The following is a 72089-nucleotide window of genomic DNA, read 5'->3' on the forward strand; positions in this document are numbered from 1 at the left end:
AAATTAATCTTATTATCCCGTAGTTTCTGACGAGAAAAATATTGTTAAAAGTGCTCGAATTATCGTGACATCGCAATTTTTCATCTATAAATAAAGTTTAATGCAATTTATTATGTAATCAGTATTGAAATCTTTGAGGAATTTTACGAATCTCTAAATTATTACTGTCAATAGATGAACTTAAATGATCATTTTCATGATAAATTGGTAAAAAAACAAGTAAAAGAATATATCACAAAAATATTTTCATTGTTATTTTACCTTATTTGTCTTTTTTCCCTACCATACACAATACTGAAACAGTATTTCAACTTAACTACAGTATACGTTTAGCCATTAGCAATAAATTCAAAATATTCAATTGAAATGTAGTATGTATTACAATGTAGTATGTATTACAATATGAAAACTGTCGACTTCAACATATATTTACTCATCAAGTTTTAAGAAAATTTGTACTTCTTAATTTTTATCGTTACTGGTTTGAGGATGATTACATAACAATCATCTCATTGGTTTAAACAATAGTCAACAGAACAAATCATAAAATCATAATCACTTGATGTAGTGGCTGAAATTGATGTTCCCAATTCTAAAAATAGAATAAGACTCGTACAGCAAAAACAACTAACTGCGAGAGCGTAAATCATATTCACTGGGTAAAAGAAGAGTAAGATATCAAAATCATAGCACTGAAAGTACTGTTGGAAGGAAATTTTCATAGAAATTCCTAATGCGTGTGAATTAAAAACAAAGGAATATGTGCAAGCTGCAATCTACAGCTAGCTGATTTGATGACGTAAAATGTGACGTCATTGTTTCTGTTTTTGCACTACTCATGTTTAGTGGGCTGATAACTAGTTCTTGGCCCAGGGCCCCAAACCCATAAGTTGTGACACTCATAATCAGTTGAAATCATAGGCAAATTCTGTTACTAAATATAGTAATAAGTGAATTAATAGATAATACTACTGCATTATGAACACAAAGAACCACTCAGTTTGACCTAAATCGGCCATGACTTATATAACTACTTCATAGGAATTCAAGACCATGCCATAAGCATTATTTAATCATAGTTAATGAAGAGACTTTTTCATTTTAAACTCAAGGACAAGAAAAAGCTCATCATGTGCTTACATGTGTAAGTTCAAACATGACTAATTGTGTTTTAGTATGAAAATTGATGTACATGCTGTTAAAGTCATAGCAAAACAAAGAACAATGATTTAAAATAAACTTTTTATTGTCAAAACTTTCATAAAAGTAAAAATATATGTAATATAAAAAATAAATGCTTAAATATATGGAGATAATGAAATTTAGTTTGTCAGATAAACTGTGTAAAAGGAACTCCACTGAGGTTTTTTGACATGATGAGACTGAAATGTATTTTTCTAGATGAATGTACCATTTGATGTATGTTTTGACCACTAATCTTTGAGAAAAATTTCAGATCATTTTGCACACTTCATTTTTTTCAAAAGAATAATTATTTTCAAATTGTAAAAAAATGACCCAAAATGAAAGCGTTTAAACACATTTCACGCAGATCAGGCTGAGAAAAGCATAAAAATCGATTTTCAATTTATATTTCTTCACTATCTGTGCATATATTTCTGTTATCAAAGTGCCCCGGCTCATTTCTGTAGAAATTCAAATGTTATGTTTAAGGCTTTTAAACCTCAATGGAATGAGTCCCTTTAATTATTGGTTACATATTGAGGTGACACAAGTTATAACAATCTGAATGAAAGAAGCTTTAATGCAAACGGCCAGTGGTATAGGAGGTGCTGTTTTAAAGATTTTTTTACATACAAGACTGACATTATACAACAAAATATAGTCAAAAACTAGAAATGTGCCATAGGACTTGAATGCCTGCGTTAAGAACAATGCTTATATTGAGTGGGTAAATCAAAATATGTACATAATTAGACAAGCCCACTGGCAGCATATCGAGCCTGTTGCCTTTATTCAGAACTGAACCTTAAAGCTTCAGATTAGGGAGAAAGATGTATACATAAGTTGAACATTTGTGATAAATGTTATGAAAAATCCAGCCATGTGTATAGAAATATACTCTCATGTTTTAATTTATTATTTGACTTTTGATCCAAAGTAGTGACCTTGATCTTTGCAACAGACACTTGATTTTTTCATCACTATACTCCAACTCACTAAAGACCTGTTAAAATTGTGTCCAGAGTTTTATATGAAAAATCTTCATAGATTTCAAAAGCATTCAAATATTATCAGTTATGAATCAATATTTTGCAATATGATTTGGTAAGGAAAGGCATAATGTTGTATAACATTTTGTGGAATGTAACTGAAATCACACTTGACCTGTGTTTTGATATATTGTTTGAATATACCAATTATAAATTGAATCCCTTAAAAGGTGTACAAATCTTATTGGTTGGAAAATAAAATTTCAGTGGAACATACTGACCGGACTGACATACAGGGTAACACTTAATGCCCTGTCACCATTCTTTAAATGGCATGGGCATATAAACTTAGAACAGGTTAGCTTACAAGAGCATTTCTGTTTTCATATTTACTAGATAAAAGTACAAAAGAAATGATATTGTAATATGAGCCATCACATCAAACCGTGATCAATGTAATATGAAGTATGGGAAAATAATTAACAAGAAGTGCATGTTTAACTAAAACAGAATGTATGATTCAGAGGCTCACTGTAAAAATAAAGTAAATAATGTTGGCAATAAAAGGCAAAAAAAAACAACAACAACAAACAACACTTGTTGGTAAAATAAACAAAAATTTGTAACAGAGTTACCAACGTCCCCCGCCTCGGGGAAGTTTTGTATGAAGCAAAAATTGTGCTATTTCAAAAGATTGAGGCATGGATCTAAGGATTTTCAGTCCAAAATTATGATCAATGCTAGATATGCAAATGCAACAATAAATTTATTAAAGAAATAAAATGAAATACTGAATTTCAAAATCTATCATGTAAAGCTTTGCAGGGATTTTTTGGGCTTATTTTATAGCCGTTATTGGGTCATATTCCCAATTGAAAATAGTATATTATTTTCCCAATCCACAGAAAAATATTCCCAATTGAAAGTTACAAAAATATAAAATTTTAATATTGAATAAAGAATTCTAAAATCTTTGAAAATAAGGGCTTCTTCACAGTAATAGTGTTTAAATGTTTGAAGAAGCCATCCTTGGCAGTGATTGCTTGCATACATTTAATCACTGCAAACTTTCAGTCATGCATTTTTTCCCAATTTTTAACAAAATATCGCTGAAATTCCCAGTTCCATGGGTAAGGGTTATGTTCCCAAAATCCTGGAAAAAATCCCTGCTTTGACCTCTAAGTGTGACCTTGACCTTAGAGGTAGGGGTGCAGGTGTTGTGCATGACATATTATCTTATCATTGTGACTATTTGTGCCAAGTATTTTCAAAATCCCTTCATCTATGAAGAAGTTATGGACGGGGCATAAAATATACCATATAACAGACTTTGTTACCTTTATACCTCTAAGAGTGACTTTAACCTTGGAGGCAGGTGACCTGTTGTTGCGCATGACACATCTTCTCATTATTGTGAGCAATTGTGGCAAGTATTTACAAAATCCCTTCAGAGACTATGTTAATTTTTTTACCTCAAAATGTGACCCTGACCTTGGAGGTAGGGATGCAGGCGTTGCGCATGACACATTGTCTTATTATAGTGAATATTTGTGCCAAAAAAAAACCCCTATAACAGGCTATGTTAATCTTAGACCTCCAAGTGTGACCTTGACCTTGTAGGTTGGTGACCGATTGTTGCGCATGACACATCATCTCATTGTTGTGAACAATTGTGGCAAGTATTTACAAAATGCCTTCAAAGATAAGAAAGGTATAGACTGGACACGAGATATACCCTCAAATAGACAATGTTGACCTTGAATGAGCAAGTGCGACCTTGACCCTGGAGGTAGGGGTCTGGTTGTTGTGCATCATCGTCTTATTATAACAAACATTTGTGCCAAGTTATTTCAAATTCCTTCAATAAATGACAAAGTTATGGACCGGACACGAAATATACCCTGTAACAGGCTATGTTTATATTTGAACCTCCAAGTGTGACCTTGACCTGACGGCAGGTGACCTCTGTTGTTGCGCATGACACACATCTTCTCATTATTTTGAGCAATTGTGGCAAGTATTTTACAAAATCCCTTCAGAGATAGGAAAGTTATAGACCGGACACGAGATATTACTCTCAAAATAGACAATGTTGACCTTGAATGAGCAAGTGCGACCTTGACCCTGGAGGTAGGGGTCTGGTTGTTGCACATGACTCATTGTCTTATTATAACAATCATTTGTGTGCCAAGTTTTATTTCCCCCCCCCCCAAAAATTCCTTTCAATAAAAACCTTGAAGTTTTGAATAAAGATTTGTTCATACATATTTCAACAAGAGGGCCATGATGGCCCTGAGGTCGCTCACGTGTATATAGGCCCCTGAAGCGGGGCCAGTTTAAACCCCAGGGCTTTTATTTGAACAAACTTGTAAGACACCCATTAGAAGATGTTTCATGATGTTGAGTTTTTACTACACACATATAATGTAAAACAATGACCTCTGCACCACCCCCCACCCCCGGCATGGCCTATTTTTATCCAAGGGCTTAAATTTGAACAAACTTGGTAGACACCATAAGAAGATGTTTCATGCTAAACATCTAGGCTCTAGCTCATTGGGTTTTTTAAAAGAAGATTTTTTAAGTTTTTACTATACACATATAGTTAAAAACAATGAAACCCCTGGGGCGGGGCCAGTTTTGACCCCAGGGCTTTTATTTGAACAAACTTTGTACACACACATTTTTTCAAGGAAGGTTTTTAAGTTTTTGCTATACACATATAAGGAAAATCAATGACCCCCGGGGTGGGGCCAATTTTGACTCCAGGGCTTTTATTTGAACAAACTTTGTAGACACTTACTAGAAGATGTTTCATGCTTAATATCTAAACTCTAGCTATTTTGGTTCTTTAAAAGAAAATTTTTAAGTTTTTACTATATGCATATAGGGAAAATCAATGACCCCCTGGGGCAGGGCCAATTTTGACCCCAGGGCTTTTATTTGAACAAACTTGGTAGACACTCACTAGAAGATGTTTCATGTCAAATGTCTAAGCTCTAGCTCTTTGGGTTTTTTTAAAATAAGATACTTTAAGTTTTTTTCTTTTGGTTGCCATGGCAACCAGCATTCTGCATGAAATGAAATTCTATGAACAATACTTAAAGGTGACCACCAAAGGAACATTCCTGTGAAGTTTGGATGAAATTGGCTTAGTGGTTTATGAGGAGATGTCATTTAAAGTAAAAGTTTACCGCCGGACGCCGGACGAAAAGCGATCAAAAAAGCGCACCCTGTCACTTTGTGACAGGTGAGCTTAAAATAGTTAAGTGATCTTATTTTCCTGGTGAAAAAACTGGTGGCTCATTAAAGTTCTATACATATTATGAAATTTCAAATATTGGAAAGTCATCTCATGTTCTTGGTGAAAGACTCGTGACTAGTTTTCTCCTCAATGTCATTTCTTTTTCTAATTAGATTAAGTCATGGTACTATATTCATGAGGCTTTCGACATCACATCTAAGAACTCATTATCCAACATTGCAAAGGACAGGCAGTCTCCTAGTATTCCAATTTCTTTTAAGTTTTATAAAACCCAAATATTTCTATTTCTTAAGTGTTTCCGACATGAAGACACATCTACATGTATCTTTCCTTATCACTCCTGCTTTTACTGTTCTATCATATAAGCGCCTCTGTTTCCTGAAATATTTGTTTAGAAAAAGTGTCAGATATGTCGGAGTGCTAACACTGCTTACTGTGAATATTCAATATTTTAATGTGAATTGTCCTGAGGTGAAAAGGAAATGAAGCTGAATTCCTAAATACATGTTACATGTCACAATTGTTTTTGCTATTAATTTTGTTCCTAATTTCTTGTATAAGATGATATTTAAATACACTGTTATTCTTTTTTATAAATTTGGCTTTTTGTGACAATAGTCTATCCAGTGACAGAAGCTCACTGACTTAAAATAAACTGTCCTGTGTCAGCCTTTAAACAAGTCAAGAAAAAAAAAGCTATTAGAATATAATTATTAAGAAATATCATATACAAATACTTCTAAATAATCATGTACCTCTCTTCCTTAAATGCCCATTGCTATTGAAAGAAACATTTTTTTTCCATTTATTCACTTCAAAGGTTAGTCAGATTGACAGTCTCACATTTTAGCCTTTATCTCTCGTGATTTCATTGTCATTGACCCTAAAGCATCCTTAAAATCGATATCCTGCTGTTCACATTCATAAATCTGACATGTAGGCCGAACTTCTGAAACATAAAATATAATTATTATTAGATATACATATAGTATCCCAATAATTATGTTAGTTGATATCAAATCAATAATTTAAGCAGTGTTCGAAATTAGCAGTAGTCCGAGAGCCTAACTACTAAATTTCTCCTCGGGCTATCAACTTTTCACAGTAACAAGCCCGACCAGGCTACTGTATTTTCAGAGGCAATATGAATCGTGCTAGTGAAATGTCTTTTGGGCAAGTGAATATTCCAATCTAGTAGTCCTACCAGCCTAGTCGATTCAAATCCTAATTTCTTGCACTGTTTAAGAAACAATTTGTTCAAAATTGTCCAAGCATAAAGATTTTTTTTATAGTATACTATAGTAATTATAGTGTATATAAGTATGTATTAAATGTCTTTACTATCTACTATACTGTCCTGAAATTTCAAGAAAACAACTATCTTTAAAAAACCATTGTCTCAGAAGTTGCAAAACCAAGTAAATGAAATTGTTCTGGGTTTGTATTATTCTGTACAACTTCTGATCACAAAAGCTTCAAGGACATTTAAGAGTGAGTCAGTTCCTATCCTGAAAGATTGTTGTGTTCAAGTTTGAAGACAATCCATTCAAAAATAACAAAGTTATAGCCACTAATAGCAAAATTTAAATCAAGAAAATTTAGACATTTACCTTGAATGTTAATATGGTGGTCAAGTTAATTTAGTTTAGTCTGGTCTATTTGAAGGGTTGTTGTGGCCAAGTATGAAGACAATACACCAAGATCTGAAAAAAGTTATGAACAAGGTTAAAGTTTGTTGACAGCAATGGGAAAGCCGTCATGACTAACAATATATTTTGGCCCTAATGCAAACTGAAAGTTCTAGCCTATACACACTGTTGAGACTAGCTGTTCAGCATTTTTTCAATAATAAATAAATGCAATGATAAAGTCGGTAACTTGCAAGTCTTCTAACATTTTTACAAAGAATGAACATAAATATTTTTTCCTAATAATTCTACGATGATGTTCAGTCATTTATATTATAACAAGATATCGGAAAGATTATAGATATATCAGAAATGAATTGGCCCGTGGACTTTCATGTCAATCATAGAGCTTTTATGCAAAATGTAATGGTAAGCAAACATCCAGCATGAAATTTTCAAGTAGCTAAAAGTTAAATAAAATTATTAAAAATACTTTGTCATGATTCAACTACTGCTGGAAATTGACCCACATGTTTGATTACAAATTTATTACATCTATATTGTCCATAGAAATAATAAATAAATTTTCAGTCAGATTTGAATTATTCAAGTCCATGATTTTCAGAAGGAAAAAATCTTCTGATCATCAAACACTAAAAATTACTATACCAACTGTAAATTGCAGTCAGTGCGAATTTGCGAAAGGCTGTCGGTCTTCGGACCTCGCCAAATAAAAATCAGGAGGGCCGAGATAAATTTCGATACAGTGATCGAATATCAATTGTACACAACAGTTAAATATATTATAAACTTATTTCTATGTAAATAGATAGTCTATATACAATAAATATGAAAAAGCAAATCCTACACAACAGTCAACACTGTAAATTCGAATCAGGGTCAGCTCGGCCCTAAAACGTACTTGGCCCTCGAGTCAGCTCGGCCCTATTCCAACTCAGCACGGGTCAACTCGGTCCATAATTATATATTACTGGTAATGATTACTTTTCTTACTTTTGATATGTTTTCATCATAACTTTCATGGTATACCGCTTATCTCTATTATAACCTTTTCACACTAACCGACATCTAGTCAAGGATATTGAAAAGTTTTATTGATGAAAGTACCAATTTGTATGTGAATTTGTAGAGAAAGAAAGAATTTACAATTTAAACGCATGTTTTGCTACTCCAGAATTTTTGTAAAATATATCGTTAAAAAAGCATTTGTCATATTAAATACAATAAAATTCATTGTCACAAAAATTCAATCTAAAAGCTCTATTTATTGATCAATATTTAACATATATTGTCTTGATATCTCTTCTTAAGATAATTATTAATCTTAAAGATAATTTCAAACAATATGTTATTAACTAAACAATCTAAACAATCTATATCCTAATATATGGTTTTAATAGAGGCCGAGTTGACTTGTCCCGAGTTGGTATAGGGCCGAGTTTACTTGTAAATTCAATAATGTAAACAATCCTTGACCTAATATCGTTTGTCTAACAAATTTACATCTGCAAACACAAAACGATTTTGAACAAAGAAATAAAAGCATTTCCACAAACCTTTGCGTTGTTATTTATCAGCAAATCTATGTCTTGGATGAAGAAATCTGAAAAACACGAACGTTATTCTGTCGATGTCCGAACAATGGCATACGGTGTGCCCTAGTTATTTGTCAAAACCAAGTTTTACCAAATTGCATACGTTAATTCCAGAATACTTTTGAAAGACTTGTATTAGACTTGTATTGTAATATTGTTTTTATTATTTACATAATAATATTTTTGTTTCAAACGCTTTGATTCTGAACCATTTTTTTTTTTGCGAAAATAGTACGCCTTTTTAAGGCCACATATTGTATCCATTGTTTCCCCTTGAGTTATCGACGTAAAAAAATTCAGCGGTGGCATAAAATGCTATTAAATAAATTGCTAAATATATACAATAAATAATTTCATTTCCCTTCGGTTGACTTAAATGTGAATTTTTCAGCATCTCTGCTACAAAATTACACCTTATTTATATTCAATTTATTGTACATAGGTACATGGACACATACTTTTCTTTGGCCTAATGCGTAATAATACTGATGGTTTTTTTTCCGTACACGTTTAAGATTATGTTCCATTGATGTAAGCTAACATTGAATATCATCATTTCAAGTTTTTTTTAACATCAGCTTTTTCTTCAAGTCATCCACGTTTGAAAGTATACATATAGTTCTGCTGCACTACTTTCTTGGTCGCATTAACTACTTGTTTTCTATTGAGCTTAAACAGAATTCAATTAGGTGTTGTTTGTTCTTTTCAATATTGGCAGACCGTTACTATAGAAATGAAATTTTTTTTGAAAAAATTTCCTTCCAAAAAGCAGAGAAACTGGATAAAAAAACTGTAGCATTAGAGCACCTATGGCAAGGTATCTTTGTTTTTGTTGTTGTTGTTCTGGTTTTTTTTTTTGGGGGGGGGGGTTGGTTGTTTTTTTTGTGTTTTTTTTATTTTTTTTTTTTTTTTGTTGTTTTTTTTTTGTTTTGTTTTATTTAACTCAAAATGTGCAGCTGATTGCCACATTTACTTAATGTCTTCCAGAGGAATTAAAACGTAGGTTTAATTTTCATTCATGATGATAATTTAACAATTTTAAGAAATCATTAATCATGATTTACCATCTAATCAAGGACATTACAAGTTAAAAGGTTTCCTTGAAGAAGAAATTTTTAAAATTCAAAAGGATATGCAAGAACGTACACCTCCTTTTTAAGACATATATTATACACGCATACCCGTAAAACAATTACCCCTTTTCACAAAATCAAGAATGGCACGTCTGATGCGACAACTAAACCAAGTGCCCATGGGTGAGGTTTCTAAAAAGACTTTAATTGCATTGCAATAGTCCAGGAAATTGAAATCATGTTTCCAGTATGCTTTATTTTGTGATACATATACCAGTGATTATATCAGATAACGAAATATATTTTTATAAGATATAAAATTATTTCTTTTATTCTTGCATACCAGGCTGGTGTTTCTTGCGTATCAGACTAGTGTAAGTATTAGTATTATTACATCATTATAATCCTTATTGGATAAGCTCAACGTTTACACTCTAATAATGAGACTTTCAACGGAATCCTTACTTTTAAATGATTTTTGTTGAGATATGCAAGTTTAAATTATCAAGCTATAGTATCCTACATGCGATACATACTCATTACATAAAATGAACAAGAAGTACGCAGTTAAAAATAGACTTTATGATTGTACTTAAGCTTTAATTACCAGTCAATCGATGTTCGGTTTCTTGGAAATCCTGCAGTTAAACTGTATTTATTGACACTGGATTTGTTTGACAGCCTTACTAACACTTAGAGTACGTTTGGTAAGCTTACATAGATAATTATTTCTCGTTTTTTGAAACAACTTAACTTAATTTGTTTTATAGTTAATATAGGACCTAATATTCTTGTTGAAATTTTCTGATACAAGAAAGCGATGTGTCACTAATTCAACAAAGGGCAAAGCTGAGACAAAGTCAATCTATATGTCTTTTTAGAAACATTTAATTATGTAAACTAAATGATACATTTAATCATGTAAACTAAATGATAGGTTATTAAATACTTGGAACTCATAACATCCCACACATTACATAAAATGAACATTATTGCTCTCTAACCGCACAATTTCGTTTTACTCATGTTGCGGCGTCTCCTGTCACAAATAAGATGTACATTTATTGCTCAATTATAGAAATTTGAAAAGAGAAGTAACCATGACAATAATATAAAAAAATACTAATTCACTCAAAAATTGCACGGGTTTCCTATTTTATCGATGATTATTTATTTATTTATTTTATGTAACATGGTAATAAAAGGTTACAAAATTTAAGATATTTCACTGGGTTTACAAAATTAATTAAATATGATGATATAAATATAATAATACAAATATTAAATGATAAAATTTGAATGGTTGTGATATATGAAGTATGTTGTATTTAAATATTAAAAGCAAACCATTTTTATTCCACTAAAAATTACTTATTTTCATACTTTCAAAATACGTTCTGCAGTCTGGAAATGGACATGCACACAAGATGAAAATGAAATGTGTTAACCAACTAGTATATTATTTATAGGAGGTGCTTGTGTTTTAAAAAATGAAATAACTAAAGAAAAAAAGGATACTTGTATTTAAACCCGTAATAGATTTACTAAAAACGAATCATTGAAAAGTCAAAAATGTCTCTTTATAAAGTACGATTAAACTATAGCCATTACTCTTTCTTAGAATAATCTTGCAATTTGTAGTTTACAATTATTTTTAAGAATTACCCTTCCCTTTAAAAGTTCATTGCTTATCGTTTCCCGACAACATGTCTGTTAAAATATATCATCACAAATGTGGTATTTCATGATTTTCTAAGTCATTACTGTAGAATGATTAAAAACTAATCCATTGTAATTTTACATTATTTGTCATTTTACCTTACCTTACACACGATATGAAAATTGTATTTTCAACCACTTAGATTAAATAAGGCAATTAACAATTATCTTATATTAAATTGAAATGTTATATAGATTGTCATACTGTCATAATATGCAAAAATATTTTTCACTTAATAGTTCAGCATATGAAGTGAATTCATAAATAATAAAATGAAAGCAGAATTAAATGTCATATGAAACAATAAATGTTTATGGACGATTTTGTCTTTTTTAATATCACTATCAAATTATTGTGCTGCAAGCAATTTTACCAAATGTTGTTAATTTCAACAAAAGAAAACCCTCTTAAATGAAGCTATGGTCGCTAAAACAGGGTTTCCTGCATTATTCTTGACATTTTTCCTTTGACATCGGATTCTTACGTGAGTAAAACATTGTCAAATTTAAAATAGTTATAATGATAGCAATAACATTGACTGTAAATTATCTGTCGCCACCCAATTAATTTTCGCTGAAATTATTTCTCTATAATATGTTGGGATCATGGAAAGTTAAAGTTTATTCAAATATACAGTTTACATTCTGCCCATATGTCAAAACCTTAGCATACTATTATTTTACAAAAAATAAATATTTTGGGCAATATCAATTTTGTAAAACCGTTATTTTTAAAGGAAACACATAGCATTAACTAGACACAAGGACCTCGAAAACCGTTTAATGTTTAATAATTATCTTAGAATTATTATAGGTATAAATGACGATAAATTCTAAATTATAATGTTAACTACATTTGCGAACGAGGCATCAACATGTTGCCCAGTCATGAAGAGGAAAACATAAGAGAAAACAATTTGTCTGCCGACTTGATTGGCATGTATTATTCTGTTTTCAATGAATATCAAAAGATCATTTAGAGCAGAGAAACTAGACGAAAACTGTTACAATTGGCCATTATATCATAGATTTCATTTCGGCTATATTCTGCCACACATTCTTTCCGATACACTTGATTAAAAAGCGTTTAGCTGTTTAAACGAGTTCAGTCGGTTTCAAGCCAAAAACCGGTAGGCAAATTAAATAAACTACACTACAACTGTGGTAAGTATAAGACAAAGGCATTGTGTTTGCATTTGAGTTGTCCATAACAATGATTATAAGATATAACTAGTATTCGTTAGTGCTGTACTGTTGTATACGATAATATATCTTTCCCGTCCACCACTGCCATGATACCTTTCTGTACTGTGAATGTGCTTTAAAGTAATGTGACGTAACTTCGTTGAAAACGTTAGTAACGTGATGTATTTCTTAATACATACATGTTATGTCAATACTTAAAGCAAACGTGATGTGTAAATTCTTGAATTAATTTTTCACATGTACTTTTTATTGTTTATCCATCGTTTTAAATCTACACTTTACATTTTAAAACTCCTTGTTCATCCCAGATTCTTTAATGGCAGTTTTGCAATCACTATTTTCTACATAATCAAAGAAATAATGCGTGAACAAAGTTTTGTAAATACATAAAAATAGCAGAGGCGTCTTAAAACCTCACCTCGGCAGAAATCTAAATCATTTTCCCTATTCCTTGATTTTGTTGTAAAAACATGTGACACTCACAATAACAACACAATAAACAAACTTTAATTGCACTTCTAGAAATAAACTCATCCAGTGAAACTCATAAAAAAATTATAAACAAAAAAGTTATCTAAAATTTATCAATTTTATGATTATCGCCTTTGGGTTTTTGTACGAATTAACGATGAAAAAATAAACTTATGCCCCAATGTCCTATACATTGACAATTACCACAAGATAGATTGTTAAGCCGCCTGTGATGCAGCCCAGATATAGCGTTCAGGGATAAAACCACAATGCATAGGTTAATAGTAATGTCAAAACAAATGTAAATCAAAACGTTTTGTAAACTGTGGCTAAACAGTCATGCTTTTACAGCAAAATTGGAATTTTCAGAAGTAACTGTTTGATATATCGCTTGTAATGCCATTGTATACATATTTGTGTCGTAAAATGTGTTTATAATTACATGTATATTCAACTGTAATATTTCAGATTTTAGAATCATAATAACATGAATCGTCACAAGATTTTATTGATTTATACGTATATTTCATTTTCCATTTTGTTTAGTTCCGTCCCTCGCTTTCTGTTATATAAGGCACACTCCTTCTGGGTTTTTTTTTTTTGTTTGTTTGGGGGGTATATGCCGCTTTTCATGAAATGACTCGAAAGTGTCTCATTAAAGGTTTCTATCTAAATTCAAAATTTACCTATTTTCATATTTAGACGTTATATTTTTCTTAAAGAGTGCTGCAGGGGGGCATGGTTGGTAGTTTGTACTTGACAGTATCGTTCATGAACTTGTTTGTCAGACTGTCTTCATTGACTCCGGATTTGCTTGAAAGTCTAATTAGCACTGACAATACGTTTGTTAACCTAATAAAGTAAAATTTCCCGTTTCAGACAAGATTTTGTATTTCTTTGACAAGTACAGGACCATTGAATATTGCTAAAATCAATTGAGAAAAGTAGACGATGCGTAACAAATTCAAGAAAAGCTGGGACAAGTTAAATCAGACTTTCTCGGAACATTTCATCAGGCAAGGTAAATTATTGGTAATTTCCGCACGATTGTAATTTACTCATGTTGTGACGTCTCCTGTCACATATAAACTGTACATTTATTGCTTAATAAAGTAAAGGTCAATGATAAGAAATATTACTTATTCAAATTCGTAGAGTATTTATACCATGGCACGGTTTTATTGATGATTTGATTTTACATTTTACATTTTCTTGCTCCATTTTTGCGATAAAGACACTTACCGCAAAACTAGCCTGCAACAATGTCAACTTTACTGTGTTTGGGCGTTCGTTATTGTAGGTTTCCATTTATTCAATTGCTATATTCATATATTATTGCCAACTACTATATTCTTTTATTAAAATTTTGAACACTTAAACCGAATGTTCTGAAAACCGTAAATAAAAAAGCACAAAAGATAAAAATTAAATTTACTTTACAACAGTGGGATTAGAATATCTATTTGGAAATATCCAATTTGACATAAGTGAAATGAAAAACCTTAAACAATACCTCTAGCTGTTCCATACATAAAGTATAATTTAACTGTAAATATATGTTTATATTTTCCTAAATTAATCTTATTATCCCGTAGTTTCTGACGAGAAAAATATTGTTAAAAGTGCTCGAATTATCGTGACATCGCAATTTTTCATCTATAAATAAAGTTTAATGCAGTTGTTTATGTTATCATTATTGAAATCTTTGAGGAATTTCATGTTTCTCTAAATTATTACTGTCAATAGATGAACTTTAACGATCATTTTCATGATAAATGGGTAAAAGAAACAAGTAAAAGAATATATCACAAAAAAAATCTTTCATTGTTATTTTACCTAATTTGTCATTATTTCCTACCATTCACAATATTAAAACAGTATTTCAACTTAACAACAGCATACGTTTAGCCATCAGGAATAAATTTAAAATATTCAATTGAAATGTAGTACATATTGCAATATGAAGACTGTCGACTTCAACTTATTTTCTCTTATCAATTTTTAACAAAATTTGTACTTCTTAATTTTTATCGTTACTGGTTTGAGGATGATTACATAACAATCATCTCATTGGTTTAAACAATAGTCAACAGAACAAATCATAAAATCATAATCACTTGATGTAGTGGCTGAAATTGATGTTCCCAATTCTAAAAATAGAATAAGACTCGTACAGCAAAAACAACTAACTGCGAGAGCGTAAATCATATTCACTGGGTAAAAGAATAATAAGATATCAAAAAAGCAGAGAAACTGGATAAAAACTGTTACACAGTAGCATTTGAGCACCTTTGGCAAGGTATCTTTGTTTTTGTTGTTGTTCGTTCTGGGGGGGGTTTTTTGTTTTTTTCTTTGTTTTTGTTTTTTTTTTTTTTTTTTTTTTTTTTTTTTTTTTTTTAACTCAAAATGTGGCAGCTGATTGCCACATTTATTAATGTCTTCCAGAGGAATTAAAAATGTATATTTAATTTTCATTCGTGATGATAATTTAACAAAGTTAAAACTATCATTAATCATGATTGACATCTAAATCAAGGACATTACAAGTTAAAAGGTTTCTCTTGAAGAATAAAATTCAAAAGGATATGCAAGAAGTACACTTCCCTGTTTAAGACATATATTATACACGCATACCCGTAAAAAAACAATTAGCCCCTTTTCACAAAAATCCAAGAATGGCAAACGTCTGATGCGACAACTAAAACCAAGTGCCCATGGGTGAGGTTTCTAAAAAGACTTTAAAAATTGCATTGCAATAGTCCAGTGAAATTGAAATCAATGTTTCCAGTAATGCTTTATTTTGTATACATATACCCAGTGATTATATCCAGATAAACGAAATATATTTTTAAAGATATAAAATTATTTCTTTTTTTATTCTTGCATACCAGGCTGGTTTTCTTGCGTATCAGACCTAGTGTAAGTATTAGTAAATTATTACATCATTATAATCCTTATTGGATAAGCTCAACGTTCACACCTCTAATAATGAGACTTTCAACAACGGAATCCTTACTTTTTTTAAAAGATTTTTGTTTAGATATGGGAAGTTTAAATTATCAAGCTATAGTATCCTACATGCGATACATACTCATTACATAAAATGAACATTATTGCTCTTTAACGCACACTTTCGTTTTACTTATGTTTAAGGTATAATTTCACTTGACATGTGTCTTCTTAACAAGAAGTACGCAGTTAAAAATAAACTTTATGATTGTGCTGAAGCTTTAATTACCAGTCAATCGATGGTCGGTTTCTTGGAAATCCTGCAGTTAAACTGTCTTTATTGACACTGGATTGGCTTGACAGCCAAATGAACACTTATAGTACGTTTGGTAAGCTTATATAGAAAGAATTATTTCTCGTATTAAAGACAACTTTACTTAATTTGTTTTATAATTATAGGACATAATATTCTTGTTGAACTTTCTGAGACAAGTAAACGGTAACTCAACAAGGGCAAAGCTGAGACAAAGTCATATATAACAGTCTTTTTAGAAACATTTAATCATGTAAACTAAATGATACATTTAATCATGTAAACTAAATGATAGGTTATTAAATTCTTGGAACTCATACCATCCCACACATTACATAATATGAACATTATTGCTCTTTAACGCACAATTTCGTTTTACTCATGTTGTCTCCTGTCACAAATAAGCTGAATATTTATTGCTCAATTATAAAAATTTGAAAAGAGAAGTTACCATGACAATAATATGAAAAATAATTATTCACTCTAAAATGGCACGGATTTCCTATTTTATAAATGATAATTTATTTATTTATTTTATGTAACATGGTAATAAAAGGTTACAAAATTTAAGATATTTCACCTGGGTTTACAAAGAAATTAATTAAAATATGATGATATATAATAAAAATAATACAAAATATTAAATGATAAATTTGAATGGTTGTGATATATGAAGTATGTTGTATTTAAATATTAAAAGCAAACCAGTTTTTATTTCACTAAATATTATTTTTTTTCAATACTTTTCAAAATACGTTCTGCAGTCTGGAAATGGACATGCACACAAGATGAAAAAAGAAATGTGTTTAACCAACTATATATTTTTATAGGAGGTGCTTGTGTTTTAAAAAATGAAAATAACTAAAGGAAAAAAAGGATACTTGTATTTAAAACGCCGTAAATAGATTTACTAAAAAAAAACGAATCATTGAAAAGTCAAAAAAATGTCTCCTTTATAAAGTACGATTAAACTATAAGCCATTACTCTTTCTTAGAATAATCCTTGCAATTTGTGTTTACAATTATTTTACAATTATTTTTAAGAAATTACCCTTCCTTTAAAAAAGTTCATTGCTTATCGTTTTTTCCCGACAACATGTCTGTTAAAATATATTCATCACAAATGTGGGTATTTCAAATGATTTTTTCTAAGTCATTAACTGTAGAATGATTAAAAAAAAAATCCATTGTATAATTTTACAATTATTTGTCATTTTAACCTTACCTTACAACACACGATATGAAAATTGTATTTTCAACCATCTTAGATTAAATAAGGCAATTAACAATTATCTTATATTAAATTGAAATGTTATATAGATTGTCATACTGTTATAATATGCAAAAATATTTTTCACTTAATAGTTCAGCATATGTGAAGTGAATTCATAAATAATAAAATGAAAGCAGAATTAAATGTCATATGAAACAATAAATGTTTATGGACGATTTTGTCTTTTTAATATTACTATCAAATTATTGTGCTGCAAGCAATTTTACCAAATGTTGTTATTTTCAACAAAAGAAAACCCTCTTAAATGATGCTATGGTCGCTAAAACAGGGTTTCCTGCATTATTCTTGACATTTTTTCTTTGACATCTGATTCTTACGTGAGTAAAAACATTTTTCTGTCAAATTTAAAATAGTTAAAATGATAGCAATAACATTGACTGTAAATTATCTGTCCCCACCCAATTAGTTTTCGCTGAAATTATTTCTCTATAATATGTTGGGATCATGGAAAATTAAAGTTTGTTCAAATATACAGTTTACATTCTGCCCATATGTCAAAACCTTAGCATACTATTATTTTACAAAAAATAAATATTTTGGGCAATATCAATTTTGTAAAACCGTTATTTTTAAAGGAAACACATAGCATTAACTAGACACAAGGACCTCGAAAACCGTTTAAAGTTTAACAATTATCTTAGAATTATTATAGGTATAAATGACGATAAATTCTAAATTATAAAGTTAACTACATTTGCGAACGAGGCATCAACATGTGGCCCAGTCATGAAGAGGAAAACATAACAGAAAACAATTTGTCTGCCGACTTGATTGGCATGTATAATTCTGTTTTCAATGAATATCAAAAGATCATTTAGAGCAGAGAAACTAGACGAAAACTGTTACAATTGGCCCCATTTATCATAGATTTTCATTTTCGGGCTATATTCTGCCACACATTCTTTCCGATACACTTGATTAAAAAGCGTTTAGCTGTTTAAAAAACGAGTTCAGTCGGTTTCAAAGCCAAAAACCGGTAAGAAAATTAATAAACTACATACAACTTGTGGTAAGTATAGACCAAGGCATTTTTGTTTGCATTTTTGAGTTGTCCATAACAATGATTATAAGATATAACTAGTATTCGTTAGTTTTGGCCTGTACTGTTGTATACGCATAATATATCTTTCCCGTCCCACCACTGCCATGATTACCTTTCTGCACTCGTTGAATGTCCTTTAAAGTAATGTGACGTAACTTCGTTGAAAACGTTAGTAACGTGATGTATATCTTAATACATTCATGTTATGTCAATACTTAAAGCAAACGTAATGTGTAAATTCTTGAATTAATTTTTCACATTTCTTTTATTTGTTAATCCATCGTTTTGCAATCACCATTTTCTACATAATCAAAGAAATAATGCGTGAACGAAGTTTTGTAAATACAAAAAAATAGCAAAGGCGTCTTGAAAACTAAATCATTTTCCCTATTCCTTGATTTTGTTGTAAAAACATAATGTGACACACACAATAACAACACAATATAACATACTTTTAATTTGCACTACTAGAAATAAACTTTCATCCAGTGAAACTCATAAAACAATTATAAACAAAAAAGTTATCTAAAATTTTATCAATTTCATTGGATTATCGCCCTTGGGGATTTTTGTACAAATTAAACGAATGAAAAAAATTTTAACTTAAATGCTTCCCAATGGTCTTAAAATACATTGACAATTACCCACATTTTGATAACTTGTTAGAAGGGGGCCGCCTGTTGATGGCAAGCCCAGATAAAAGCCTTTCAGGGATAAAACCACAGCAATTTGCCATAGGTTAATTATAATTTTGACCAAAAACAAATGTGAATTTCAAAACGTTTTGTTATTTTTGGCATAAACAATCAATGCTTTTAAACAGCAAAAATTTGGAAAAATTTTCAGAAAAGTTAACTGTTTGAATATTATCGCTTGTGATGCCATTGTATACATATTTTTGTCGTACGTAACGCCTTAAAAAATTGCCGGCAATCTGTGGTAAACACCGTCTTGCTCGTGGAATTTGATATTGATTGGTAACTTAAATGTTAATTTTCCAGAACTTTAATACCGTTCAGCACGACGTTATTGTTGTGGCTTAGGGGTGTTTTTTTTTTTTTGTTCTTATCCCTCTATGTTGGGTTCCAGTATTCTCCACTTTGAATACTGTTAAATCACACTGTATTTTTTTTAAAATTTATTCTCTTTTGGGGACAGCTTCCTGTAATATGCAAGGCTTTCATAAAGTTCATAACTCTGTTACCCTTTCAAAATTTCATTTTATTTAGTTTCGCCCATTGTTTTCTCGTTTAGGTTGAACGTATCATTTTACTGAGGGACCATACGCCGTTTTTCATGGAATGGCAATACCATGTCACATTGAAGGTCCGCTGATAACTGCAGTATGAACGCATCTGTGGATGTTTCAAAATTTCATGTTAAATGTTGAATACTGCTTAAGACGGCGCTAGGTTGCACTATCCATTACCGTTCATGAACAGCTTCAATCAAACCTAGCCTGCAACATTTTCAATTTTGTCGTTTTGAGCGTTCTTAAGGGATTCTTTATTTCTCTCAAGAAATAAAAATGTTTCATTCAAAATGTATCTCTTTATTTGTTTTATGTAGTTGTTTTTTCCGTATTTGATAATACGCAATGGATTTTAAGATGAATGAAAGCGGTACAAAAATCTATAATATTATTCCTACTTGCTGAGACGAAGTTATCATCCACTAAAGATATGACAACATGAAAACAACTGGTTATATTATTTATTCCTGCTAAACTTTTTCTGATACTTGAAAATGATAGTCGCTGTTCTGTAAGACATATGATTTAATTAATAAAATGCATATGAGATTTAATGAAAGAAACATTTTTAAATAATAACAAAAGATATTTCTTACTAAACGCTAAATCAGTCCATATTTCAATATGAAAATACACAATCTGACCTGACCTACCAGCAGTCTAGAACCTAATCAGACTACAAGGGGTATTATGTGGCCAGCAGGAACTAAAAAGCATATATTTTATGCAAAGATAAAAAGAAAGAAAATATTTCAATAAAACTAAGTTAAATAACCGGTACCGTTGGCCTAGTGGTTAAGGCCTCCGCCTTCGGATCGGGATGTCGAAGGTTCGAGCCCCACGGGGAGCGTTTATTGAAGGATGAATGTTTCTCGTGGGACTCATTCCGAAATGGCCGCTTCGTGAGCCGCGAGGTAGTTTAAATGAATGGTTACCGATTTCTATGAGCCTGGCATAGTGGCAGGAGTCTGGAGGCACATGGTTTGCAAGCAAAAGGTGTCTAATAAGTCAGAAATGGCTGGCCCTTTCATTAGGATTGACACTATAATAAACAAGACCTTTTACACTATTCGTTAAGATTTTTGATATGGTACTGTTCTTTTAACGAAGTAATGTGTACTGTTAAAGAAATAGAAATCGGAAATAAACGCTCCTTTAAAATCATCTGGCATTTTACTTCCGTGTTCATAAGAATTAGCATCTACTGATCACGTTAACAAAAATCAGTGTTACTGAATACCTTTAATAAGTAGATTAAAATTACTGTCTTCCTGATGCCCTATTAACTAAAGCAAACCTGTGTCGCCAGACAGAAGATAGTCATAGACTTCATAAGAAATTAAAAAAAAATTAAGGAAAAAATTTTAATGAAAAACCGATTTTTGTTTTAAAAGTGTTTAGTAGATTTCTAATTCTTTGAAAACGGAAGTAAAAATTTCCAGTGATTTTTAAAAGGGAAATAACGTTTTAAAAAATGTTTTTTTTTACCGCCCCCTAAAGAAACATCTGCGGAAAGTTTTTAAAATTTTTAAAAAGTACCCCGTTTTATTTTTAATGTTTTAATTCTGGGTTAACCGGTGCTATGGGGGGGTGGAGGAGTTTGCACTTGCAGTACCGTCCCTTGAAAAAGGGGGCCCCAGTTTAAAAGAACACTTTAGTAACAGAAATTAAAAGAAACCCTTTTTTAAACAAAACGGCTTTTTCTTTTCCCTGTTCATTTAAAAATTAAGGGATCTACTCAATCACCCTTAACCAAAAAAACAGGTTTTTTTATTATAATTTTCTTAATTTTTTTTATTGGAAAATCTATACTATCTTTTTTGTCTTGGGGACACGGTTTTTCTTTAATTAATAGGACCCTCAGGAAAAAACAGTTTAAATTTTTAATCTACTTAATTTAAAGGGATTCAAATTGTTTATATTCACACCCAAAATAATGAAAAAATATGTTTGATTTTTATTGACAAAAGTGAAAAGGGTAAACTTTTTTCAAATTTTTTTGGGGAAGAAAAATTCTTTTTTCGGTTTTTCATTTTTTAAATTTTAACCTGCTTTTTTTTTCGAAACCGGGTATTTGGTTTCCCAAATTCCCTTTAAAAACAGTTTTTTCATATATTTTTTAAAAAATTTTTATCTGTTTTTCAAATATTTCACAAGGGTTTTTTTTTTTCTAAACTTATTTTATTTTCCAAAAATAAATTAAAAACTTAATGTAGTAAAAAAAATTTAAAACCCAAATTTTTGACTAGGGGAGCCATTAAAAAATGATGTATATTCAAACCGGGAGATTTACATATTGACCGAGGCGATAGCCGAGGTCAATATGACTTTCTGCCGGTGAATATCACATCATATTCAATGGCTCACTAGTCAATAATTGTTTTATTATATGAATATGCTAAGAAATTAAAAAAAATCACAAACGTACAACATTATATACATGTACAAATTTTGCCTCGTTGAAGCGCGGGAAAAAGGACGCACGTGTTAGGCGTGCAACGACTAGTACGCGAACGCTGCGCATACAAAAATAATTCAAATTTATACTCATCATTGCGGTGTAGCCTTTAAGTATAATAGTCAAGTAATGATATTTTAATCGAGAAACATGCCATAAAGAACAAAAAGCGACACTTATTTTTTAATAAACTCGTGTAATTAACAGTCTACGGTGTATGATCATTGAATACGAGTCTCAATCTATTTTTAGACTGGGAAAATCCAATTCAGCCAGTGAATATGATACTACACCCAGTGAATATGAGTTTATAAAAAGTTCTGTTGACTACTGTTTGGACCAATGAGATTGCAGCTATATTTAGATCATATAATAAAAAATAATAAAATGTTATAGAAACATATAAAACATTGATATAACCTGTTAGAGGCGTATGCTATAGTTTTTCATATGCAAACATGCAGGCAGAATGAAAACCATTTAAAAAAATAAATCGTTCATGATTTTGTAATACGAAGGTTGGTCAATATGTTATGCAATGTGGTCAAAAAAATTAAAATAACAGCAAGTATTTAACATTTTTTTGTGTTCAAGCCTTCGGAATAATCTACTTTTAAAGAAAAACAAAGTTTAATCCAATTTTTAAGAGCTGCAACATAGTCCTCCTTAGGTGTTTACCTGCCAATATATGAAAAAACGACCTACCAAAGTCCATTTCTTCTGTTTTAGTGATGACCTGCACGATGTTTTCCATCTAAGTCGAAGGGTGCCAAGTCAGGGGAATACGGTTGACGTTTAAAGACAATCAGTCACTCGTTATTCTCGAAAGAAAACAAAATTGCAGTAACTCTTTTGTTTACAAGGTGCGTTGTCATGCAGAAAATCCAGGCCTTATATATTAGTCAAAGGACGAACTCTATTGAAGTGTTTTTTCAATATTTCTTGTTATGTATGCAACTTATTACATGTATATAATTTATATATGACCAGTTGGTATTTTCCAATATTATCATTGTTCTATTTTTAGAACATTAACTACATGTATGTACTAGAACTTTCTTAACTGTTGTAGAAAACTCATGCATTATATTTAGATAGAAATTTCTGGAATGATCTTTATTGTTGAAGTTGCTAGATTATGATTACTGTAGTAAATGGAAGACTATTCTAGAAACTTCTTAGTTAATATATATAAGTAGACATTTTTCATTACTCTTATCTTTAAGTCATCAGTTACCTTTTAAGTCATCAGTGATCTTTTAAGTCATCAATATATTTGGAGTATTATTCAACTTGGAAATTAAGTGATTTATTGGAGCTTGGATTATTTTAAAATAGTTAAAATTATTCTAGTGGATTTTATTGTGGGAATTTATTCTAAAGTGTTTTGGATTTTACTTGGATTTAAGTGTGCTATTCAAAAAAAGGATCATTCCAGGATCAGACTAGACATTTAAGATTTCATTTTTATTTTGGACTTCAGGTATTTGTAAACATAATTTGTTATTTTATTTTTCTTTAATAATTTTTCTGTAATAAATTTGTTATTGTTACAAGTTTGTTGCTGGCTTTTCTTTCTCGTTACGCCTGGCTCGTAACAGAAATTGGGGGCTCGTCCGGGATTGAATATTTCCATTTGGCTACATTATTGGAAATTATTACCGTTTATTTTACATTTTATTATTACCGTATTTACTCATCTGAGTTGATATTATAGTTGTTCTATTAAGTGTACCTTTCATTTTGAAATTTTTGAAACACATCACTTTCTGAGTTTAAAACCAGCAGCAAGCAGTCATGTCTTTTAATTTAGAAAAGTTTGTAGCTGAACCTTCCCAGGAGGTATTAGATTTGGTTAAGAAAACTGATTTGCTCGATCTTGCAAAAAAGTATAATTTATCAGAAATTAAATATTCAATGCGTAAACAAGAAATTAAAAACCTTCTGATTCATTATTTTATGGATGAAGATATTTTTGGAGAAAGATGCACTTCTCACATTGTTGAAAAACACTCTGAAATTTCTGAATTTAAAATAAGACAGCTTGAACTTCAATTTAAATTTGAATTAGAAAAAATGCAGTTAGACAAAGAAAGGGAAGAAAAAGAAAGGGAAAGACAGTTTGAAAAAGAAAGGGAAGAGAGAAAATTAGAAAAAGAAAGAGAAGAGAGAGAATTTCAGTTAAGAATGAGAGAATTAGAAATCAAAAGAGAGAACAAATCAGTTTGAACATAGAATAAATTCAAAATTTGATGTCACTAAAAATATTAGGCTTGTTCCACCTTTCCAAGAAAAAGAAATTGATTAGTATTTTCTTCATTTTTGAAAAGGTTGCTGAAAATTTAAAATGGCCAAGAGAGCACTGGACACTTACTTTTACAGAGCGTCTTAATTGGTAAAGCTCGTGAAATCTATACACAACTTACTGTTGAACAAAGCTCTAATTATGATAATGTAAAAGATTTAAATTTTGAAAGGTTATGAGTTAGTTCCAGAGGCCTACAGGCAAAAATTCAGAAATTCTAAGAAAGAAATTGGTCAAACCCATGTCGAATTTGCAAGAGAAAAAAAGAACAACTTTTTGATCGGTGGTGTCTATCTAAGAAAATTAATAAAAATCATGAAAAGTTCAGACAGCTCATGTTAGTTGAAGAGTTTAACCGTTGTATTCACTCTGATGTTAAATCTTTCTTAGATGAAAAACAGGTAGAAACTTTAGAAGAAGCTGCCCGTCTAGCTGATGATTATTCTTTAACCCACAAAGTCTCATTTATAAATAAAGGGAAGTCCACACACCCTCACATTTTAATTCCAAGTTCAGTTCTAGTAATTTATCTGGTTTATCTAGTCAGTCAAATACTCCCAAACCAAGGTCATCTGATGAACATAAAGGTCATAGTCCCTTATCTCGTCCTACATGCAATTATTGCAAGAAAACTGGACATCTTAATTTCTGATTGCTTTACCTTAAAAGGAGGCAACAGCAACGTGATGAGGCCAAACCCACAGGTCTTACCACTTCAAGGTCTGAACCTCAGTCTTGTATTGATAACAATGCAATTTTGAAGGTCAAAGAACCCAAGTCTGATTCTATAATGGAGATTTATAAACCATTCCTTTCGGAAGGTTCCGTGTCACTTATTGGTGATACTTGCCCACCTACTCCTATTAAAATTTTAAGAGACACAGGAGCTTCTCAATCTCTTATTTTAGCAGATACACTGCCTTTTTCTGAGAAGACTTCTTCTGGATCTAGTGTCCTTATTCAGGGTGTAGAGTGTGGTTTTTCTAATGTCCCTCTCCATAATATTTATTTGTCCTCAGATTTGGTAAACTGGGCGGTGGCTGTAGGTATAAGATCTTTCTTACCCTTTAAAGGTGTTCATTTATTGCTAGGAAATGACTTAGCTGGAGATAAGGTAGTGGTTAATCCACTTGTAACTGACACTCCTTGTGTGGATCAGATACCTGACCCCATTGAGCAGGAAATTCCTGACCTTTACCCTTCATGTGCAGTTACTCGAGCTATGGCTAAGAAGGCCATTCAAGAAGACAATTTTTGTTCAGATATTGACTTAGCTGATACCTTTATAGGTCAGTCTTTTGATAAAGACATAAATTTTTCTCTCACTCCTACTCTGCCTGAAACTCTAAAGATCAAGGTCATGATACGCTGTCAAGGTCACAGCTTATCCAGGAACAACAAAATGATCCTGAGATTTCAGTCCTTTTTCAAAAGGCCTTTAGTGAAGATGAAGCTTTACAAGTCCCTGTTTGTTATTATGAAAAGAATGGGATTTTAAATAGAAAATGGCGACCGCCCGATGTCCTTGCTGAAGAGGAGTGGACAGTTAATCACCAAATAGGGTATGTAAGTCTCGTCATGTGACTTGCGAGATTTCACGATATTTTGCACTTCCGGGTACAAACAAATATCAACAACATTGCATATCTATATTGGGTAATATACTACTTGTATGCCGGTGGGAAAGTAAAACTTACATGGAAAAGCAAATGATATGTGGAAATTGGCAGTTTTTTGTTTTTGTAACGAAATGCAAATGGGTTTCATCTTGTGAACAAGTATCAATGAAAGACAACTTCGTATAATCTTCAGGTGGGTGTGTCATTTTCAAATTCAGTTTATCCCAATAAATGTTGTAATATTTTCATTTCCATGTAAATCTAATAAATTTGTTTTTTGATACAACATCATTCGCATCTGACACCAGACAGGTGCATTTGATTTTATCAATTTTCTATAGCGCTACACTGATTATCTCTCAGAAGTATATAATGTTTGAAATTTCGGACAGCGCATATTTCGGATAAACGTTTCAATATGATTATCAGTGTGATTAGTTGAATATATTTTCTTCCAACTGAAAAAATATTATTTATTTATAATTATTATCTTTATAAAGCACAAACAGTCAAGCTGTATATAACCAATTTAAATTGTCATAAAATTCAATGAAATATTTTGCTCCTGTAGATATTTTGACTGAGGACAGTGGTGAGATGAAAGACGTCAGTATCCATTGTAAATACACATGCATGCTCTGCTGTAAAATCGTTTTGGTAAGAAATTGCTACTTAAACTACATTAATGAAAAATAAATATTATTGTATAACATATAATGTTCTCGTTTTTGTAAATAATTACAGTTAGCTAAATAAACAAACAGTATGGCATATGTAGTTAATTCATGTTAAATACTGTTTAAAGTATTTTTCTCAAGTAAGTGGGTCATATTTTTTAGTTAAATCATGTTCAGTAAATGGTTAAAAGAACTTAGTCACTATCACATTTTTTAAAGATCAGTTGTCAAAGCAAATCTACAAAAACTAGGACACCAAGAAGTGTTTCTTCCTTTTCAACATTATTTTCTATTCATGACAATATGAAAATGATTGAAATTTATAGCTGACCAATTATTATTGCTTTCAACTCATGATAAATTTTCTTTATATACAGGTATGTGATTTCATGGTTGGATCTTGAGTACTTGTCATGGCTCTTGATTCATTTTGGAGTGTTCACCATCAGATTAGAAATCAAATAGTGATACCACCAGGCATAGTTGAAAGGAAATGTCCATACACAGACTTGGAGTACATAGTGGTAGAGACATGGCAGTCCATTACAGATTTTGACTGAATTAAATTAGCTTCTTAAAGCTCCATGCCTTGTGTAAACTGTCTGACTGAATGTTTGTATTCTAATAAAAACTAAGGTTGAAGACACTTCAAAGATGTATGTCAGTGTAAAAATGTTAAACAAAATATCTGTCTTTGTTAGAAATAAATATCCTGTCTTTATTAGAAATAAATAACCTGTCATTTGTAACTTTGTATTAACTTAATTATTCAAAGATAATTTATCTTCTGCAAATAGCTGCCCAAAACAGTTTCAACCAAGCATCATGTAGTTTCAAAACAGTTAAGATAAATTTGTTATAAATAGACTTGTAAATTAACAGGAATGGTAAAAAGATAAATGTTTAGCATTAAAATGTTTCTATCTTGATTGAGTTTCATTTCATAATTATTATCACCATGATCACTGCAATTGTAAAAGTAATGTAATCTTTAACCATTATTTAAATATCATAAAAATCATCTCAAAGAAAAACTTGTTTCTGAGGCAAGATGTGTAAAATTCCTTCCAGTTATAGCCTTTCACTGCTCTTAGAAAAGCCATTATTTGCATTGTTCATGGCAGGTAGTAATACCAGAGTAAACAATATTAATGCAATTCATCTGTGTTGAGTATTCTGTAGCAAAACACTAGCTTGCTAGCCCTTGTAAGCCCAAGTCTCTCTCTTAATTGGAGAAGACTTGCAATTCTGCATTCCTTGAAGATTTTAGTATCAGAGGGGTAGTTATTTCATACCATATACTTCTTTGGGTTTCAAATTACCTGTTTTATTATGTATTGAAACCTGTTGACATTTGACCAAAAGTGAATTATCTATACAATACATGCAAAACTTAGGGTTTGCACTTGATACAAACAATTACATCACTGATACATTAATATACCCATTGGAACTGTTTTCAAAATTGTCAATGTTTCAAAAAAAACACCACACAATGCTTTTAACTTCTGTCCATGTACATATGGTGTAAATGTAGTCATTGAAGAGCTGTCAAGAACTTTTCATCAATATTATTTAGATAGTGTCTGTTTCGATTTCAGGACAGACAAAATTCAAATGACATGCATAGTATTTAATATAGTCAATGCTTGCATATTCAAGCAATCTAGCCATTGCTGTTAGAGAATTAAAGTACACAGTGACACATATTTTGCAGATGAACTCTTATGATCAAGCACTGCTATAAATAAATGCCAAATAGTAGAAACAAAAAACAGTTCATAAGTTTAATAAACTTTTATTTTTACAAAATTTATAGTGCACTGCTTAGCATATATATCACACTGATTTTCCAGAGGAAGAAAAACTTCAGGAAAGCACTTGGAATTATTATTAGTTATTTGGACAATGTAACTTTACACTGTGAATGTCTACTGATACAAGAATAAGAATATTTCCTTTTACAAATGTAAAGACTTTGAAAATTAACATGTACAAATTATCATACTAAGAGTTATAAATCATATTCTAATTGAAAAATGTTCAGCTTGATATCAAAGCTTTGATTGCAAATTTGTGAGCTTATCAATGATTACCTCACAATATTAGTAGTAGATGATATATAATATTTTTGCTAATCTTTACTTCATAGTCATTTAATGTCCATAATGTCATATGAATATACTGTGATTCCATGAAAAAACCTTATCTCTGGTGTGTTTTCAGCTTTGGTATATATAGAGTATCTAGTTTTAATACTTAAAACTGCAATGAAATGTGGATATTTTACTCTGACATTAACATGTTAACAAGATCATAGTGTCAAACACCATAAAATCATACTCTTTATACATTAAGATTTTTGTGCTGGATGTCATTCATCTTCTTCAGGAAAGTACATTTGACTATTCTCAGTGGCTTATATTAAACTAATATTTCACTGTAACTGTGTGTTCTCTGATATCATTCTCAAATTAAGGAACTGGAAGATGGTAGTTGCAATAAAGGTCTTCATGGACAAATCCTCCTTCATCTTTTCCCTTTTTATCTGCAGAATGAAAAATCAATAAATATGTTGTTACAAGTGTAAGACACTAGAAATGATATTTACATTACATTTAATAAGCTGGTCATGATTGACAGAAAAATTTCATATTTGAAGTAAATAATCATTAAAGATAAACAACAACACATAATATATAACAGTCAAAAATATTGATCTTCTTGAAAATGAAACATGACTATTTTTAATGTTTTATTTACTAATCAATTATCATGCAGTGAAATCCAAAAGTTATTAAATTATAATAATATATTTTGATAATTGTTTATCTTTCCGATCTCAACTAAAAATTAATCAATTATTTTACATGTATTTACCTTTTGATGTATAGATATTTCAGGATCATAGGCAGTGCAAACAGTTGATTAATGGTCCATATTGAACAACTGTATACATTCTATACTTGTCATATACCCCCTTGTCTATACATCTGAAATGGTTTAATCAAATATTATATGTTTTTAATTCAATCATAATTTGCTAGGTACCATATTAACATGTATATATAATTGAAAAAGGAACAAGAATAAAAAATGGAAGGGAAAAATATCCGAATTACTGTGCAATGTCCGAATTTTGTATAACTTTAATATACACTAGAATTAAAGTGTTTTCTCCACTGTTTATTTCAATAAGTTAAAATGGTTTGAATTAATTTCTCACATCAGTAGTTTTAAAACAATACTTAAAGCTAAACAACTAGAATTCTCTACCTTGACAAAACATCCGAAACAATTGTCACTATCCGAAAATAAACTAGTTTTATTAAACTCTATAAATCCCTCGTTTTTTCCGTCAGATAATTGACCTACCTGCATTTTTTGACCCGTGCTATCCATACCTTCAAATCTGAAGAGGACCGAAACAAATTTAACTTGTATATCCCTCGAGTTCTTCGGGTTACCTATATGCGTAACGGTAAATAAGTCTGCCGATGTACCCGGAAGTGGTAAATCGAAAGTGAAAGTAAACGAGACTTACGGGCCCTATTGTGGTCCCTAAATCATATCGCCAGGAAATATTAAGCTTGGCTCATGAAAAACCCATGGCAGGTCATTTAGGTGTAAATAAAACATACCATAAAATTCTCAATCATTTTTATTGGCCTGGCCTTAAAGCAGATGTATCTAGGTACTGTAAATCTTGTCATACTTGGTCAAAAATGGTTGGAAAAACCTAACCAGACAATACCTAAAGCTCATTTACAGCCTATTCCTGCATTTTGATGAACCGTTTTTAGTAGAGTTATTATTGACTGTGTAGGTCCATTACCAAAAACTAAATCAGGTTCTCAGTACTTATTAACTATTATGTGTGCTTCTACGCGCTTCCCTGAAGCTATTCCTTTAAGGAATATTAAAGCCAAAACTATTGTCAAGGCTCTTGTGAAGTTTTTCACATTTGTTGGTTTACTTGGCGGGGATTCATTTTATTTACACTGTCTCGTTTATAGGAACATGGTGGGGCTAAGAGCGAGGTTTGGTGCACCATTAACCGGTTTAAACTCCCCAGTAGTCATTATTATGCTGCTGACCGTTCCAAGGCGGCGCCCCTCTGTGTTCCTCAGATGTATGTCTATGTTGTTTTATACTGATTTGGTGACACTTTTGCTCGTGTCTCTTGTTGTTTCTCGCGTCTACGGTAAGTATCTTCCCTTGTCCCTAGTTTTTATTTATTTTATTCCCCCCCCCCCTTCCCCGTGTCTCATGTCCCCTTCCCCTGTGCCTTTTGACATTGTGGGCCTTATATTAAATCATTTATTTGTTTTGTTTTAGTTCCTTATAAGTTACTAATTATGTATTCTGATGTAGTGGTTTGCCTGCCCGTACTCTGCCTTGTTCCCTGTCCTGTTTTTCTTTGGGGTCCTCCTGGGCTCCTTGCCGCTGGCGCTTGTTGCTGGGTCGGATGGGGGCTGCGTTCATTGAATGCCGCCTTTCCTTGTCGATCTTGTTTATCATATTTTACCTAAGTCAGTACAGTCTGATCAAGGGTCAAACTTTATGTCTGGTATTTTCCAGCAGGTCATGCATGAGTTAGGAATTACTCAATATAGGTCTTCAGCTTATCACCCAGAAAGTCAAGGTGCATTAGAAAGATTTCACCAAACTCTGAAAAATATGATAAGGTCATATTGTTTTGACACTGAAAAAGACTGGGATGAAGGCATCCATTTATTGTTATTTGCTGTAAGAGAATCTGTTCAGGAATCTCTTGGCTTCAGCCCTTTTGAATTAGTATTTGGTCACACTGTCCGAAGGACCCTTAAAACTTCTAAAGAGAAATTCCTGTCTGAAGATGACATATCTTTAAATTTTGCTTCAGTATGTATCAGATTTTTCGAAATAGGTTGACTAATGCATGTGAGTTAGCTAGGAATAATTTAAAATTAACACAAAGTAAAATGAAATCAAGGTATGATGAGAATGCTCATGAAAGAAGTTTTAACCCTGGTGATAGAGTACTTGCTCTTTTACCTATACCTGGAAAACCATTACAGGCAAGATACTTTGGTCCTTATACTATTGAAAAAAAGGTCAGTGACCTTAATTATATTATTAACACTCCTGGGAGGCGAGCAAGCAAAACAAATGTGTCACATAAATATGTTAAAAGAATATTTTGACAGAGATAGCAAAATTAGTAAACCTATATCTTTTGTAAACTCTGTTCCACAAAATCAATGTTCAGTTGAATCTAATAGTTATGAAAATTTTGAAAAGTCTGATCCTGGTTCAGCAAAGCTTGAAAACTCTGATATTCTGAAAAAATCTGGATGAAAAACTTGCTCACTTAGAACCGTCGAAACGAGATGAACTGAAAAAGCTTATTTATGAATATGAACATTTATTTCCTGATATTCCCACACGGACTGATAAAATACATCATGACGTCATTCTTGAAAACTCTGAGCCAATAAAACAACATCCATATAGAACGAATCCTGTAAAACAAAAGTACCTAAGACAAGAAGTTCAGTATTTATTGGAAAATGACTTTATTGAACCAAGTCAAAGCAGTTACAGCTCTCCATGTATTCTTGTACCCAAATCAAATGGAACATATAGAATGTGTACAGATTATCGTAAAGTGAACTCTGTAACAAAAAAACTGATTCATTTCCTATACCAAGAATTGATGACTGTATTGACAAAATTGGAAAAGCAAAGTATGTAACAAAGTTTGATCTTCTAAAAGGATTCTGGCAAGTTCCACTTACTGATAGAGCTAAAGAAATATCAGCCTTTGTAACACCAGACGGCTTATATCAATATAAAGTCATGCCATTTTGGTATGAAAAACTCACCAGCAACTTTTTCAGAGGCTTATAACATGGTAATATCTGGTCTACACGGATGTGACGCATACATTGATGACGCAATCATCTACTCTGATGAATGGGAGGAACATCTCACAACTATAAGAGCATTCTTCGACCGACTAAGTGATGCTAAATTGACAGTTAATCTTGCAAAAAGTGAATTTTGTCATGCAATTTTAACATTTTAGGACATGTAGTGGGACAGGGTAAAGTTAAACCAATAGAAGCTAAGGTCAAAGCTATCTCTGAATTTCCTGTGTCAACTTGTAAAAAGACAACTGATGCGTTTTCTTGGTATGGCAGGGTATTATCGTAAATTTTGTAATAATTTTTCGGTTATTGCAGAACCATTGACAAATTTGCTAAAGAAAAGAAACAAATTCATTTGGAATGAAAAGTGTCAAATGGCATTTCACAGCCTGAAAGCCATACTTAAGAGTGCACCAGTTCTCTTGGCACCAGATTTTAATAAAAACTTTAAGTTAGCTGTAGATGCTAGTGACATAGGTGCTGGAAGTGTATTGATCCAAGAAGACAACAATGGTGTTGACCATCCTGTTTGTTACTTTTCTAAAAAGTTTTAATGAACATCAGAAAAATTACTCTACTATAGAGAAAGAGTGCCTTGCTCTTATTCTTGCTATTCAGCATTTTGAAGTTTATCTAACTTCTTCAAAGTTGCCTGTTTGTTGTCTTTAGTGATCACAATCCCCTCACTTTCTTGCATAAGCTTAAAAACAAAAATCAAAGGTTGTTGAGGTGGAGCTTATTTTTTGCAAGAATATAGTCTTGACATTAGACACATTAAAGGGAAAGATAATTTGATCCCTGATGCACTTTCACGTGTCTAAAACTGTTATTTGCAGTATTTTAAATTTAACATTTATATGATATGATTGATTATTGTTTGTTTGTTGTTGTTTGCTATTGTTTGTAATACACATATATATGAATGTATAAAATTGTTTAACATTTTCTCCTATGTTATTTTATATTGTTTGAATTTATGTAAAATAAAAAAAATTTGTTGTTGTTTGCTATTGTTTGTAATACACATATATATGAATGTATAAAATTGTTTAACATTTCTCCTATGTTATTTGTTACATTGTTTGAATTTATTAAAGAAATATTCATTTCATTAATATTTCTTTTTCTTGAAGAGGGGAAGTGTTATGTATGCAACTTATTACATGTATATAATTTATATATATGACCAGTTGGTATTTTCCAATATTATCATTGTTCTATTTTTAGAACATTAACTACATGTATGTACTAGAACTTTCTTAACTGTTGTAGAAAACTCATGCATTATATTTAGATAGAAATTTCTGGAATGATCTTTATTGTTGAAGTTGCTAGATTATGATTACTGTAGTAAATGGAAGACTATTCTAGAAACTTCTTAGTTAATATATATAAGGAGACATTTTTCATTAATCTTATCTTTAAGTCATCAGTTACCTTTTAAGTCATCAGTGATCTTTTAAGTCATCAATATATTTGGAGTATTATTCAACTTGGAAATTAAGTGATTTATTGGAGCTTGGATTATTTTAAAATAGTTAAAATTATTCTAGTGGATTTTATTGTGGGAATTTATTCTAAAGTGTTCTTGGATTTTACTTGGATTTAAGTGTGCTATTCAAAAAAGGATCATTCCAGGATCAGACTAGACATTTAAGATTTCATTTTTATTTGGACTTCAGGTATTTGTAAACATAATTTGTTATTTTATTTTTCTTTAATAATTTTTCTGTAATAAATTTGTTATTGTTACAAGTTTGTTGCTGGCTTTTCTTTCTCGTTACGCCTGGCTCGTAACATTCTAAACACGACATCTCTTTTATACGAAGTGATATAAAGGCATCTATAAACAGAAATTTATACAGCAGTTCCACGGGTATTGAAACAAATAACGTTCAAAACTGTCTTTTACCGCCATATGAACACATCTGCGGATGTTTCAAAATTAAAAACAGTACCAGTTCATTTTTAATGTTGAATTCTGCTTAAGCCGGTGCTATGGGGCGTGGACGGTAGTTTGCACTTGACAGTACCGTCCATGAACAGGCTCAATCAAACCGAGCCAGCAACATTTTCAATTTTGCCGTGTTGGGCTTTCTTTAGGGATTCAAATTTTCTCTATTTTATCGCCACATCAGCGTTTTTTGTGCCGTGTGGAGGCTGTAAAAATTCGTCCCGTACATTTAATCAGAGATGTTATATTTCCGATCCTTTAAGATCGTTCAGCACGACATTTTTGTTGTGTTTTGGTAATTTTGTTCTTTCTATTCGGCTATTTTCTTGTTGGGTGGTTCCAGCAGTATTCCTCACTTAAATACTGTTGAATCACCCTTAGGATATGTGGCCTGCTTTTTAAATTTGTCTTTTGACGTCTTATCTGTAATATACAGGCTTCATAACCTCTGATCCCCTTTCAAAATTTCATTTTACTTAGTTCCGCCTATTCTTTACTCGTTAAGGGCACACAGATTATTTTTTTACTTGGGGACCATATGCCGCTTTTCATGGAATGGCACTTACGTGTCACATTGAAGGTTCCATGTTTACTGCCATATGAACACATCTGCGGCCATATGAACACATCTGCGGGTGTTTCGAAATTCAAAATTGTATCAGTTCATGTTAAATGTTTTATTCTGCTTAAGCCGGTGCTAGGGACGTGGATAATAGTTTGCACTTGACAGTTCCGTTCATGAACAGGCTCAATCAAACCGAGCCTGCAACATTTTCAATTTTGCCGTGTTTGGCTTTCTTTAGAGTTTCTTATTTTCTCTATTTTATACTTGTGAGGGAATGTCGGGCATCCTCTTTCAATGATAAGCTTGACTTTTTGAATTTCTTTGTAAGTAACTATGTCTTCTAACATACATTTTAATTTACTTTGCCCATTTTTTGAATTTATCCATCCATCTCGGAACAATTGCATAAGATATTTCATTATTGCCATTAACGTACCAAATATCATTATAAACATTAATTATAGCAGATTTTCAATGTTTTGTCCGCATTTAAGCACTTTTAGCTAAGCGTTTGGCTGCCATATTTTACATGAAGTTACTTGTGTAAGGTATTATTAATTGTGAATAAAATTCTTAATCGGTTGTGAAAGCAGATTCTATGAAGCATAGAATAGTTTGCACAAAACAAGAATCACGAGCTAAATTAGAAAATAAACGTATATGGCATTATGTATTGACCCACACTCATATAATGTTTTCAATCATAGCAAAGTTAACAGGAAAAAAACGAAAATCTAATGGAAAATCTTCTATGACTTTATGATATAATGTTGTTGATTTTCTTTCCTTTTTTTCCATTGTATCTTTGGTCACAAAACTAAATTTCATAGACAGCCATTAGAAAAATCTCTCTTTCAGTTTAAGTTTAAGAAGTCATATTGAACAGTCTTTGAAAACAGGAATATGATAAGATAAATGAGAAAAAACCAATCAGTCTTAACAAACTCTTGAAATTTTGCACAATCTCTCAAAACGAAGTGAAAAACAAATAATAAAAATACAAAGGCCGTGCTAATCAGATTATATATTAATTGCTTTTGATATAGCTAACATTTCGAATTTCAATGGCAAATAATTCAAACACATGTTCGATTGTCACCCCTAGCACCACCCCACAATTAGTTTTTGCTGAGACAATGTTTCTTTTGCCATATTTTAGGATCAAAAGTTTATGTAAATTCTAGTTAATAGTTTTCATTCTGTTTTATGTCTACGCTTTTAAGAGATCAATAAATTATTTCGATAATAGAAATTTTGTACGTGTCCTTTTTATGAAAAAAAATGAAATGACAGTTTCACATAACTGATACTTTATTAATATGCGCTCCTGAAATGGTTACATATACGAATAATAATAAATGATGTTAGTTTCGCTTCTTTGAAGCTCTTGCCAACTGCCGCCTGATTTTATGATACATTATTGCTAAAATGTATGATATAATTGTCTTAGAAAACATTTGGTTGAGCGAACTATTCTAACATAGAATTTTAGAGGGACGACTTTGTGTTTGTTGTTATAAAATAAAAATCTTTTTCTAAGAAATTATTGAGGTTTAAATGATCACAATGAACCTACAAAATTGATTTAAAGTAAACAATTATCTCAAAATTGATAAAGCGGTATTTGACAACCATAACCTGGAACAAAATTACAAAAAAATCACAGAAAGTTACATTTTCATTTTAGGAACGAGACAACAAAATGAGTTCCGGTCATGATGAGGAAAGCATTAGTGAAACAATTTGTCTACCAACTTCATTGGCATAAATAATTCTGTTTTAATGAATGTCAAAATGCCATTTAGAGCAGAGAAACTTGATGGGAGCTGTAACATTTAACCACTCTTTCATAGATTTTCTTCCGTATATTCTTTCAGCAACCTTTATAACTCAAAACTAAGTAGTTTACACGTGCCTAAAATTAGGGGTGTCGCGTTTAAGGAATAACCGATAACTGAGGTTGATTTAAATAAATTTAATCCTAAAAGTATATTTAATATACATACAAACACATTAAACACAATATTTTACATAATGGAAAAGGATGCGAACGAAAGACGATTCTGATTGATTCTTCTCTCTGAGATTATTATTAGACCAAGAGCCGAAGAAGTTCAAACTGATTTTAAACTTATGAGATAATTGAAGATATTACATTTTGTTTGTATTTGAGTCGTTCTCCACAGTGATTACAAACCATTATTTGTCAATGCTGTACCGTCGTGTACGATAATGTACCATAGACGTATGCGACCCATCATTCAACATTGCTATGATAGCGTTCTGCATTTCATCGCAGAAACATCGAAATTTAGTTTAGAATCAGACATTTAAAACTAGGGCATGATGTGTATAAGTAACGCAATGTAAATTCTTGATACATACATGTGTGTTATGTGTTACATTTATTTAATGAAATGCCAATAATAAATTTTCTATATTTAAAAGTGCCATAATTCTATCAAAATCCATTAAGAGTTATGGGCGTTGACCAGTAACTTAAACATGAAATTTGTCCATAAAGTCATCATTAATTACGGCCATTTTGGATTTTGAAGCAATATTGAATTTTCTACCTATGCTTTTAAAACATTATTCCAAGCAATAACTATTATTGACCTAAAATGTCAAGTTTTACCATTTTCATGGAACAAATAATTCTATTTTTTCATTAAGTTTATAAAGATACAGACCTGTATATTATATTATTTTCTGATTGCATGCTATCATTTCGTGTATGGTAAGGGCCCTTAAGAAAAATAGAATTTTGTAATTACAGTCGAGTACAAAAAATACGAACACAATCTCACATCTTGTCATAAGAAATATTTTAATTGTTTAAATACAACTGGTTTTCATGGTTAGAAGGTCGCTGTTTAAATGTTCAGCAATTTTCTGAAAACGACACCCTTCTCTAAAATAGATCAACCGATAACGTTAATCATTCGGAGGAATATCACTGTAAATTATATTCTCATAGTTGGGGATAATTTACAAATTTGTAAACCAATTTTGTATGATTTAATACCTAATTAAGGGCATTACTTATGGAAGACGCGAGAGAATCATTTTCCAAAATTAGAAATTATGTATTAAATACAAAAGGCGATACATAAATACGGTTATATAAGGTAACAAAATTCATTTTATAAGATATGAAATGTTTAATCTAATTAATGTATGTGCCTTGTAAATTTTATTATCGTGATTATAATTCTTCAAAGAAAAAAACTGACAGTTTTTTTAATCAACTTTGTTAAACATCGCCAACTTTTTATAATTTGGTTTTTATAATATACAATGTTTAAACTCTGCATATAATGATACTTTCAACAGAATGCTTGCTTCTAAATGGTACATTTTCTAAAAAAATGAAATTTAATATCACGAACATCTTCGTAAATGTCTTGTTTTACATATAACGTCTCGTGTCATATGAACAAATGGTCATATGTACTCTTAATAAGGACGCAATTGAAAATAAACTTGCATATGTAAGTTCTTAGTTTTCCATGCAAAGTCAAATAGAAATGTTAGCATAGCTGACATAACAATGACGTAATAATTTCTTGTATGGTTATTAATCTTGAATAATTAGTACTGGTTGGTTCCAGAAACAGATTCAAAAGTGTGTGTGTCTATAAGCGTACAGCTTCCTACACAATCGAACTAAAATAGTTCTGTATAAACCAATATTGAATAATGGAACACTTTAAGACGAATGTGTTTCTAAACAAACCTGTCGTGTTTCGGTAATTGAACTCACACAAACATCTACGCAGCCGGTAAGTTAATTAATTTTATAAAAATTTTACTTAATTAATATGCAAAACTATACAAAAATTATAATCATTATATCAATTGAATACATCAATAATCATATTATATATCAGTCACTTATTGAACAGTACCTGATAAGTTCGGATATTATTCCCGTTATAATGGACAAAATTTAAAACTAAGATCTTGAGTAAAAAATACCTCAGTAATTTCTTACGTAAAATAAACTTTTCACTATAAAATATTTAGATCTGAATACAAGAAGTATTGAAAACAGACAGGCCTTCGACCGGAAAAAATACTTTGTAATTACGCTTAGAGTATAATTGCAAGAAAATCGATGCTCAGATTCTTGGAAAACCTGTCATTAAACTGTTTTAATTGACATTGCATTGGCTCGAAGGAAAAATAAACACTTATAGTACATTTGTTAAGCTTATAGAGAGAGAATTATATCTCGTTTATAAGACAACTCTACATTGGTTGTTATATAGGTATAGAACCTAATGTGTTTGTTGAAACTATTTGAGAAAAATAGATGATTTGTAACTTTTACAAGAGCAAAGATGTGATAAATCAAATCTATAACAGACCATTTTCAAAACACTTAATCAAGCAAACTAAATGATAGGTAATCAAATACTTAAATTCACCTTTTTGTTTAAAATGAACGTAAAATAGGTCATATTATAAATAATTGTAATGCAAGGTTTCTTATTCTCAAGCCACCCGCGAATTGAAAATCATAAAAATCAATTTCAAGTAAACGGTAAATACTGCTCGAAATATATTTATTGTGTACAATCCGTTATTACTGACATTATTTCATGAAAGAATGTTGACAAAAACGTCAATAGATTTGTTTAATGCCACAAATCACTACATATATCAAAACTAAAGCATTTTATCAATTTATTTCTAAAATCACAGGTCGCAATATTGTCCTGTACCATTACGTGGTACTAGAAATAACCCGGATGAAAGAATTCCGTAGTATGGTAAATGTTCGTATATTCCGTTGGCGGAAAATATAAGTGCAAAAATGTTGAAATATGAAAATGTTAAAGTGTTCTTTCGGCTGTATGATGGTGTTGCAGAGAGCTTTTGAAATATTAGTAAGACGGTAGTTTTTCTGTTATTTTCTGGATGCATGCTGCTCTGATTACACATAGCAAGACAGTATGTAATATATTAAAGGGAAAGTAGGTAGGAGAATAAGTAGTTCTATAAATGCAAAGCATATAATTAACTGTAAATGGAGTAATGTAATATTTCCTGAACAGTATACAAATCTAGACTTCCTCCTTTATGGACGTGGGAGTGTGCTGTAATCTAATTCTCTCGTCAGTTGGATAAATATGTATGATACTACAGTAAAATGATGTGTCATATCGGAGCAAAAACAAAACATTCAAGCTTGTTTTAACATATCGCTATTTAAGTATACGCTAAAACCGTTTAAAATTTTAATACTTTTTATAGAGGATAAATTTACGGCTTGGTCAATTAGCGATCTATGCTTTCAGTGTTTTTTTTTTTATTTCTTTTTTTTTTCTGGTCCTTCATGATCATTGATTCCAGCACGTTTAAGTGTATAAAATTGAGTACCGCTCATGCCGGTGCTACTGGCGTCTGGGATGTTGCACTTTTTCATTATCCCTCATGTACGGATTCAATCAAACCGACTTTGAAAGAGGAGTCACATTTTTCAAAATATTCATATGTGATCAAGGACCTTTCTAGGCGAAGAATGTGTCAATACTAAATTTCGTAATAACTTAAAATGTAACTGAAGTTGTACGGATAAGAGAACATATTAAGTATTGAAACAAGTTTGCAAAAACATATGAAGCTTAAAGGGAAACAAAGGCAAAATTTTCATTTCTTCGTTGTTTTTTTTATTCCTTATTCTGTAAATGTCCTCAAAATGAAATCACTAGGCAGTCACAGGAACAAAAGTTTTACCCTTATAAGAATAAATTGGTGATTTCCTATCCTGACCCACGTGGGTCAGGTAAGAGCGTTAAGATTTCACAATAGTTGTCACAGTGAACTCTAGAAATGTTTAAGATCATGTCAAATGAATGGGTTAGGCTTGTTTCAACCGTACAATATTGAAGAATTTCTGTGAGCACTGCTTTTAGTTATTTCTATATCTGCCATTAAGTGATATGTGATTAAGCATACAATGTAATGAACAGTCGGTCTTAATATATCCTTATAATACGTACACTTTTCTATATATTAAACATCAGAGATATTCTGTGTTACAAATTTTATATTAAACCAATCGACCATAACATTTTAGAAACCAAATCATTTTTACGTTGACAAATTTTACAAACACATAAATCATAAATATTGCATATCCTTAAAATGTGTTCAATATTTTACACGAAATCAGTCTGATTTGTAATAATATTTTCTTAGAAAGGGTTCCAGGTTAAGAAATATATCTATGACAGCCATTACAAACTGTCTGAGATAAAACAAAGTATTTCAATAACGGTCCCTTTACTTATACGACACTCGTATGTGTGTTGATACTTGAATTAGAGTATAATTAAATCTTCTAGTAAAGTAACAAACGCGTATGTACCGTATAATTGTTTTAAATAACGAATTGAAGTACTTTGAAGGGATTTCAAAGTAAGGAAAAGCAACGTATCAAAGTTATTAATCTATTTATGATAAAGAAACGTTGGTTTTTTTTTTTCACTGTTAATAAGAGGAAAATACTGACAAAGATAACTTCACATTGTACACTTTATCATTATTCATAAAAAACTCAACAAAAGGGCACATAATCATTTTGAAAGAGTATCCCCATAATGTTTTGCTTCTCATATTATATTTTCGTAACCTCATATTAATCAAATGTCTATGGGAATGAATTAAACTTTACCGATGTTTAATTTCTGAAACACAACAAAGAAACTTGAATTTCATAGCAACTTCTTTACTTAAAGGAAAAGGCATATTAACAATCTGTCGCAATTTAAATTACATTGACGTCATCTGAGACAACCAGGCGATATGTAACTAATCGAACATGAACATAGCTATGGCGATCTTTATTTATTAATAACAAAAATATACTCTACGCATTGAAGCAAGCAAATTAAATGACATGTGAATAAATATACAACATGTGTTGCGTCCCCCGTCATTCTAAATGATAAATACTGATATTTTTCTGTTTGACCAGTTTTCCGGTATTTTATACCGTACTGGAGCAAATTGATTTAAAAAATCCATTGTTTGAGGGAAATGAAACAATTCCAAAGGGAATGTTTGAAATGTCTGCGAATTGCACATAAAAAGTTTTCACATGTAATTTCTTAACCGTCTCATGGATAACGTTCCCGATAGGCTTGGCTTATTATTTATGTTTTAAAAATTTAGAAACAATTTGAAGACAGTCTGAATAAAGTCGTTTCAACAAAAGGGAACGTTTTGTCTTGACATACATTCTTCAATAAAACAGATCCGCAGTATTTTGAATATGGGTACACACTTTCCAGTGTGTTTTGGGGAATGGTGAATGCTTGAAAATGCTGAACGTGAAGTAACAACTCTAGAAATTAATTAACCTTTTCAAAACATTTAACAGAGACACGAGTATGTCTGGAAAGCAACAGCCGTCTATTATATTTGACCTTTAAATATCATCAAAGATTAACTAAAATAATTGCAATGGATAACAGGTTTTGTATTTAGAGTTGTGTTCGCATTATATTAAAATATTCAGCCTTAAAATAGATTTTATTTTCTTTGTTTAATATATTTTAGATAGACAAGCGTCATTATAGAACTATACCGAATAACATCAGAATTTGGGCACGAACAAACATATTTTGACCATGTTATTGTCCTTCAATATAATTTGTAAATTATTGATTTCCAATAAACAATAATATGTACGATATCTTATCGTTTTTTCTTCCTTTTTTCGAATGTAAGAAAGTGCCACAAATTTATATTTAAAACTTCATTTAAGAACTTAGAATAAATGAATACAATAATTCAATGCAAAATTGCATCAATTTCAATCAACAATGTTTACAGAAAAATTATTTCAATTAAAAGGACGTGTAATAAGCTGAATGAAGGCTTTAAAGTCAATAAAGAGATTCAAAGAAAACTACGACATTAAACCATTGTTGTTAACGTGTTTTATTGTAAAACATGATAGTAAGATTTAATTATATTTCTAGGAAATGTTTTGGTACTGAAGGTTTGATAATGGATTTTCAGCGTAATTTATATAAAAGTAATATGTGTATTTAAACAGGATATATGCATTTAAAATAGCGTATGATGAATCTTTTAGAAACATTATAATTTTATTCAATTTGTTTTTACCAAGAATTACCTAAAAATATCATTCCAAAGATAAATTCCGAGGTAAAAAAATAAGATTAGTCTGAATAAAAGAGTGATATACCCTAAAGGTTATTACTTGGTGTATAACTTCAACTTCAAAAATGCGGACATTCAGAGACTACTGCAAAGATAATATCATAGTTTCCGGTAATATTCATAATTGATTACCCAGTTTCTTTCTGATGACTCTTTATTTGCACGCGGTTCAATCAAGAGGCTAAAATTACTGTTAAAATATTGAAACACTGCATGTAACCAAAAAAGAAATTACGTATTTCAAATTGGAAAGAGTGAAGATCTGTTGTACAATATGAGTGATTGACTGTTTTAAGTGACAGTGGGTTGGTTCAATTAATTATGTATGTGGTGTTTAATTGATGACACAGTTTAGTTTTTAGCTGTATGAACTATGTAACTATATTCAGTGCAATTAGAGTAAAAGTTAATCGAAATTTTTGAATTAATTTTGTTACAAGTCAAGATATGACCTAAATATGAAAATGATATTTGATCATTCCTTTAATACCTGCTTTTAAATTAAATATACACTTAGAATTAAGTTAAGCCCAACCCGGAAATTTAAAATTGATTGTAATTGAAAGCACTGTCATGAGATGACGACTTAATTGAGCTAAAAAATAGTAATGCTTTTAATCACAACCAATTTTAAATTTCCGGGGTGTGCTTAACTTATTTCCAGGTGAATATAATTTCATTCATCTTGTAAATCATGTTTATAACTAATGATACAAAGTTGAAAATGATACGTAATTACATTTTTTAAAAGCAAGTAATCATGTTTGAATGTAGCTGAAGAAATGTATGCCCAGTTATTTAAAAATCCATCCATGAAAGACAAAATTGATGATTTTACACGACCACCGTCTCCCTTTTTGAAAAACTCACATCATGACTTAGCATGTATTACTATGACAATGATGAAGTTACTTTTTAAAATAAAAACATTCAAGAATGACAGATTTCATGACCGGACAGGACATTCAATGCCCATTTATGAAACATTCATGTCACAATTCTGGATGTTTAAGTGGGACCTTGATCTTTGAAATAGAAACTTGATTCTTGCGCTCGACACGTCGTCATCATGTAAAACACATTAATGCAGTAACTTTAAACCCCATCAAAAAAAAACAGATCTGTTGACCTGAAATGGCCATCAATGATCTTTAATTAACAATTTCATTCAAGTCCGAGAGTGACCCTAAATTTTATCCCAATACATATCGTTTCAATGTAATACACATTTAAACAGAATCATTTCAAAATTCATCCATGAATAACAAAGGTATGACTCGGACAAAAAGTGACAGACAGTCAATTCAAAAACTATGTCACCCTTTTGAAGCCTAAAAGCAGACTTCATTATTACTCATTACCAATCAATTTGCTTAACAGAGAACTTTCTTGTAAATCTTTCTGAAATGTTATTAGGTTGATTATAAGCTATATGGACATTTCCAGCAAGTGATTCTCTTTAATTAATAATACAAATATGTTTCTAATTTTAGGAAAAATCCTATTTATTTTGACATTGCGCTATTATTAAAACCATTTGTTTTTCAGTCAGTCGCACATCACCTGGGTCTCAACTGACAGATCATAAGCATGCAGGGGTACGTTCAAATTACGTATTCATGTTCGTGTGATACTTCGAAATGTTACTGAAATACTCGCCAGACTCGAGACAAACTTAATCTTCCACAGATTTGGAACCTTAAATCAAACAACTGAATGACAGGTATTGAAATATCCGGCGCTCCCAACATCCCCCGCATTAAGTTAATCACGCATTTTTCTTCTTTTTCTGCACGATTTTGTTCCCATTTAATTATAGTGTTCCGTGTTGTCTCAACTGTCTGGTGAAATTACAGGAATAATACGAATAATTGACCACTCGCCATTCCAAAAAATCAGCGATGCATTTTAGTTTTCCCAGAACTATATTTTAAATAGCATTTTTGGCATAATCACGAAATAATATTTTAAGAATAATGATAGTGAGTATTTATGTCCATAGCATGGTAAGTTAGAAGTGTTCATATAGAAACGTAAACCATTCGGCGGAATCATTTTTGATAAAACATCAAAACTGATTCAGCATTTAGTCGCTTATAATTTTATTGCAAATGAGGCCTTTACTCTTCCTAAAATTTAAGTCCATTGTTCTATCATTGATTATTATCTGTCATTATTTCATAGGAAAACAATGTAAAAATAGCATTTTCAACCACATAATCTTCAACATTATGTCATTACAGTAATGTAATATTTAATTAAGATACTATAGTATGTGTTCCAAATGAAAGAAATTACATTTTCTCATAATCATAACAGCATAAGTAGTGATTCAAAAATGATACGACAATAGGCACTGAATGGATTTTTTTTATCTATTACAGGTTGTGACCGACTATCCGCCGTGAATTTTATAAATTTTATCTATAACACACACACTAATCAAATCTACCGACAAAAACGTATATAATAAGTAAAAGGTAAGTCCATCGCAACAGATCTGGCTTAAGAATATATTAACTGAACTGTTAACCGACTCGCGCACGCGCACATAGGGGACTTCGCACTTTGTCATATAACAATTATATACATGTACAAATTTTAGCCAAACAAAGAGAGTTACGCAAAGTGGAGGTCGGATGTAAGGAACTAATAACTTTGAAATTATTTCCAAAAGATAAAAAATCGACTTTAGACGTTTGTAATTTTTCTGTGTTATTAAGCAGCTGTGCGCTAATTGACTAAGTATGGTCACGTGTAGCATGGCCTCTCTCTCTCTCTCTCTCTCTCTCTCTCTCTCTCTCTCTCTCTCTCTCTCTCTTTGACTGGCTTTTGCTCCACTGAATAAATTAAAATAAAATGAATGTTGAGTTAATTACCGGAAGGATCATAACAGATTGAATACCAGTAAATAGAAACAATGACATAAATGATTTTATCTTACTATAATATAATACTAGTATATTAACTGTGTGTTAGTAAATTGATTTGGGTCAGAAGCAGATTATAAAAAGATGTCAAGTCATATGTCAACAGGAAATTACCTTGAGAATATATTTGAGTCATGTGACAGTATCATTTCTTTTGCGGAAACATTGTTTTTTATAAACAACAGCAAAACTTAAGTAACATAACCCTAACATAGGTCGCACGTCACAAAACATGAACAAGGTTACTTATTCTAAATAACGCATAGCCAGACAATATATAAACACCCAGACAATAATATAATCTGTTAGTAGGAGGGAGTGGGAGGATAAGTAGTTCTGTAAATACAAAGTTTATAATTAACTGCAAATGGACTAATGTAAAATATAATATTTCCTGAACAGTGTAAAAAAACCTAGACTTTCTTCTTTACAGACGGGGGAAGGTGCTGAAATCTAATGCTCTCCACAGCTGGGTCAATATGAACTAGAAATGTGTCATCATGCCACGGATGCCCCCGCATGCAGCCAAAATTTCAAATGTTATAATATTTAGTTCCAAATTTGTTTGCACAAATTATTTTTTTCATTCTAAGTTCAAAGCCCTTAAAACTTTTCAATGTTAACACAAACCATTTTCATACAATGTTCAAGGCACTGAAATTATAATTCAGTCTTAACCTTTTAAAAATAGCATATTGCATATTTGTAGCCAACATAATGGCTATATACATTTCCACAAAAGTATGAGTGCTGAAACTGAAAGTTCAAAATTTTTCCAACATTCAGGAAAGATAAGTTTGTCTAAAATCATTGAACCACGACCAAATTCAAACTTAAACTGCTTATTCCTAAGATGTATCTATATTATTTTCAAAGTGAAAGGGACATAACTCTGCCAAAAAATCATCGAACCATGACCAAATTCCAACTTGACCTGCGCATTCCTTTGACATATCCATATGTCAATTTTGAGTTGAATATGTAACACTGTTGGGTTGATAATAAACAGAAACTGTAAATTTCATATCATTTTCAAAGTGAAAGGGGCATTACTCTGCCAAAAATCATTGAACCATGACCAGATTCGAACTTGGTCTGCGCATTCCAAAAACATATCCATATTTCAAATTTGAGTTGAATGTGTAATATTGTTGGGGAGATAATAAACAGAAACTGAAAATTTCATATTATTTTTAAAGTGAAAGGGGCATAACTCTGCCAAAAATCATCGAACCATGACCAAATTTGAAATAGACCTGAGCATTCCTTTGACGTATCAATATGTCAAATTTGAGTTGAATGTTTAATACTGTTGGGGAGATAATAAACAGAAACTGAAAATTTCATATTATTTTCAAAGTAAAAGGGGCATAACTCTGCCAAAAATCATCGAACCATGACCAAATTTGAACTTGACCTGCGCATTCCTTAGACGTATCGATATGTCAAGTTTGAGCTAAATGTGTTGTACGATTGGGGAGATAATGAACGGAAACTGAAAATTTCATATTATTTTCAAAGTGAAAGGGGCATAACTCTGCCAAAAATCATTGAACCATGACCAAATTTGAACTTGACCTGCGCATTCCTTTGACGTATCCATATGTCAAGTTTGAGTTGAATGTGTTGTACCATTGGGGAGTTAATGAATGGAAACTGAAAATTTCATATTATTTTCAAAGTAAAAGGGGCATAACTCTGCCAAAAATCATCGAACCATGACCAAATTTGAACTTGACCTGTATTTTCTCATGACATATCAATATGTCACGTTTGAGTTGAATGTGTTGTACCGTTGGGGAGATAATGAACGGAAACTGAAAATTTCATATTATTTTCAAAGTAAAAGGGGCATAACTCTGCCAAAAATCATCGAACCATGACCAATTTCGAACTTGACCTGTATTTTCTCATGAAATATCCATATGTCAATTTTGAATTGAATGTTTTGAACCGTTTGGGAGATAATGAACGGAAACTGAAAATTTCATATTATTTTCAATGTAAAAGGGGCATAACTCTGCCAAAAATCATCGAACCATGACCAATTTCAAACTTGACCTGTATTTTCTCATGACATATCCATATGTCAAATTTGAGTTCAATATGTGCAAGGGTTATTAAGATAATGAACGGAAACTGATGATGACGGAAGGACGGAATGACGGAATGACGAAACAGGGTAACACTATATGCCCCTGCCATTATATGGCGGGGGCATAATGATGCAATGATAAAATTATCTGTCATTTTGGAGCAAAAACTATGCCAGGCAAACAAGAAGTATCTTTAAAAAGATACTCGGCCAAAGTAAACCTCCTTTAATTTTATAGATTATTTCAGAGTTTTTGAATATACTCGGCACTTGTTTAAAAAAGACAGTAATTGCATGTCCAAATTCTCAGTTGCTGATACTTTTACCACAATACGTAGACATAGCATTTATTGGTTTGATCTAGAAACACTGAAAAGTATTTTTTTGGTATTTGTTTCTTATATTGACGTATTCGTGTACACATTAATATGTGCTTCATTAAAGAATTTCTCTTTTACGCCTATTGATAAAGTAACACATCCTTGGAAAAGACTTTTAAAAAAGACTTCCTGGAAATATCACTTGGATACATTATCACCAAGTAGAATGAATTCCAATGTTCTAATTCAACGTCTTTTTCTATAAACATGTATATGACAATTACTCAAAGTATTTTGTATATATCTTAGTCAGTTTACTGGTGTTTATACTTTATATTTGCACTCTGCTTTCTTCACTAGTATAATGCCTCAAGCCAAACTTTTTGTAACGCTTTGACGTCGACCTCTCTTGACGTCATGCGACGCTGACATAATTTCCTGTTTATTGTTAATTATCTAAATGTTGGTATATTAAAGGGAATTTTAAAAATTGCAGTTGACACTTATTTTTTCTATTTCTTCATTAATATGCAAGGATACATGTATGAGCATCAATTGAACACTTAAATAATGTCACGAACACTGAACATAATCTACTGAGAGTACCAGAAAGGTGCAGAGTTTTTATGTGGTGTCTTTCTGTGTGTTTCCCAGTATTTGTTTAACACTGTTTAAATTTAGATATTTTGTTTTATGGATAAATTTACGACTTTGTTTACTAGCTATCTATTATTTAATAAGGAATTAATTACCTTGCTAATTGAAGAAGTGAAGAATGTGTCAATATTTAATTTCGTCTAACAACATATTAGGCTTAACTGGAGATGTATGCATACTTAGGCAAATAAAGTTTCGATTTGCTTCAAGTACAAAATTATAAATATCATCCTTAACGTCGTTTTTTTTTTTCTTTTCTAGAAATTTTATGTATGCATGCGCAATTTTTCAGCTGATCAATTTATTAGTTTCTATATAGAGCGTAAAAGACATTTTTATATCAGCCTAAATACAGTTCAACCTATTTGCAGTGTACAATACATTTTAAAAGCATATCGTTTACCCTGCAACAAGGATAATATTACATATTTCTGTCAAGTCTTCAAAAATATTAATTTATCTATGGTACGGGTACTTTTCATTACGTCTGGTATTTTTGAAGTCTTGTACACATTTATACCATTTAATGTAGGCCTGGTCTACTGAATGTTACAACGCTTTTCATATAGAGAATGAAAATAGTACACAAATTTGATATTTAATTTATTAACGGGTATTCTTACTACTAAGTAGCTTTCCAGCGACAATGTTCGAAAGCAGACAGAACTTTAGTTATTGCTGAGATATCTTTCGTTAAAAGATATGGGGTCTAAGATGACGCAATTTCTTTATAAATGAACAAAACCATATATAGCAGATACGTATGAATGTAGAACCAATAGTAGCATTTCTAAGCTATTAAAACGGTAGACCCAAAGATCATCATGCACATATCTTTACATAGCAGATATAGCACCGTCTGGAACTGCGCAACACTTCTAATACAAATAGTTATATTTCCCAGAAGAAAACATAACTGTTTTATAAATAGTCGATTGTGAATAAAATAACAGAACACAGAATGATTGGAATAAGGCCGTGACTTTATTGTGCTTTTTGGTGAAAACAAATATCATCGTCAAAAAATATGAAATGAATGAGAAAAATATGAAAGACAGCTCCCAGCTAAATGCATGGAAAGCTACATAGCAACGCAAAGTGCTGTAAACTATGGTAATAAGCTCTGAAAATGCTAAACTCTGCTTGGACTGGCCGCAAAGAGGTCAACGATTAAGAATATAAAGCGGCGTGGCATTTTACAAGAGTAAAACAATAACAAAGCTAAAGAGAAATCGGGGCAAATTGCTCCCATTAAATCTCTTAACAATGAGATATTCGCAATGATAATGAAAAGTCTTGAATATAATTTGACTTAGAGAAGTTACAGTAATACTATATAAAGTCACGACTGGATTTAACACACTTTTGTATCAATTACTAGTATACACACGTATTTGCATTATGAAAGATATATTCTAGTTTTCAGATATGATCAATAAAGTTAGGTATGTGAAAATAGTAAAATAAAAACATTTTGATTTCCTATACCATGAAACTTGCAAATTGTGGTCGACTCGCCCAGGAAAAACCAAATAAAACCCAGTGGGAAAAATAGGAAACCTGTACCCGTTTGTCAATGTCATACCACAAAAATGTCGGGTCGCATCCTTACAAATTCATTTAAGCATTAGAATATATAAAAAGGCACCATTTTAATCATTTAGCTCAATTAATTATTGTTAATACTAATAAATATTTTAATAAATTATTTTTAAGTATCGAGTAATGTTCCAAATTACAACTGTTTATTTCTACAACAAAGTTTGTTGTAATCAGACGTAGAGCATCCAATTATTACTTTGAGTGTCAACACATTTCAAACACTAAATACGTGGGATAAAATGTTTTCTGTAGACTGTAATTACTGGACATCAAATTCAAGCACAGGTGTCGATGGAGCGGCATGGCATGGCTGAACGGGAAGTAATGAAAAACCGGCTGGATTCAAGCTGAAAAATATAAACACTCGGCAGCAGAAAATGTTTATGTAAAATTGAAATACAAATAACACATGGGAAAGGAGGGTGGGATTTTAATAAGCGATGTTTCCACGTCAAATTTTAAACTTTAAATGCGCAGCCTTTACAATGCACGCACGAAAAACTCGTGCTTGGTAAACTTACGAAAACGAGTTTTATCGGAATGTTTTACCGTTTCACACGGATTGGTTTTGAGGCAATTACACATATGCACCCGTCAAAAATTAAACGGGATTTATTTCTCAAAAGAAGATAAATCTACTTAATTTATTAACGGGTATTATTACTACTTAGTAGTTTTCCAGCGACAAGGTTCGAAAGCAGACGGAACTTTAGCTATTGCTGAGATATCTTTCGTTGAAAGATATGGGGTCTAAGATGACGCAATTTCTTTATAAATGAACAAAACCATATATAGCAGATACGTATGAATGTAGAACCAATAGTAGCATTTCTAAAATATTAAAAACGGTAGACCCAAAGATCATCATGCACATATCTTTACATAGCAGGTATAGCACCGTCTGGAATTGCGCAACACGTCTGGTACAAGTAGTTATATTTCCCAGAAGAAAACATAACTGTTTTATAGTCAATTGTGAATAAAATAACAGAACACAGAATGATTGGAATAAGGCCGTGACTTTATTGTGCTTTTTGGTGAAAACAAATATCATCGTCAAAAAATATGAAATGAATGAGAAAAATATGAAAGACAGCTCCCAGCTAAATGCATGGAAAGCTACATAGCAACGCAAAGTGCTGTAAACTATAGACCCCTTTCAAAATTACTAAAAATAGAACGCTGCATATCATTACTGACCACAGGTAATCTCTGGAGGCAGAAAGCTGTCTGCTAATAGCCTTAAAGTTCATGGAAAAGAGTGTTCTGACCTTGTCTTTGGGTTTTTTCTTTATACTTTTTTGTCTGTATAGAAATCTAATTATTTTTTACTTTAAAAAAACTACCCATTTCTGCAGACAAAAAAACACTTCTGATCCATTATTATTTGGAAATAAAAATCTTGGATAAGCTACAAATACCAACATTCAATGCCCCAAGTAATTTTCTTAATTAAACTGCATTTATAAAATTATCTGAGAGTAAATTATAAAAACGCCATTTTATTATATAAGTCCCTAAACACTCTCCTCCCTGAATATATGCAAAATCATTTTAATACTAGATAAACAATATGTATCTATATATAAATCATTTGTTTGAACTGTATACTATGTACATTTTGAAAGAGACTCAAAACGAAGCTTGAAATTGCCAAACTATTGCCTTTAAATAAAGTTTTCATCATCATCATCATCATCATCATTATTATTATCATTATTAAATTATTTACCAGTGTTTCGACATGTACAGCCTGTTCTATTATGAGAAACTTACAAGTGTTGGCAAGGAAGACGCAGTGTACAAATAACATACGTTACAAGGCTTACCTGATAAAGAAAAAAATATGATCAAATCCATGCAACCTAAATTGTCATTGATTTAATTTGAATTATCTTTAATCTATTTTTAACCTCAGGCATAAACTCAGTTTCAAAACTACAATTCAAAACTACCAATATTATAAGAAATATCAGAATACAAAAATATGAAAACAACAGACTGGCTTATATACAAATATTTGTGTAACATCTATCCAAATTATACAGATATTCTTTGACTTCTGAAATGCATAACCCAGTCATTTAAAATATTTCCACTTCTGCAGAAAAGCCTGTTAATAAAATTAAGGCTACACTTTAATTTTTTGCTAACAATTAATTTACTATGTGGAATGGAGAAATTATTAGACTTGCCAGTTACTTAAAAATGATTTATGTTATGAAACATAGTAAAAATCATGAAGCAAAACAATTTGTCACATTATAAAGCGTAAAATGCATGCAAAGAATTATTTGTTGGTTGCCAGGGCTTTAATTTTCTTGGTCAAATCTTTTTTATAGCGTTTGTCCATGCATCCTTTCTCCACAATACGTATTTAGGAATCTAAGTACATAGAATGACATGGTGTTTTCTGTGTTTTGCCTATTTGAGCATCCATAAATTTGAATAAGAATGCCTGTGTATGAAATAAATATGTTTTGTTTTGTTAAAAACCTATTAAAAGTAGTAGTATAATATCTTCTTCCTCAACATTTTATTCTGTAAATGCACGGTTTTCATGTGTTTTCAATAAAAGAAATATTATATGTTGAGAGTCGACCGTGAGATGTTAATATTATAATGTTACCATTTTTGAATTTTATGAAAAATATTTCATTAGAATATTTCATTTTTGATATTTCATTAGTTTTTTAAACTATTTTATTCACCATTAAGTAATATCCTTAATTTTTACATAAAACGAACCCAAAATAAACCAACAGTCAAAGCATCAAATAATTCACAAATTTCTGAAACATTTAAGATATATTTCGCTAATAACAACTGCTTATTTTAACAATTAAAGTATGATTATTGTGATATAACTTCTCTTTAAACTTGTTCTGGAGGCTTATCAGTTAACAGCTTTCTGCCTCCACTAAATAAAACATGAGCGACCTGAAATTGACCTTATATTCTGCAAGGCGTCTATGGTAATAAGCTCTGAAAATGCTAAACTCTGCTTGGACTGGCCGCAAAGAGGTCAACGATTAAGAATATAAAGCGGCGTGGCATTTTACAAGAGTAAAACAATAACAAAGCTAAAGAGAAATCGGGGCAAATTGCTCCCATTAAATCTCTTATCAATGAGATATTTCTTGACGACAACATTTTTATCAAATACCGAAATGCACATTTTGTGTGTTGAGGGCCACTTAATATTTCAAGAAATGAAATTCGCCACTAATGATTTTCATAGTGAATGCACGTATTTGCGAAAGGAAAATGTAAAGATTTGATACAGTTGATGCCTTGGGTTTTCCTAAGTAGTTATTTATTAATTATTTTCATAACTCCTGCGCTGAAATGGTAAAATGCTTATTGGATACCAGTCTGATCTCGACTACCCTGAAATATGCATCAGTGAAAATGAAGGAAAAGGGAGAGAAGTACATGTACACATTTTTAATAAAATAAAGTAAAGAAATTTTAAAAACAAAAAAGGGGGGTTGGAATCTTAGCAAATATTGCTAATATAATATACATCGCAATCCATAAAAAAGTCTGAGCTAAGCTTCAGACCGGTAGGCCAGGGAAACTTACATGTCTGTTTCAAGTTTCAACAAAGCCGGGTGTAAGAGGTATGTAGCAAAGACAACACGGCGATAAAGCGATATGTACGGACCTACACGTACATATCAAACACTGCCTATTCAACTTTCGACTAGCCACTTAAAGGCGTCGGCCGGTTAGTTGATTTTGCGCAGCCCTGTCCAAATAAGACACAGGCAAAATTATGGACAGCTAAATGGCCGACCGCACGGTCACAGGCCCCTCTAACGGTTAAGGGCGCACGCCCAATAACACCAATATAAGAGATAACCGCCGAACGCAAGGTGCTGTAACAAACGGTTAACCTAGAAAAAAGTGAGCACAAAGATACTGCTGCGGTATCATGACTTTTAGAAAATAAATACTTATAACTAGATGTGCCAAAACCATTTTGCAACTTTTTTTTTTTTTTTTTTTTTTTTTTTTACATTTAAACGTTTTGAAAATTATAAAAAAAAACAAAAACAATCTTTTCTCCCGCCTTCCTTCATAAACGATATGCATGCGTTGTAGCATGCCGATTGATGCTATGCAGTCGCACAATACAGCATATGTTTGGGGACAATTATCTCTGGAAAAAAAATGCTTGGTAGAACCATTGACCTTTTCAAATAAAACGGTTTTGGTCATCAAAATACATAGGCTGTAAGACGATCAAACGGAAAATAAAATGAAGTAACTTAGATAAAGAGACTATTAGCTAAAGATTTCTAAAGGGAAACAAAACGTGGAAAACTGAGGTGCCTTTAAACAGACCAAAGACACTGCAAACAAGGTCGTCGGTTCGAATCCTTTATCTTTTTATATACATATATTGAAGGAAGTAGAAGTTTCAATTTCTTATTATTTAATGATAATTGGCCCAGATTTATTATGTATTGCTTAATTCATTAACAAATATGATCGACAATTTCAACTTCTCTTTAATTCGTTAACATTATCAATCAATTTAAATACTTTAGAGAAACTTTGGATTATAACTAATTAAAACGGCATATTTAATCAATGTTTAGAATTTGACAATGTTAAACACGAAAAAAACTTGTCGTACGGATGTTAAAATAGGAGGAAAGTCATATAAGAAACAACAAATTAGCTTGAGTGGCCTGTCAAAGTTTAGTCCGATAGGCCGCTAGGCCGCAAACTTCACAAAAAAGATAAAACAATCAAAAAGTTCTTTTATGATTCCCTGTTTGTTTTATATATTTTTTTAAGCTGCATGCCTCCAGATGAGTCAAAATATTTCAATAAAATCTAACTTGAGAAATATGTACTATGATTTTAGGAAAAGTAGAATGATTCAAGATTCAAGTAATATTTTACATGTAATGTGCGATTAATGACTGATTTTCCAATATTTACAACTACATTTCTACTGCGTTACATGTTCTAATGCAGTAAGGACTATTTATGCATATTTTGACAACTTTTTGGTAATTTGCGTGGGTTGTAGATGCTATTGATAATGTGCAAATTGCTTCCTTTTGGTTATTTCGCAATATTATACATTCAAATACATTTTTAAAAAAAAATCATGAAAATTAGCGTGAATTTGGAGGCGCGCTGCTTTAATATCAAGAATTGTCAAAAGAACTTCACAATGTGCCGTTTGTATTGTTTTTATAAAATTTCTACAACTGTAAAATTTTAGGTTGCCAGGCTATACTTTATGAATATGCATTTTTCCTTTATCTTTTATGTAACTTTAAAATGACTTCAAAATTAACTATGAGTCGACAAACTTCTACAACACTAAGTTCAGGCCACTGGGCCGCCAACTTCACGCCGCCAGGCCGCTGAGCCGCTACTAGGCCACTGGGCCGCTAGGCTGCCAACTTCAGACTCAATTACTATACATCTCGTGCATGAAAGAAAAATTTCTACTTGATAATCTACCCAACAAATCAAGTTAATATTAAAGATCAATGCAAGTAATTACCTTTTACATGAATAGCGTGAATTAAGGAGTCATTTCCCATCAGCACATTGAACCATGCCATGCCGCTATCCATCAGCCCATAGCATCAACCGGTTCCTTCCTTGATATACCTTTGCTCTGGAAGTATTACAGCACGATTCGAGTTTTCACGTGTTCGTCTATATGTCTATAGACGTAGCTGCACACACCAGTCTGTATCAGTAATACTACAAAATAAATCAAAAACATGTACATCTGTACACGACTAAATATTTTCCAAGCTCTGTGTTAAGTTTGTTTTTTTGTTTGTATTACTTTTAACAATAACTTAGTATCTGTATTTAAAATCGAATTGTAAACTTTATTTAACATATAAAATAATGATTAGTCATGCGGAGATAGCCGAGTCATTGTACTTATGCATATACATGTATAAAATTTACACATAAGACACGTGTTCGCGCCCACGCCTTGTGTCGCACATGAAGACTTGAAATAAGCAATCTTACAATTTTTCATGACCAAATAGCAAAATGTCAGTGGTAGTAAACACAAAAAACAACAACATTTGATATCTATATTATATATACCATATCGAACCAAGTTAGCAAATCTTGTGTAAGTTATAGCTACACTGTGAAATGCATATTGAAAATCACTGCCATACTAAATTCAAAATACACATTTTATAAAACCAAAATTAATTAAAATAACATGAAATACTTATCTGAAAGACGAATTGGTGAACACTTGAAACCAGCTGTGTTGAACTTTTGAAGCATTTCAAATACCGACAGCAGTTTTAATAAGCGATGTTTCCACGTCAAATTTTAAACTTTAAATGCGCAGCCTTTACAATGTACGCACGAAAAACTCGTGCTTGGTAAACTTACGAAAACCAGTTTTATCGGAATGTTTTACCGTTTCACACGGATGGGTTTTGAGGCAATTACACATATGCACCCGTCAAAAATTAAACGGGATTTATTTCTGAAAAGAAGATAAATCTACTTAATTATACAGAAGTATCTTTCTTTATTTTGCTTGAACATTATTCCATTTTATGTTCATCACTTGATTTATACAATAATTCTAAATTGTATGATTTTAGACTTTCTGAGTGGAACTCCTCTAATAAAAGAGTTACTAGTAAATGCCAACAAGATTACATTACATTGCAGGCTATATCTGATTTTGTTCAAATACATGTTGCTGACATATGTCCAAATAAAATAACAATATAATACATAATCATTCTGAAACAGTGGCCTAGAACATTTTTTTCTTTTAGCATTTTTCTTGGTAATATCCTCTTAATTAAAACACGTATGGAATTGAATTAGCCTTTACCCATGTTTTATTTCCAAAACGAAAAGGAAATAGGAAATTCATTATAACTAATTTACTTGGGAAATGCATTTCTTCAGTCGATATCAATTTAAAGTACACTGACGTCATCTGCGGCAAACAGACTATATGTAACTGATTAAACGTGAACATAGCAGCGGTAAACCAAATTTATTAAATACCCTACGAATCATTGAATCAAGCAAATTAAATGACATGTGATGAAAAACCGACTTTTCTCACGTTAAAATGAAAAATATAGCTATTTTTCCGTGAGTTGTTTTCCAGTTATAGCGTATCGTAACAGAATATTTCGAAAAATGTTATCCAATGGAAATAAGGCAAATCTAAAGGGTATATTTGAAATGTTAATCAATTTACATAGAAAAAAATCAACTTTAGAACAAGATTGTAAATATGGGTGCACAGTTTGCAGTATGAGAATACTTAATACAGGAAAATGCAGAATGTGAAGTGAATGTTCGTCAGTTTTGAATTAGTTTTTTTCCTGGAATTTATAACATTTGAAATAATTCAATCCTTTTAAAACGTTTAACAGAGATAGGTTTATCTGAAAATCGGCAATAGTCTATTATTCAATGGTATGGTGTATCTTTGAGCTTAAGATAGTGATCACCGAAGACTTACCAAGATATTTGCAATGGATAAATATATTAAAATAAAATAGTGAGAAATGTTGATGAAATAAAATGCCTATTTTTTATTTTCCGTATTTTCTGTAAAAAATTATTTTTCACTGCAGTGAAACATATTTTCCGTATTTTCACTGGTGTCTTGTCGGACTACTTTCTTCTAAATGCAGCCACTACACAAATTAAAAGGGAAATCTTCCAGCTCATCAGGTTAAAAAAGAGAAAAAGTATATAATAAACAGAAAATTCAAGTTTTTTCTATTAATACAGAATTTATTTTCATCTTATGGTACGAAAAATATCATATTTCACTTGTGGCTACTGTAACTCGTGAAATATTTATTTTCATTACACTCGATGAAAATAGACCTATATTTATAGAAGAAACTTGAATATATTCTATTTATTTATGTTACGTTAAGGTTATTCTTAATGATTTAAGGTTTAAGATAATACAGGATGTAAAATATATATATATATATACTACTCAACTTTTGCTAAGCACCGTAAATTTGTTTTTATATTACCACAAGTATAAAACAAAATTCTTTCCGATTTTTGAAAATTCTGATTCAGAAATGTTTTTAAGATAGTTCTCTGACATGAATCCGTGTAGACCTATCCATTACAACTCGTTTAGGTAGCATGGAAAGCATGAGGCCCAATATTTTCATGTTTTTGATGGGTGTACAAACACGTCTTTTGTTATACGGGGACATTACCGACTTGTCATTCAGTGGCTTACATTTCTCACGTCTGTCACTTCGATATGGCGAATGCTAACATTAGGCGGCATTTGAGAGAAGCGGAGTTATGGAGGGCTGTAGGGATGGTGCAGAAGGAGGCCACATTCCGCCAGATTGGTGCTGTGCTTGGTGTACACCAAACCGTCATCACCAGAGCCTGGGAGAGATACCAGCTACATGGTACACCCGGCAGGAGGCATGCTGGAGGTCGGCAAAGGGTCACAACACCATCTCAGGACCGGTATTTGGTCGTTCAGGGACTTCGTGCAAGGTTTTCGACAGCAACTCCTCTTTAAAATGGCCTTGCTAATGCAGCGAGGGTCCGTGTTTCCACGCAGACTAGAAGGCTACATGAAGGTAATTTGCGGTCGAGAAGATCTTGCATTCATATCCCCTTGATGCGTCGACATCGCCAGGCCCGTTTGTTGTGGACCATGGAGCATACACGGTGGACCATGCAACACTTGAGACACGTACTGTTCACTGATGAGTCCAGGTTCTGCCTAGACTTCACAGATAGGCTCTCTAGAGTCTGGAGAAGACGAGGCTGCAAATATTGCTGAGCATGTCCGCTATGGAGGAGGGTCACTTATGATGTGGGGAAGCATCATCTGGGATGAACGAACCTAATGGACGATAATGCTTGCCCCTATAGGGTCAGGGTGGTCGACGAGTACCTAGATAGGGAGTCGATTGAGCACATTGACTGGCCAGCTCGCTCATCTATCTAAAATCCAATAGAACACATGTGGAATGAGTTGCAGGTAAGAATTTCAGCTCGTCAGCTGCAATCCAGAAACATCCAGGAGCTTGAAGCCATGTGCGTCCAAGAATGGGCAGCCATACCCGTTTGAACGACCAGAAACCTAATAGAAAGTATGAGGAGGTAATGCCAAGCTGCCATTGATAGTCATGGGTCACACACATGGTAATGTAAACAAAAAAACAATTTAACAAATTTGGAAAAACACCCTTCATGATCTTAAATCTTCAAAGAGGGGTCATCCTCTTCTCTAGCACAAACTCAGTGTAAAATTCATTTATGGGGTTTAAATTCGTCCTTAAGCTGAATTGATAAAACAGTAAATCAACATTTAAAAACTTTCGCATGGCGTTAATATAATTATCCCAAAAAATATTCACACTCAAACATATGGTGCTTAGCAAAAGTTGAGTAGTATATCAATACGCCAGTTTTGGCGGCAATATTTTACATACGAGTAGATTAGGAACTTTATTAGTATTAATTAATATTAAGTAACGGTGTGTCATCACTACACGCGGATAAAACGACACGTTTATTTGAATTTATTTTCCCAACCACCACCCACCAATATTTACAGCTTTGTTTGTTAAAACAGAAATATGTTATGAGGCTCTATTTTGCTTTGCATTTTTCAGAGTTGACATTTTTTATTGTCTTGAAGCATGAGTGTAGTGATTCTTACCTTGGATGTTTTTTAACATTGTTTATTATTTGTGTCAAGACGACGTATCCAGGAAAAGAAATTGATGGTGATTCATGGAACCACAGATGTGTATATGTAAATTGGAGAGAAAGCATCGTCGACATGGGACTTTGCATTATTTCTTTATTATAATTAAATGCATGTCATAGACACATATATTGTACTTAAATCATTTTAAGTAATTATTTTTCTATACATGTCATCGATGTATGTTTGTCTGTTGAAATAAATATTAAGTGTGTCATTGCTATATCTATACAGTGTTGTTATTTATTAAAGAATTAATGATTAGACAATAAATATTAATGTTGTTGAATGAAATGAAAGAAAATAAATTTGGACGAAAAGATTCACCGGAAGCATTAAAACATACCAGTTTATGTACTTACATTCGTGTTTGTAGAATATCAAAATATGCTATAACACAAATAGCCTTAAAACAGATTTTTACTTTGTTTACATTTTAGATATACAAGCAACATGGTATACGAAATAACATCAGAATAATTTTAATCTTTTACGATTAAAATAAAGGGTCCCAAGCTGTATTAAATTTAACTTTTTCCTTCTTTTTTGCAGACGTTTTTACTGCCAAATGATTTTGTTCTTTTATTTATTAACTTAATCATTTTAGAACTCATCAATTCGTTTAATGCATAACAATTTGTACAGAAAAGTTATTTATCTCGAATCAATTACACGCAAGCTGAAATCAATAGTAAGATTCAAAGAAAACAACGCTTACGGGGGTATTGAAATACATAACAAGTACGATTTAAGATTTTATCTGTAGTAAGATTTTAATCTATTTCCAGGAAATGTCTTGGCATTATTTATTTACATAAATATGTCAACGTACTTTAGATAAAGCGTCCAGATAGAAGTTAAACAGGATATATGTATAAAAACAAACAGTGTTTCAAATGTTAGAAACATTAAAGATTATTCAATTATATTTAATTCGGTTTCACCTAGATGAATTTCGAAGTAAGTGAACAGTTTAGTCTAAAAAATAAGATAAATGTTCCAACTTTATCCTAAAGGTTATTACTTAGTGTGCAAGATGATCGTTAAAGACATTTATTTAGGAGGCTGTATACTACAACAATAATCTAATCTCAGAGCTTCCCCAATTTCTCACTAATGACAACCTATTTGCATGTGTTTCAACCTACCGGCTTAAATTTTATTATAATAATTATAATATTAAAACACTGCATGTAGCCCAAAATGAAATTATGTATTTCAAATTGAAAGAGTAAAGAAATGTTATACTGTGTTTAATTATCTTAAAGTGGCAGTGGGTTGTATAAAATGAGTTAATTTTATAGTGTATAATTAAAGACACAGTTGAGCTCTTAGCTGTATGAATTATGTTACTATATTGAGTGTCATTGGACTATAATTAATCAATTTTTTTATTCCATTTTGTTACAAATTGACATTAACTCGTCAAGATATGACCTGGATATTGAAATGATATTTTATCATTCCTTTATTGTCCGCTTTTGAAATAAACAAAAATTTCATTCATTCTGTACATCGTTCTTAAACTACCAATAAACACTGGTTAGGGATTACTATGTTTATGCTACTGTTTTTTTATGTACGTGTTCTCCCTCTGATAAGAGGAATAAACTAGAAATGTGTCCATAGGACACGGATGCCCCCACACGCCACTGTTCTGTCAATCTTATGACTCTAGGTCAAATATTTTTTGGACTACATGTACCACAAGTTGAAAACTAAAAATCAACAAAGGGCCATAATTCTGTTAAATTTGGTCGCAGCAAAAATTCCTTCCTTTACTACCATCTACACATTAAGGTTATTCATCCCTGTAAGTTTAAGCAAAATCTGCCATCCGGTTTAAGAGGGGTTGCGTTCACAAAATTTCTACATAGTATCTAGTGAAAAAATCAACAAAGGGCCATAATTCTCTTAAATTTGGTCGCAGCGAAAATTCCTTCCTTTACTACCATCTACACATTAAGGTTGTTCATCCCTGTAAGTTTAAGCAAAATCTGCCATCCGGTTTAAGAGGAGTTGCGTTCACAAGATTTCGGGACGTACGGACGGACTGACGGACGTTCTCACAGGACTGTAATTATGTGGCTACTCTATTGTTCTCTCTATTGTTCTTTTTAGCCACGCAAAAGAAAATAGCCACATAAAAGCATTACGGAATGAATGACATCAAAGAGAAAGAACAGTTACCTATTGTCCCTCTAGCCACATAATTACTCTCCTATGAGTGCATACGGACTGACGGACGGACGGACTGACGGACGGACGGACAAGTGCAACGCTATATGCTTCCACATTGTGGGGGCATAACAAAGCCTTGTAAGGCAACAATAAAAATAACGCATTCTACTGATTCTTTCTGTTGTAAGTCAACCCGGGCCCAAATTAGATCAAAGCACTGAAAGTACTGTTGGAAGGAAATTTTCATAGAAATTCCCGATGCGTGTGAATTAAAAACAAAGGAATATGTGCAAGCTTCAATCTACAGCTAGCTGATTTGATGACGTAAAATGTGACATCATTGTTTCCGTTTTTGCACTACTCATGTTCAGTGGGCTGATAACTAGTTCTTGGCCCAGGGCCCCAAACCCATAAGTTGTGACACTCATAATCAGTTGAAATCATAGGCAATTCTGTTACTAATATAGTAATAAGTGAATTGATAGATAATACTACTGCATTATGAACACAAAGAACCACTCAGTTTGACCTAAATCGGCCATGACTTATATAACTACTTCATAGGAATTCAAGACCATGCCATAAGCATTATTTAATCATAGTTAATGAAGAGACTTTTTATTTTAAAACTCAAGGACAAGAAAAGCTCATCATGTGCTTACATTTGTAAGTTCAAACATAACTAATTGTGTTTTAGTATGAAATTGATGTACATGCTGTTAAAGTCATAGCAAAACAAAGAACAATGATTTAAAATAAACTTTTATTGTCAAAACTTGCATAAAAGTAAAAATATATGTAATATAAAAAATAAATGATTAAATATATGGAGATAATGAAATTTAGTTTGTCAGATAAAATGTGTAAAAGGAACTCCACTGAGGTTTTTTGACATGATGAGACTGAAATTTATTTTTCTAGATTAATGTACCACTCGATGTATGTTTTGACCACTAATCTTTGAGAAAAATTTCAGATCATTTGCGCACTTCGTTTTTCAAGAATAATTATTCAAATTGTAAAAAAATGACCCAAAATGAAAGCGTTTAAACACATATCACGCAGATCAGGCTGAGAAAAGCATAAAAAAATTGATTTTCAATTTATTTCAAAGTATATTTCTTCACTATCTGTGCATATATTTCTGTATCAAGTGCCCCGGCTCATTTCTGTAGAAATTCAAATGTTACGTTTTAGGCTTTTAAACCTCAATGGAGTGAGTCCCTTTAAATTATTGGTACATATTGAGGTGACACAAGTTATAACAATCTGAATGAAAGAAGCTTTAAGGTGACAACGGAGTCAATTATCACTGAAAATACCTAAAATGAGATTTTTTGCTTAGTAGATTTATCAACCTTTTCTGAACACATTCGTGATTTAATTTTGGAAGCAGTTAGTCCAAAAAATGTGTTTTTAAACGTTTTAAAACGGTACCTGTACCATTTTTATCTGCTATTCGCGTAACCTGTCAATTATCGATAACGCTCCGCCCCCTGTTGAGGCATCAATGAGGGAAATCGGTAGTTCCATATATCCGTGAATTACCGGTCCATACTGCTCGTAATTCATGTATCGTACAAATACCGTACATCTTTTATGAATATCGTCTACCTTTTATTTGGCATTTTTTATAAAATAAGAAATTGTCGGCCAATGTACGTAACATAATGTATGAAACATAAATAATTAAGCATAGCGGCAAATCGCACGACCACGGGGTTGATTAAAAATATAGTTGCTAAAATATCTATAATGTGTGAAAATAATTTGTCTGTCCCGTTAATCTGATAGATATTACATTGAGTTTATGGACTTTTGTACGGATTCAACGGCTTGCTTTACATTCGACCTCGTTTTCTAACAATGTCAAGTAAAACAACAACAAAAACAGACAACATTTTTTATGTGAACGCCTATATGACTTGTGGTACGGTGTCCCTGACAAATTTCTAAACCATTTTAGATTGTTTAAGGATGATTATTTCTCTATGAATCAATAAAAAAGATATTAATATATATTATCAATGAATGCTTTGAATAAATTGTTCGCCAGTAAATCGAACACAGTTCTAATAAACCTGGGACAAAGTATGGAATTTATTGTATATCCCAGTAGAAACTGGATACTAGTATCTATACCGTGCATAGATGATTTTCATGATAATAGAAGTCAAGAAGATCAGATCATAATGATAGAGTGATACCTTTTATTTCTATTAAAATATGTGAAGCATTTATATCAATTTGGATGTCAATTTGGATGAAAAAATATATAATATCCCGTTCTTATTTGTACATCTACCGTGGCCTTTAAAATACCGTCAGAAGCTCAGTTTTTTGTTATTTTAATTTATATTTTGACGGAATTTCATACACGAATACACAGACAGAGTGACACTGGTATAATATAATAATAATGCTGATGAAACTTTAAAAGTGAAACAATTAAATACCCCGCTAGCGGTGCGCAAATACGTTCCATTTCCCCCCACCGAGTGCCTCAAATTTTACCGAAAGTCACGTGACATGTGCGACGACAGTAAATCACGTTAAGATTTGAAGAAATTTCTGTTATAAACTGATATAAATCAGCAACTTTTTAATTGGTCAGATGTCACTGGGTCATAAAATGTTGTTAGAGTATGTTACCGCAACCTGTGACCCTCTCTGGTGCGATATTTGTGTATTATGCAATTATTTAGCGTGAAACGTAGGGGTCCGAGAGAGAACAGCCGATTTATGACACTTCGTTTGATGCGGGTCGGACTAACTTTGAATCGGCATAACTTTTTTAATAATCAAGCAATTAACATGCGGTTTAAAGCACATGAAAGGGAATTCATTTACGGAGGGAACCGTGTCAGGGATTTTTGTTTGCTCAATCAGCGACTTAATTATCTTTAATTATGTAATATGTATGGTGAAAAAAGTCGCATAAATTGTTTGACGTTACGTATTTTTTTTTTTGAGAAAAGACACGGTTCCCCAGCTATTTTAAGTATGTTTATTTTCCAAAAGTTTGATAACAAAAAAATAAAAAATGACTTTGATAGGACGTTTTAAAATTTTAGGATTTTTATTAAAAATCAATCATTTACAAAGGCATTTTTTTCAAATATGTTATTTTTTATGATGATCAGCGACATTTAATGCACAAAGATTAAATAAATAACAATTATTACTAAAATAAGTTGGTTTAAATGACATTCATGTGAGTACCACGGAAAGTGTCTGTTGTCACCTTAATGCAAACGGCCAGTAATATAGGAGGTGCTGTTTTAAGGATTTTTTACATACAAGACTGACATTATACAACAAAATATAGTCATAAGTAGAAATGTGCCCATAAGACTTGAATGCCTGCGTTAAGAACAATGCTTATATTGAGTGGGTTATCAAAATATGTACATAATTAGACAAGCCCACTGGCATCATATATCAAGCCTGTTGCCATTATTCAGAACTGAACCTTAAAGCTTCAGATTGGGGAGAAAGATGTATACATAAATGAACATTTGTGATAAATGTTATGAAAATCTAGCCATGTATATAGAAATATACTCTCATGTTTTAAGTTATTATTTGACTTTTGATCCAAAGTAGTGACCTTGATCTTTGCAACAGACACCTGATTTTTCATACTACACTCCAACTCACTAAAGACTGTTAAATTTTGTCCAGAGTTATATGAAAAATCTTTATAGATTTCAAAAGCATTCAAATATTATCAGTTATAAATCAATTTTTTGCATATGATTTGGTAAGGAAGGCATAATGTTGTATAAATTTTGTGGAATGTAACTGAAATCATACTTGACCTGTGTTTTGATATATTGTTGAATATACCAGTTATAAATTGAATCCTTAAAAGGTGTACAAATCTTATTGGTTGGAAACTAAAATTTCAGTGGAAATTTCACATACTGACCGGACTGACAGACAGGGTAACACTTAATGCCCTGTCATTATTCTTTAAATGGCATGGGCATATAAACATAGAACAGGTTAGCTTACAAGAGCATTTCTGTTTTCATATTTTACTAGGTAAAGTACAAAGAAATGATATTGTTATAATTTTATGAGCCATCACATCAAACCGTGATCAATGTAATATGAAGTATGGGAAAATAAGTAACAAGAAGTGCATGTTTAACTAAAACAGAATGTATGATTCAGAGGAAAACTGTAAAAATAAAGTAAATAATGTTAAAAAAAACAACACAACAAAAAAAACCATAAAAAAGTTGACCATCATTTGGACTTTCATGAGTTGGCCATGCTAATCTTAGAATAAGAACATAAATAAAAATACAACATTATACAAAAGGTAGTACAAAAAATACAATGATCAAAAGTTTGAAAGTGAACACTTGTTGGTAAAATAAACAAGAATTTGTAACGGAGATACCAACGTCCCCCGCCTCAGGGAAGTTTTATATGAAGCAAAAAATTGTGATATTTCAAAAGATTGAGGCAGGGAACTAAGGATTTTCAGTCCAAAATTATGATCAATGCTAGATCTGCAAATGCAACAATAAATTTATTGAAGAAATAAAATGAAATACTGAATTTTCAAAATATATCATGTTAAGCTTTGCAGGGATTTTTTGGCTTATTTTATAGCCGTTATTGGGACATATTCCCAATTGAAAATAGTATATTATTTTCCCAATCCAAAGGAAAATATTCCCAATTGAAAGTTACAAAAAATATAAATATTGAATAAAGAATTCTAAAATCTTTGAAAATAAGGGCTTCTTTACTGCAATAGTGTTTAAATGTTTGAAGAAGCCATCCTAGGCAGTGATTGCTTGCATACATTTAATCACTGCAAACTTTCAGTCATGCATTTTTTCCAATTTTAACAAAAAATCGCTGAAATTCCCAGTTGCATGGTATGGGTTATGTTCCCAAAATCCTGGAAAAAAAATCCCTGCTTTGACCTCTTAGTGTGACCTTGACCTTGGAGGTAGGGGTGCAGGTGTTGTGCATGACATATCATCTTATCATTGTGACTATTTGTGCCAAGTATTTTCCAAATCCCTTCATCTATGAAGAAGTTATGGACGGGGCATAAAATATACAATATAACAGACTTTGTTACCTTTAAACCTCTAATTGTGACCTTGACCTTGGAGGCAGGGGTGCAGGTGTTGTAATTGACATATCGTCTTATTATTGTGACTATTTGTGCCAAGTTATTTCAAAATCCCTTGAACTATGAAGAAGTTCTACATTGGACACAATATATACCCTTTAAAAGACTATGTTAATTTTTTACCTTGAAATGTGACCCTGACCTTGGAGGTAGGGATGCAGGTGTTGCGCATGACACATTGTCTTATTATAGTGAATATTTGTGCCAAGTGTTTTCAAAATCCTTTGATATACAAAAAAGTTATGGACCGGACAAAAAAAAAACCCTATAACAGGCTATGTTAATCTTAGACCTCCAAGTGTGACCTTGACCTTGTAGGTTGGTGACCGATTGTTGCGCATGACACATCATCTCATTGTTGTGAACAATTGTGGCAAGTATTTACAAAATCCCTTCAAAGATAAGAAAGGTATAGACTGGACACGAGATATATCCTCAAATGGACAATGTTGACCTTGAATGAGCAAGTGTGACCTTGACCCTGATGGTAGGGGTCTGGTTGTTGCACATCATCGTCTTATTATAACAAACATTTGTGCCTAGTTATTTCAAAATCCTTCAATAAATGACAAAGTTATGGACCGGACACGAAATATACCCTGTAACAGGCTATGCTAATATTTGACCTCCAAGTGTGACCTTGACCTTGGAGGCAGGTGACCTGTTGTTGAGCATGACACATCTTCTCATTATTGTGAGCAATTGTGGCAAGTATTTACAAAATCCCTTTAGAGATAGGAAAGTTATAGACCGGACACGAGATATACTTTCAAATAGACAAGTTGACCTTGAATGAGCAAGTGCGACCTTGACCTGGAGGTAGGGGTCTGGTTGTTGACATGACTCATTGTCTTATTATAACAATCATTTGTGCCAAGTTATTTCAAATTCCTTCGATAAAAGCTTGAAGTTGATAAAGATTTTGTTCATACATATTTCAACAAGAGGGCCATGTGTATATATAGGCCCCTGGAGCGGGGCCAGTTTAAACCCCAGGGCTTTTATTTGACCAAACTTGTAAGACACCCGTTAGAAGATGTTTCATGATGTTAAGTTTTTACTACACACATATAATGTAAAACAAAGACCTCTGCACCACCCCCCACCCGGCATGGCCAATTTTTATACAAGGGCTTAAATTTGAACAAACTTGGTCGACACCATAAGATGTTTCATGCTAAACATCTAGGCTCTAGCTCATTGGGTTTTTTAAAAGAAGATTTTTTAAGTTTTTACTATACACAAATAGTTAAAAACAATGAAACCCCTGGGGCGGGGCCAGTTTTGACCCCAGGGCTTTTATTTGAACAAACCTTGTACACACTTACCAGAAGATGTTTCATGCTTAATATCTAAACTCTAGCTATTTGGGTTTTTTCAAAGAAGGTTTTTTAAGTTTTTGCTATACACATATAAGGAAAATCAATGACCCCCGGGGAGGGGCCAATTTTGACCCCAGGGCTTTTATTTGAACAAACTTTGTAGACACTTACCAGAAGATGTTTCATGCTTAATATCTAAACTCTAGCTATTTTGGTTCTTTAAAAGAAGATTTTTAAGTTTTTACTATATGCATATAGGGAAATTCAATGACCCCCTGGGGCGGGGCCAATTTTGACCCCAGGGCTTTTATTTGAACAAACTTGGTAGACACTCACTAGAAGATGTTTCATACCTTTAAAAGAAGATACTTTGTCTAAGCTCTAGCTCTTTGGGTTCTTTAAAAAAGAAGATACTTTAAGTTTTTTTCTTTTGGTTGCCATGGCAACCAGCGTTCTATGAACAATATTTAGAGGTGACCACCAAAGAAACATTCCTGTGAAGTTTGGATGAAATTGGCTTAGTGGTTTATGAGGAGATGTCATTTAAAGTAAAAGTTTACGGACGGACGCCAGACGAAAAGCGATCAAAAAAGCTCACCCTGTCACTTTGTGACAGGTGAGCTAAAGATAGTTAAGTGATCTTATTTTCCTGGTAAATAACTGGTGGCTCAATAAAGTTCTATACATATTATGATATTTCAAATATTGGAAAGTTATCTCTAGTTCTTGGTGAAAGACTGGTGACTAGTTTTCTCCTCAATGTCATTTCTTTTTCTAATTAGATTAAGTCATGGTACTATATTCATGAGGCTTTCGACATCACATCTAAGAACTCATTATCCAACATTGCAAAGGGCAGGCAGTCTCCTGGTATTCCAATTTCTTTTAAGTTTTATAAAACCACAATATTTCTATTTCTTTAGTGTTTCCGACATGAAGACACATCTACATGTATCTTTCCTTTTCACTCCTGCTTTTACTGTTCTATCATATAAGCGCCTCTGTTTCCTGAAATATTTGTTTAGAAAAAGTTAATTGCAAAGTTAAAAGTCCACTTGTAAACCCTTGCCGAGCTCGAACTTACAGCAGTGAAAGGCTTAAAGGTTTAAAGTCAAGAAACTAAACCAATCAGTCACAGACACCCCAAGTATTTTATCTATTTGCTAAGCAGCAATTTTTTCAAAATTATTTAAATTCATAAATGTGAGTGATTCTGATAAGCTATAGACAGCTAAGTGATGATAAGTATCATGATCATATATGTCAGATATGTCGGAGTGCTAACACTGCTTACTGTGAATATTCAATATTTTAATGTGAATTGTCCTGAGGTAAAAAGGAAAAGAAAGCTGAATTCCTTAATACATGTTACATGTCACAATTGTTCTTGCTATTAATTTTGTTCCTAATTTCTTGTATAAGATATTTAAATACACTGTAATTCTTTTTTATAAATTTGGCTTTTTGTGACAATAGTCTATCCAGTGACCGAAGCTCACTGACTTAAAATAAACTGTCCTGTGTCAGCCTTTAAACAAGTCAAGAAAAAAAAAGCTACTAGAATATAATAATTAAGAAATATCATATACAAATACTTCTAAATAATCATGTACCTCTTCCTTAAAAGCCCATGCTATTGAAAGAAACATTTTTTCCATTTGTTCACTTCAAGGTTAGTCAGATTGACAGTCTCACATTTTAGCCTTGATCTCTCGTGATTTCATTGTCATTGACCCTAAAGCATCCTTAAAATCGATATCCTGCTGTTCACATTCATAAATCTGACATGTTGGCCGAACTTCTGAAACATAAAATATAATTATTATTAGATATACATATAGTATCCCAATAATTATGTTAGTTGATATCAAATCAATAATTTAAGCAGTGTTCGAAATTAGCAGTAGTCCGAGAGCCCGACTACTAAATTTCTCCTCGGGCTATCAACTTTTCACAGTAACAAGCCCGACCAGGCTACTGTATTTTCAGAGGCAATATAAACAACTGTTTTGAACAAATGAATCGTGCTAGTGAAATGTCTTTTGGACAAGTGAATATTCCAATCTAGTAGTCCGACCAGCCTAGTCGATTCAAATCCTAATTTCTTACACTGTTTAAGAAACAATTTGTTCAAAATTGTCCAAGCATAAAGATTTTTATAGTATACTATAGTAATTATAGTGTATATACAGTATGTATTAAATGTCTTTACTATCTACTATACTGTCCTGAAATTTCAAGAAAACAACTATCTTTAAAATCCATTTTCTCAGAAGTTGCAAAACCAAGTGAATGAAATTGCTCTGGGTTTGTATTATTCTGTACAACTTCTGATCACAAAAGCTTCAAGGACATTTATGAGTGAGTCAGGTC

At 31.8% G+C, this 72089-nt stretch overlaps 4 long non-coding RNA genes across 4 annotated transcripts in view; 2 read left to right on the forward strand and 2 right to left on the reverse strand.

Moving 5' to 3' along the window:
• Positions 1-26465: 26465 nt before the first annotated feature.
• LOC132755377 (uncharacterized) lies at positions 26466-28341 on the forward strand. The gene is made up of 3 exons (XR_009629196.1): positions 26466-26577; positions 26956-27041; positions 27439-28341. It is a non-coding gene; the product is annotated as an uncharacterized LOC132755377 (long non-coding RNA).
• A 22317-nt stretch (positions 28342-50658) lies between these two features.
• LOC132755372 (uncharacterized) lies at positions 50659-57828 on the reverse strand. The gene is made up of 2 exons (XR_009629193.1): positions 56832-57828; positions 50659-51645 (listed from the first exon to the last, which is right to left on the reverse strand). It is a non-coding gene; the product is annotated as an uncharacterized LOC132755372 (long non-coding RNA).
• A 9161-nt stretch (positions 57829-66989) lies between these two features.
• Positions 66990-67452, forward strand: LOC132755373 (uncharacterized). Its single transcript, XR_009629194.1, has 2 exons — positions 66990-67124; positions 67241-67452. It is a non-coding gene; the product is annotated as an uncharacterized LOC132755373 (long non-coding RNA).
• Positions 67453-69354: 1902 nt separating this feature from the next.
• The window catches only part of LOC132755374 (uncharacterized), a 4908-nt gene continuing 2173 nt past the window's right edge, over positions 69355-72089 (reverse strand). Inside the window, exons 3-4 of the long non-coding RNA XR_009629195.1 lie at positions 71330-71517; positions 69355-70724 (exon numbers count right to left, since the gene is read on the reverse strand). This is a non-coding gene — a long non-coding RNA (uncharacterized LOC132755374). The remainder of the gene's footprint in view (positions 70725-71329; positions 71518-72089) is intronic.

The sequence above is a fragment of the Ruditapes philippinarum genome, unplaced genomic scaffold (assembly GCF_026571515.1).
Source record: "Ruditapes philippinarum isolate M1 unplaced genomic scaffold, ASM2657151v2 ctg2699_1_1_1_1, whole genome shotgun sequence".
Taxonomy (NCBI): domain Eukaryota; kingdom Metazoa; phylum Mollusca; class Bivalvia; order Venerida; family Veneridae; genus Ruditapes; species Ruditapes philippinarum.